At 38.4% G+C, this 72089-nt stretch overlaps 2 protein-coding genes and 1 long non-coding RNA gene across 4 annotated transcripts; 2 read left to right on the forward strand and 1 right to left on the reverse strand.

Moving 5' to 3' along the window:
• Window positions 1-567: 567 nt before the first annotated feature.
• Window positions 568-35428, forward strand: abcc3 (ATP-binding cassette, sub-family C (CFTR/MRP), member 3). 2 transcript variants are annotated; one of them, XM_057055874.1, is made up of 31 exons: window positions 568-870; window positions 8176-8352; window positions 8710-8835; window positions 9191-9328; window positions 12937-13062; window positions 13238-13299; window positions 14454-14585; window positions 16969-17220; window positions 18353-18530; window positions 18625-18786; window positions 18858-18950; window positions 19131-19334; window positions 20280-20426; window positions 20507-20594; window positions 20899-20965; window positions 21050-21176; window positions 21636-21812; window positions 22208-22375; window positions 24893-25076; window positions 25164-25269; window positions 25525-25678; window positions 26000-26207; window positions 27750-28063; window positions 29425-29624; window positions 30661-30787; window positions 31167-31268; window positions 31631-31777; window positions 31855-32013; window positions 32542-32708; window positions 32781-32975; window positions 33460-35428. In XM_057055874.1, the coding sequence occupies exons 1-31, from the start codon at window positions 835-837 to the stop codon at window positions 33569-33571; spliced, it is 4635 nt and encodes a 1544-aa protein (XP_056911854.1). In that variant the 5' UTR covers window positions 568-834; the 3' UTR covers window positions 33572-35428. The 2 variants fall into 2 exon arrangements, with proteins under 2 accessions (XP_056911854.1, XP_056911862.1); XM_057055882.1 differs by lacking the exon at window positions 27750-28063 and adding an exon at window positions 26525-26835 and having other exon boundaries at window positions 569-870.
• Window positions 35429-40128: 4700 nt separating this feature from the next.
• Window positions 40129-43516, forward strand: wfikkn2b (WAP, follistatin/kazal, immunoglobulin, kunitz and netrin domain containing 2b). Its single transcript, XM_057056542.1, has 2 exons — window positions 40129-40530; window positions 41365-43516. Exons 1-2 carry the CDS (start codon window positions 40345-40347, stop codon window positions 42907-42909), a joined length of 1731 nt encoding a protein of 576 aa, XP_056912522.1. The 5' UTR covers window positions 40129-40344; the 3' UTR covers window positions 42910-43516.
• A 14933-nt stretch (window positions 43517-58449) lies between these two features.
• On the reverse strand, window positions 58450-69634 carry LOC130539378 (uncharacterized). The gene is made up of 2 exons (XR_008954100.1): window positions 68109-69634; window positions 58450-66890 (listed from the first exon to the last, which is right to left on the reverse strand). It is a non-coding gene; the product is annotated as an uncharacterized LOC130539378 (long non-coding RNA).
• Between the last annotated feature and the right edge of the window lie 2455 nt (window positions 69635-72089).

Below are 72089 nucleotides of genomic sequence, written 5' to 3' on the forward strand. Positions count from 1 at the left end.
TTCGATTGAAAATAAAGGTATGATACTCTGACTTATGTACACTTCTTGTAAAACAAAAGGTGACAAAACTGTATTATATAAGGATCTAAGTGTGTTTAATGTGATAGATTTGTTTTTGCATCTATGATTGACTGCTGTGATTACGAGAATTGTGAACTGAAAGTTGAAATCAATACCCAAGGATTTTGCTGTCTGGGTTCGTTTCGTGGGAAATAATGTGATTGACTGTATTTTATATATACAGACGTCTATATATTGAGAATAATAGAATAACTAGTGAAATAGATGCAATGGAAGTCTGAATATGCTGAAGGAAATGTGATTCTTATGCTTGTCATCAAAGTAATAGCGTCTTGAACTCCTCATTTTTAAATGCCAGCGTCAGCAGAATTATTTTGCTGAACTGAAAAGCAAGTGAGGCTAAGTCAAAAACGTTTGAGGACGCTTCAAACCACGACTAGACGTGACAGCAAGATTATTTTCTTGAGTCACGGTAACTGTGCAAGTTACATCCGTGGAAGAGGCGTGGTCAGCGCCTGAGCCCCGCCTCTTACATGAGCGCTACCTCCAGTAGAAACCTCTCCGTCCACCTCTGCCTCAGCGCAGTCAGCGCGGAGTGTTTCCTGTTACTGGTCGGTCAGTCGGGCGGTAATATCTGTGTGCGCCCGAGTGAACTTAGCAAACCTGAGGCGACACCGTGACTTGTACCTCAATTTGGGGTATGTGACCGTGAGTGGCCTTACTTTTGTTGGTCCAGAATAGCGAGAAAGGGCCCGACCTGAGCGAAAGATTAACCACTCCCCCGTGGTTCCTGGTCTCCACGCCGTAACGGAGATGGAGAGCCTCTGCGGACAAGAGCTTCCTTTCTGGGTGAGTACATTTCTGTCAGCCTTGTGCTTGTGTCACTTTTTTTTAGCCATTGCAACAGATAATATGCCGCCGTGGTCTTCTCGTGGTCTACCTGCAAAGCCAGCGTTATGTCATGATTAGTTCCGTGTGTTCTCTTTCCGGGTGGTAAATTATAAGTATACTAACAACTATGGCGAACTATAAATAACCTCTTAATAGCATTTACGGTTTTTACAATCTCCCAATTAACGCCGTGTTACGTGCTTCCACTTTGTGCTTGAAGAAGTGGGTTATTGATTGAGGAAGAACAAAGATTGATATTAACACTACTGACATGATGTCTTAATGGAGTCAGGAGGCTGTAATTAATTTTATTTCAATTGATATTACTGTAGAGATTACCACGATTTACAGTAAAGGAAGTAGAGCTACTACACCGCCGTTGACATTTATATCTATTTGATCTATAGTTTAAACAAACAGGCAATAGGCAAATTGAACAGGTGTGATTCAGAGCATTCAGAGCTTCACTGAATGTTTTGCCAAGAGATGCATCAAGTTGTAAAGAGTGCAGTGCAAGAAACATGTCATGTCCAATAAACAAACGGAAAAATCCCGACGAATTACAGTGTTATAGTCATATTTTGCTCCTTAGCTCCAAGATCCCGATCTTTCCCTATTTAATGTGTATAGATTAGAGCTTCTTTGAGTCTGTTGTTTGTGTATGGCGGTATGTGTGTGTGTGTGTGTGTGTATGTATGTATGTATGTATGTGTGTGTTTTTCATAGTGCTGCCTGGGGGTAGTTTGTATTTATACTGTATAATACATGTTTATAATGTATTATATTTTTTTGTATTTGGTGTGTCAGTATTCTACCGCCCTGCAATGAATATGCATAATTTCAATTTATCAGCTTCAATTGACAGTCTCCTTTTTTTAGTAGATAAGTTATTGATGACCAGCATTTCTTTGTCAAGTTTAATCCTGTGACAAGTTTTAGTCTTCCTAAACATGTTCAGAAGCTGGAGATATGTGAAAAAGCATTATATTTTAAAATGCATTGACAATAAGGTCACATGTATACATTTTGAAATAAAAATTCAATATATATTTTCATATATATTGTTTTCATATATATATGTGTTTTCAAAATTCATAAAATTTTATCGACCCTTTGTATCTGATGCTACTATAATGCCATTTTTTTTCTGCAGCAACTGTATAAAACTGACTGCTAATGTTCTGACATTGCACGTACAATTCTTAACGTTAGTGAGTTACTCAACGTTATCGAGTTACAGTACATGATATATTATTTGCCTTATCACAATCTAATCTCATAATACAAACATCTCAAAATCCTAATATTCCGTGACAAAATTCACCACTTTTTGGATAAAAGTGTCGGAGTCAACCTGTGATGCTTTTTCGTCATGTGTGAAGAGCTCTGGCTGTAACATCACTATATTCAAGTGCTCTCAGGATTTATTGTTCCTAAAGGTTTAGATGAGGCTCTTTTGGAGTAGTATCATTCCTGTTCAGCCTCGCTTATTGTTTCCAAGGGTATATGAAGTTGGAACTCATAATTCCCACTTTAAATCTGAATCCTCCCATACTCCAAAGGGTCTGCACAAGCTGCATTCTACAAAAATCTTGACCACAATTGCCATTTTAAGGTTTCTGCAAAGTCTATGCATCTTTAATCTCTTGCATTTTCTTAGAAATAAAAGAACAAAACAAATCATATACTGTATGGTCTTTAAAAGTATTTCACTATGGTCAATGTTAGCATGCAAACATAATGGTATCTTTGTTCTGAAGCATTTTGCTGACACTTCACTAATTGAGATAAATATCTGTTTTTATTCTAAAAATTATCCATCACAAAATCTAAATACATTAAAATGCTTCATCTTTTCTATACATTATCTGTATAGATTAGAATAAAAAATATGATTACTTATTTTTCCAAATAAAATACTAAAGCATTATAGTGAGATTTAAAGTAGTTATTTTATTTTAATTCAGTTTTTACAGTTTACTTTTGACCTGTATGAATTGATGAAACCATGCAAATGCAAGATGCACAGGCTTGGTCCATTTGCATGTTGTGTTATCTGTGTTCTCTTTGTTTTGTCTTTGTATACAGAACTCTGCAAAACTAGTGCAGTACATGTGGATATCTGCATTTAAGATCTAAGTTACTACTCTTTAAAAACAGTTTTGAGGATTTTGTCCTGAAAGCACACTTTCAGTAATAATGCTGACATTACACTAGATTAACAGGAAGTTCTTTGTTTTTTTCTGTTGCAGTACATCATAACCATAGTACCCCTACTTTTTTGACTGCAGAGACAGTGACTAACTTTAAAAAACAGGGATATTTATTTACTTTTGTTTTTCTCAAAAGAACTTTAAAGTTTCTTAATCATTAAATCAATAAAGCATACAGGAAAACAACTGCTTGTAGCAAACAAAATGTATTTAGAATGGATATCACTGTCATCCAACAGTGCATACGTTCCATATTATCTGTGTTGGTTCGGCTGTTGACATTAGATAACAGTGGACAAGGAGAGTCGTACTGTCATTTTGAAAGAACCTATTTTGGCACTAATTTTGTACCTAGAAAAATGCAATCTAGCAACTTTGGAAGTATTGCACAACACTTCTTACTTCTCAATACAAAAAAATCTCTGTCCAGCACACCCCATCCTCATCAGGGTCCGCCAGTGTGCTAGTTATGTGACCATCCATGCATCCTGCTTTCTCAGACACAGTACTATAAGAGCACTTGATGGGTGTAACCAAACACACAAGCTAAGGAAAAGCTGGAACATTTAAAGACACAAGCACATTAAGTTCAGATAAATTGAAAAAAAATCAAAGGCTTATTTTTACATAGCTGAAGCTTAGTGCCAGCGAGATTACATTGTTTGTGCAACCTAGACGAGATTTATAACGGTTCCTCTTGTGAAAAGTGTCCTCCCCTTTCTGAAATACAACATTACACATTGAAATATCCAACTCTTATAATTGCTGTTGCAATGGCGCATTCAGTGCAACTATACTGCAACTACTAATAATCGTATTAGTAGTAATGGTTACCATATAAAACTGATTCCACAATTAATAATAATCAATAAAGACAGTAGCTTAAAATATATAAAAGGTCATTCACAAAGTAGTTGGGTTTGGTTGAGAGGAAGTCTAGAGGAACTTGTTTGTTTTAATTAGTTTGGATCTAGGTGGTGGAAGGTGTGGCAGCAGGGGAAAAGAAAGAGAACAACTCATACATAAGCGACATCTGAGAGCAATTCCATGCCTCTTTACTGCTCTATTTTCTTTTTACATAGTTTAGATTTTCATTACATTTCTTACATAAATCATGATCTGATTTGGTTATACCGTCTATAAGATGTAGTAACATTTCACTATGTATTGTTTTAAAACTTTATTTACATTTTCCCCTGTATGTCATTTACCAGCCTGTAATTCTACGATCTTTACTTAATAAACTCATAAATGACAGGTAATCAGGCTAAAACTAAATTGTTAAACTCAGTCTGTACATTAATCTCTTATTGCAGTTTGTGGAAATATCCAAATAGTGGAGAATCAGAACAGAAAATTAGATTGCTGAAATTTTATTTTACAATGTTAATGTGAATAGGTCTATGGAGACCAATTCATATGGCTCATTGGTCCCCTTTTTAAAGAAATGGCATCTTGTGTTATTATGGAACAAATTATGCTTTTGTAGATCCTAGATGAGTTGGTGTCAATCTTCAAACTAATATTTAAAACACCCCTCACAAAAGGGTTATAGGCACCTTTATCGGAGCCTTCATAGGAGTAGCACAGCTGTGAGTTTAGAGATGTACAAACTGTACAAAAATGTACAGTTTTCAGAGTGTTCCACAGATGTCAAACAATTTAGAGTAATGTCTTGTCCTTAGAAGCCTGATTACTAAGAACAATAAAGACATTAGCTAACAGGCATAGTAGAACGTTGGGTTTTAAGTTAATTAGTATAGCTGGAGTAGAATTACAGCTTTCCTTCCTCTGGGGCTCTGTCTTGGATATGGGAAACTTGAGACATTGAAAGTTATGTAATTTTATTTGTTGCACAGTATACGGTTTTAAAGATGAAATTTACTTTGTTATGTTCCAGCTCATCCTTTATGAATCTTTTAAATCCCTTTTTCCCAATATGTTTCTTCATTTGCAATGAAACTCCTGGGAAAAAGTTAGGCATTGACCAGAACTTGAAACCCTGACTAGCACATACTGAGGGTTGAGATGGTGCTTTAAGCTAGTTCATCAGTACAAATTCCTCCCTGCAATATATATAAATCACATGTGCTAATAATGGTTCCTTGGTTGCGTGCATTTTACTTGAATCCAGTGAGTGGTCCAGGGTGCTCTTCATTCCTGTTGGCCCTGCTCTCTCCTCGATCCACTGTTCATTAGCTACAATATTAGCACACTGGGTTGTGAATGCATTAAATGCTTTACAAAATCTAACATTCTTTCTATTTTTTTCCTGCCAAATAAATACTGTGTGTTAATTGAGCTCTTGTTCATTTGTGCTTCTATTGGGCTCTCTCCATACCCGTGACCGTTTATCCAGTGTATGATCACATGGTGTATCTGTTTTATGTGTTGCTAGAATTTGTATTCAATCATTGTGGAGGCAAATAATGTGCTGTTAAATTGACATGGGAAAGAAAGGACTGAAAACTGTGCACATTGCTCATGTTATAGTCCTCTTAGCAGCTGACGTGGGTTCAAATCCAGGTCAGGACAGTTATTGCTCGTCATCTCCCCTTCTACCCTGTGTTTCCTGTCTTTATCCAATAAAGGCTACAAATGACCAAAAATAAATCTTTAGAAATTGTACATGGCATTTAGCTCCTCTAATGATGCTTTCGCAATCAAATTCGGCCCCAGTAGTGCTTTACATCATTTATATTTTTACGGGGGGTAATGATCGCAGTAGTTCTGTGTCCCGAACATTAAAGTGTACATCACAGAGGTCCTGTGTGGATGCAGATATGAATCACATTTACCAATAATAATCACAGATTAAAATTTTTGGTGTATATTTTTTCCAAATTGAAGCAATGTTAGGTAGCTTAAAAATAAGTAAAATGTTAACATTTTCAGTATATATATATATATATATATATATATATATATATATATATATATATATATATATCTATATATATATATATATATATATATATATATATATATATATATATCAGCTTGTCTTATATGGTATATTTGAAATTATTTTTTTAGAATTTTAAACAGTACAATGGATGTTTTTGTTCCACAAAGTGACAGCATTTACAGCTGTCACCACTATGTAAATGGAATGGGTTCATTCAGAGTTTATGTGATCATCGGTTTGCGGTGTAGAAAACCTGGTAGAATACAATAAAGTAGAATATGTTGTAAGGTCGATTGAAAGTTTGAAACAGAAATTTAAAAGAAAAGAGGTTTGAAGAATTCTTTCTGGTGGTTTGTTACATATTGGCATATTGAGTGTATCAAGAGTAAGAATGTTTAGATTTTCAAAAGCAGAGAAGGGGCATTTTACAGCTGCCCCCACAGTCAACAAACCCACATGCCAGCATGAACAATCACTGAGTTCGTCATCAATCAGCCCTCACTTTTACATGTATGTAACCAGACTCATGAAGCAGATAGGTATTTGAAAAGAGTAGCTGGAGGTTGGCAGCTGTGTTTATCTTTGCTCTTTCTATGGGCGGGTTTCAACTGTGTTTGTTCAGAGGGGCCTCAATAAGTGCCAGAGCAGAATTTCACTATGATTCATTCATGTGGGCTGGAGTTTTCTTCTCTGAAGTTCTTTGAAGCACTCATTTTTTCTTTCTTTGCAGAATAAACAGACCATATACTTTCCAACAATGAAAATGCTCACCTCTGTGTAGTTGCTCATTAAATATACCATTTTTAAAAAAAAACTATACTTGCCTACTGACTTTACATTATTTTTTATTTTTTGTTGTTGTTTATAACTTGTCCAAAATATTTTAAAGTATAATCATAATCTAATGATCACACTATTGAACTGCGGACCACTTGCTTTACTTTTTGTTAGTGAGACTAAATTCTATTTGTATGAGATCATCAATAAACCTTAGAACTGAAGAGATTTTTTAGAGGTTAGATATGTTTACTGTATATTGACATGTTTTACAGTGTTTCAGAGCATATTAAGTTTGTCATGTTACATCAGTGATTAACCCAGCCAGTCAACTGTATGGAAGATAAGTGACAGTTTAGGAGTCATCAGTACCATATAAAAATGAATTTGAAAGAAAAGGAAACATATTTTTATCGTAGAACATTCATTGAATTACAAAAAAAATTTACAGCAAAAACATATTTTTACAGCTATACTCTATGTCATGGTTAATTCTTCGACTGACTGTTGTGTTTTTTCTATGACAGTAGCAGTAGCAGAAGCAGTTGTTGGGAGATGCTCTTCATCACATTACCCAGCAGTAGTTAAAAAGCTTATGTCAGACTTAAGCCTTAAGAAGATTTAGACCTTATTTACAGCATAGCCTGTAAGATTACACATAACACACTGTGTGTGTTATGGACAACGTTTTACATACATACATTAAAACAAACCGTACAAAACGTAGATATGGATGTTTCACATTCTTTAAGACCAGACATGATAAGGCTACAACCAAAGCAGTGAAATTGTATTATAAGATATCATTTGTATTTTAAAACACACAGTTTTCAAAATACATAAATGTGTTTTATTATCTCAATAATGAAACATATGTATTTATTAATGTTTAAATACAAATTAGTTATCTAAGCATATGCTGCAACCATATCATTAAACCAAAAAAACAAGTATTTCTACATGAGTTAATATTACTATTATATATCATGGTTATCCATACGTGGGGAAAGCTACTCTGTCTTTGTTAGCTGCTATATCAGTCATTAGCACCTGTAGGACTCAGCTATAAAGGTTTACTATTTCTTCAGAAATGCAGGCAAGTTAACCGACTGGTGAACTCTCTTCTTTCTTACATTTCTAGCACATAATCTTTATAAAGCATTAATAAAACTGTCTAAAATGTGGAAAAACAGGATCTTTCTGCTTCAAAAAGATGTTATCTAATCTCCTTTAAATGTTTACAAAAAAGAAACCCACTAGTGGAATGCATGTTTGTGTGGGTGCAGTATGTGTCATGAGTGCTGATGTGTGTCTGAAGAGGGACACTTACAGCAAGCTGAAACGGACCTTCTTGTGTTTTCACAGGTAGCCAATGAGACGCTCCACACAGACCGGCCTGACCTACCAGAGTGTTTCCAGCTCTCTGTCCTGTCATGGCTGCCATGCATCTATCTTTGGGCTGTCTGTCCCATCTACGTCTTTTATCTCAAAAGAAACAACAAAGGATACATTATGATGTCCATAATGAACAGATTCAAAACTGTGAGTGTACTGTGTTTTTTCATTTTGAAAGTTTGCTATGAAGAAACATTAAAATAATTCCTCTGGCTTGTCTAATTTATTTAAATGTAAATATAATTTATTAAATTGATGGTGTCCAAACCAGTTAGTTATGTATTATGATACCCTTCCTTCTACTAATAACCGTAATATGTAAAAAAGAAGACCCCTTACCCCTCCAGGCAGATTATTATTGTTATTATTATATTAATTCCTGCATTATTTTATTATTTTTTACATTTAGAAGTCACTTGAGAGGTTGCTCATCTTAAACATTAATTAAGCATTCTACACACAATTCACCACATGTCTCTGCGTTTTCCATCTTTTTGAGCTCAGGTATTTGGCTTGTTGTTATGGATTGTGTGTTGGATGGACCTCTTCTACACATTCCATGAGCTGCGTCAGGGTCACACCCAGCCTCCAATCTACTTTGTTACCCCGCTGGTTCTTGGTATGACCATGGTGAGGATGTAATGTTACTAAACTATATAACAAATTAATCAATGAATGGAGCAATTGAACACTTTCCCAGAAGAAAGGGTTTCAAAAGAAAGATTTTGTTGTTAAGCACAAGCTTTTCAAGAGGGCTGTAAGATTAAATTTATTCAGATAGAGCAGCAGTTTTGAGGTCTCTGTGGACTTCCAGAAACTAGTACTGCAGTCCCTTAAGTCCTGCATTTTATAAGGCAACAGCCAGAATAAAAGACTCTCTGAATCGTTTACCTTGCGTGCCCTCACTAATCTTGTTTTGGCAAAGCTAACTCATAGCTTCTCATCCTCTCACTGAATTATTTTCTCCATTCCTGTCCACTCTCAGCTCTTGGCCACATTTTTGATCCAGTTTGAGAGGTTACACGGGGTTCAGTCCTCAGGCGTCCTGTTCATCTTCTGGTTCATGTCTGTGCTGTGTGCCATCGTGCCTTTCCGCTCAAAGATCCTCCAAGCCTCCAGCCAGGTGAGACCACAGAACTATATTATATAATAATTAGCTCCAACCAAGTAATTTGATAAGACAACAGACATTCCATTAATGCTGGTAGAAAGTACAACAGCACTGGGACCTTTTTGGAAACATGATTAACATTACATCAGTTCACTAATAAAATGTGCTTCTATAAAATCAAGGTCACACGAGAACAAGTGCTGTTGTGTTAAATATCAGCAGATAATTGCAGATCACACACACACACACACATGTACACACGCGCGCACACACACACGTACACGTATATATATAGCTGCACTTTTTGCTCGCAGAATGATGATTTTGGTACTCAGTATGTCATAAATGTGAGCACATACACAAACACACACATACATACATAGAGAGAGAATATCTATAATCATAATAAAACACAGACAGAAAGTGAGATTTCACTAAGTTTCATGTGAAATCTTTTGTTTAGCGTGGATATACGACACTGGTTGGTCTTGTTTTTTCTCTTTATCCTTTCAGCTATTTGCTTCCTTTGTGCTTGTCTCTTTAACTGTATTTCATCTGTTAACTCAACCCAACCTTTCACACGCTTAGTTTTAGTCCATGAGGCATTGTGTGGCTTACAGTGCCTAAAATATTTGTAAAGGACTCCACACTAAGAGTAAATAACTGACCTGTTGTTAAACATATACTTCTCACCTATATTTCTTATCAGACCATTAACAACACATAATAACCGCATGGCTATTTAAAAAGATTGTTGATGTTAAAAGGCTCAATTAATGGGAAACATGCAATGATCAGCAGGAGCTTGGAGCCTGTGAAGACATCTGTAAATGGACACTACATGTTTGGCAGCCAGACAGGAATAGTTCCCCAAGTTCCCGATCAGTGTTTTGTGGCTTTTCATTTAAAAACATATCGAGAGTGCTTTTTGGACAAAATCTTCCACAAAAATAGACAGACTGGATTTTGTGAAAATGTTGATTGTTGAACATTTTAGCTTCTAGGACTGTGAAAATTAATTTTTCACACCAAAGTTAATTTAAAATGTTCTGTATGTGCATTTTTGTTGAGCACATAACTAATAGTAGATAATTCACGTTTAATCTCCTAACATCCAAATACCTGCTGTTAAATTATACTGTCCTAAATTTATATCAGGGCTTTTGCAGATTTGTACACTGCCATGCATCTCCCCAAGAATTTACAGCAATACAGCAATGCAGCAGTGGCAATTTAATTTCCCCCTTTTGCCGCCTTTTACACATTGAGTACACCAAGAAAAACTTCAATACATCTGGATATGTAGATATTCTCTTCAACTCCTTATCAAATCATTACAAGTCTTGTTCAGATGAACAAAGCAAATACAATAGAGACTATGACAAAATGATACTATGCCTGCATGTAGACTATGTCTTAAAGCTCCTGCTATAATAGTCATAAACCTGCTTCCGGTGATGTAATTTCCGGTTATCTTAGGTTTAATGAAACCTCACATTATTATACACAATAACGGCAATAAAATGCAGTCATAGGCAGATCTTAAATAGTAGTGTGATGTGAAACTCCCCACAAGTTGAATTATGCATCTCTTTGATGTGACTCACAACATTGATGGTTCCTGTTTGCTGTATTCCCTTATTGTGGACCAATTTGAGACAAGTATGCATGTAGTAATGTTTATTTGAATGAAATGTCTATGACATGACTGAAAATTACTGCATGCTACAGTAGAGCAAAAATGTATGGAATTGGATTTTTATAAAATTCCTTTTCCCAAATTTCCTCATCTACATTATTGGTAGGATCTATCTGGCAGATTTGCTACAATCTACAAACTATTTGACATAAATCTTAAATTATGTAATGAATAGTCTTACATTTCATTTCCTTAAATGGCCTTAGTGCCTTGCTTTATTATACTTAAATACATAAAAAACCTAATTATGTGACATGGTACAGTACAGTAAAAGCTAAAAGCCTTATTCTTTACTTTCAATGTTGAGACATGAACCAAAATCACAAAAGATATTAGCATTAAATCAACCAGAAATAGCTATTTTTAACAAAAATGTTGCCTTTGTATTTACGCAAAGACAATAGATGTGTCCGTCAGTGAGTCAGGAGCCAGTAGTTCTGGAAGTACATCCTTGAAAGTGTGTGTGTATGTGTGTAAAGGATGGAAACAAAAAAGGCTGCCATGGAAATATCTATGTAGGGATGACTGCAGTCAACAGCGAGAGATAATGAGAACACTGAATTAATCCTCTGGTGTTTAATGTACCCAGGTGACATTAGAAAGAAAACTTGTCTCACTGACAGCAATGACAAGCTCTGGTGCAAATGGCAGGAGTAGTCACACCATCCCCTGATGATGGAAATGTAAGAACAACTGTTCTGTTGTTTAAAGGTCAGGTGAACTGACACACTCAACTGTAAGTAGCAGGATTCCTCATGATGTGAAATCACCAGCAGGCTGTGATGTCATTCAGCTACAGGATGAAACAGACAGGTGGTGTCTGTGTAAATTCTCAGTCATCCAGGTCATTGTATCCAAGGTAGTTTTCTCTGTCAACTGGACTGGGTTTCTTCTCTTGAAGACGTTTCGCCTTCTATCCAGAAGGCTTCTTCAGTTCTGAAGTTCAGAACTGAAGAAGCCTTCAGTTCTGAAGCCTTCAGTTCTTCAAGAGAAGAAACCCAGTCCAGTTGACAGAGAAAACTACCTTGGAGACAGGTGGTGTGCTGAAGTCAACTTGTGCTTTCTCTGCAGTAATCATGTTGCAGAATATTAGCGCTGCAAAACCTGCCTATGAGAGCTCCATTGTGACCCCCCCCCCCCCCCCCCCCCCCCCCCGCCCCGCCACTGTTAACGATGGATGGATGGATGGATGGAATTGACCGTGATACATGGAAACATCTTGATTTATAATTTTAAATGTTTACCATGTATACCATGTTATTATACATTACACATTATGGTTTGTTCATCTACATCACTGCAAATACATTTCTGTTTTCCAGGTTACAAAACATGTATTACTATTCATTAGTCTATCGACTTATATTTATCAAATTTCCAGCAGGTTGTCTCCTATGACCATTGTTAATATATTTCCTTTTTTACAGCAACACCAGTTAAATACATAATACTTCTATTAGTACTCACCGTGATTACCCTGGATGCAAGAGAGTAAGGGTGATCTGCCAAAACTGTACTTTTGTGAATCTTAAAATCTGATTTTTATTTAAAGTGTAAACTGTTTTCATAGAATAGTCAGAGTACTATGGAAAAATATAGTTTGAAATTATACAAAATCAAGTTGAGAAAAGATTTAAAAATATTTATTTCCTGAAAACACCATCTTTCTGTCCATGTTAAATCTACTTTGTAAGGTTTATACCCTTTTTTTTATCTACCAGTATATTACCATAAGTGCTTACTTACTGTGAATACTTTCTTTCATAGCTAGAATGAATGTTTTTTTGATTTTTCAATAGAGGACCATTTAAGTAGAAGCTATAGCCATGATTAAGCTGCATAGTTGCACCCACATCACTTTACTGGCATTGTTATTGTCGCTCAACTATTTGTGAATGCCTGTCTTTGCTTTTCATTTCAGAGTGAAGTAACTGACAAACTGCGCTTTACAACATTTTACTTCTATTTTGGCCTCGTGGTCTGTGAGCTGATCCTGTGCTGTTTTAATGAGAAACCTCCACTTTTCTCTAATGTTGACACAGATCCAGTGAGTAAAAGACTTTCTGTTGTGTGGTTAAGTAAGTTTGTGTGCGTGTTTGTGCACACTGATGCTTGCATGTCACACAATCAGAACAGAGATCTTACAAACTGCTTAGAGATATGCTCCTTTTTGTCATTTAACCTCTACGGCCTGTTTTTCTGCATGTGCAATTTCTCCTCAGAATCCCTGCCCTGAATCCACAGCAGGTTTTCTCTCTACTATTACATTTTGGTGGTTCACAAGGTGGGTTCACACAGTTATCTGCAACTGTTCCCTGCAGAATATGTACTATATGTAATATTTATTATATGTACTTTATATGTAAAAAAAAAAAAAAGTCTTAGTTAAATGATAAGAATTCACATTTCAAAATGAATATTTGTTTGTTTTTTGAACTTTTATTTAAGAATATTCACATATGTTAGCATTGCTCCGCTAATTTATGTTGAAGTTTTGTCTCGTCTGGTCTCATCTTATTAATCGCTTTATCCCTTTCTGGGTCACGGGGAGGGAAGATTTGTGACAGTATATTTAATTAAATTCAAATTATAATCAAATAAAAAACTAATAACCAAACCATTATAAACTCCTAAAAAGAATGTTTTTCAGTGTTCTATCATCAAAGACAATATTTAAATAGAGCTAATCATTAGAGAGGGGTAGCGTAGAGTAGAGGTAACTATGGAGGTTGAAAAATGCAAACAATGTGCTTATAAAGACAATATTTTTTTTCAGTCTTTCTCCCTTTTGTTTGCAATGATGGGAATGTAGATAATTTCCAGTGAAATTTGATTGTCACCGTTGCTTGTCGGGTTAGGCCCTGGGATTCTGGAAAGCGCCTTGAAACAATTTTGATTGTACAAGACGCTACATAAATAAAGATTGATTGTCGAATGCAGATGATTATCCGGGAAAACTGCATCTCTGGGCAATGTACCTATTGTATATGCCAGTGCAGTTTTTTTGCATGATATTTTGCCCAGATATTGTTACAAGAACCATTTTGTAGAGTATATGTTAATAAATGGGTCCGCGGTACCTCAATCTGTAGGGGATAGAGCTAAGAAGTGAAGGGTTCTCGGTTGCAGACAAGTCATGTAAGATGTTCTGGTAGCAAGGGGAGTGCTGCTGAGGTACCCTTGAGCAACATACCAAATATAAGACTTGGCAATGAGCTGGTGACTCATTAAAGGGTGCACACTGGATTTGCCCATAAGCAACTGGGATAGGCTCCAGCATCCTCCCCTTGACCCTGAATGGAATATATTGACCAAGAAAAACGATTTCAGACTAAATGATTATTTGTCTCAAATAAATGTCATAAATAAATTACAATAAATGTCTCAGACAGTATATATATTAGCAGAATGATTAAAACTCATGCTTCTCTGTCTCAGTTTGGCCATTAGAGGTTACAAAATGCCTCTCGAAGCCAAAGATCTTTGGTCTCTCAACCCACGTGACAGCTCCAAACTGATGGTGCCCAAACTCCTTCGAGAATGGGAGAAGGAACAGACCAAAGCCAGAAGGTATGTCGTCTCCTTTTAAAAATATGCTGTATAGCTGATTGAAAGTGTACTTTAGAACCTGTGCAAAGACATCATTGCATTTAGACACAGCAAAGTGCAAAGTGCCTATATCTGGAAATTTTAAAATATAGACATTTAAAAATTAGTTTTATCCTCTGCAATATTAATGAATTGAATGACTTTAAATTAATTACTGACCAATGGTTCTGCAATATTTGTTTGTCATCTGCCATTGCACTGAATAGTTGCATTTTTGGTTTAGTTTGATGAAAAAAAATTGTAAAAGAATGATGGAGCATCTTATGAAAAAAAAGTATTTATTGCATTCTGTTTACTCACATTTTTTTGTAATCTTATCCAAAATACAGTGCAGGTTCACAAAAGACCATAACTATGGTCTTTAGTTAAATTCTAAGTTAGTTAAGGCAAGGTCTGCAACATATTCTGTTGAAACAGCTATAAAAACTGCTTAAGAATCTTTAGACCATCATGGGAGGAGGGAATAGGCTGATATTTTAGAGCAAAGGTGTCAAACTCAAATACCCAGTGGGCCAAAATTCAAAACTGTGACAAAGTCATGGGCTAACATTGATATTTATTGGAAAAAATCTTCCTCCAGCTATAACACGGAACCTTTTGATACGGACCCAAACTAGTCTTGCTCAACAACTGAACATGGAACAAGCAAAGCTTAACACAATACAATATATAAATTATTATTGCACACATGCAAAATCAAAATTCAAATTTAAAAACCACATCACTGGCAAGCTCAGGGACTTCCTCCTGCTGCTTTTTAGTTAGTTAGTCTCAGTGAGATGAGTCAAAAAAGGTGTTAAAATGGTTCCCAAAACGCTCAGATGAATGACATTAAGGTAATAGGGAGAGCATACAAGCACAAACACAATGAAAAGGTAGGGATAAACCCTGCAGGAATAGAGGAAAAAAAACTCAATCTAGTTTCTGCCATTAGTTTTGGGAAACGTTTTAACATTTCAAACAATTTATATGTCAAATATGATGTGGATGGTGTCTGCATGAATAAGGCACAGTCTCTAACCAACGTGTTAGATATGTGGTTTTTATCAGCAAAAGACCTGTTTTCTGTGAAAGCACAAAATGTTAAAATGTGGTTAGTTGATATTTTATAATGATAAAAGATCAGCTTCCTTTAGCAGAAACCAGGCCTTTTAATCACGTTTCTGTTTGGTGTTTAGACATTTCTGTAATGGAGAAATGTGACACTAATCAGGAAACAGGACTGCATGTATGACAATTTCCCTGAAATTCAGATTCATGGTTTTAGCTAAGTAACTGTATGCCAACTCAGATGTTTACAGAAAATGTCTATTTATTTATGATTTTATTGTGTATTTTTTTTCCATTTATTTTCTATTATTATTCAAGCTTTGAACCCAAGAGAACACTAGCTCATTCTTAGTATTAAGTACAAAAATCAAGCTAGTGATCCAATGGGTTAGCAATTCACTTGCCTTAGCCATTGCCTTTGAGTGAAACACTTTGTTGAAGATATTTATGAATGGATGCTGTCATTTTAAACAAAGTGCGAATTGTCAATGATGACAGTGACCCAGGTAGAAAGTGTGAAAACTCATGATGGTTTATGTGTATAATAAAAACAGTATATATATGCAGTAGTAACATGGTTTCATAACATAGGTTTCTTAAAGTTTATGATCAATCACCTTTGGCCTCAAATATCAAAGTCCCTCGGTAATCTGGATGGTCACCAAAATTTAATCATAGGTTCCATGGCTCAGTATCAACATTTCGCTTAAATTTAAGTAAAATCCATTTGTTACTTTTTGATTTATTTTGCTAAAAGTCAAATGCCGACTGTCACATCACCTCCTTGGTGGAAGTAATAAAGCCAGAAATTCAAGTGGAACTGAGAATTCAATTTGTCAATTTGTCTCATGTTTTCTTCTTTGTTGTGATCTGTCTTTGAATCAGACATGCCAGGTTCAATTAATATTTCTTGATAAATTCTACCTAATATTTGTAACATTTCTGATATCCAAAAACAAGTCATTTGTATATTCCAAACAGCAAAACTGCTTTAATTAACTTGGAAGTTGGAAGATGAATGCAATTAATACTCTCCTCATACTTACATTTGGCACCTCTATACAATTAAAAACACACATTAACAACGATACAAGATATCCCTGGGAAGTTAAGAGCATCAGTATTAAAGTATGAGTGCCACAAGTACCAAATTAACTCTATAATTTTAAAGTAATGGGAAAGTTATTAAAGGATTTGTATTTACCGGTATGTAATTCTTTCAATATGAGTTTTTATTTGCATTTTACCAATACTGTCCTTATGTGCAATAACAACCAGATTTCTATCTCTGCAGTAAACAGAATCCATCCAGCCATGCTACATATTCCAAGCCCCCACAGTCAGCCACCAATTATGTCCCCAACGGAGGAGAAAATGAAAGCAGCCCAGAAGAAGTGGAAGTGCTTCTATCCAAACAGAAAGCTTCCACTCACCAACCATCCTTCCTATGTGCCCTCATCAGAGCCTTTGGTCCTTATTTTCTGATTGGCTCTGCATTCAAGGTCCTGCAAGATGTCATCACTTTTATCAACCCCCAGCTACTCAGGTAAATAACAGTAAAAAGTGCTCAATCTCTGCCATCTTTGTTGCACCAAATTTGCTAGTTGCCAATACAAACTGGAGCAGCTACTCCAGTGTTCCCAAATTCTACTGTATTTTTTCTGAATGGTTTACTTGTAGAAACATTTGCATTATATGCTTCATTTGCATGCTCTAGCTGTTTAAATACACAGTATATTTTGGTTGTTGTATATGCTGCAAAACACAAGGAAGAGAGCAGATAGGCTTTTTCTTATCAGTGATGGCTGACCACATAGTTTCCTTGTATTTGCTATCCTTTTTTAAGAATTTAATCTCTTCAAGCCCAGTGGTGTTTGTACTATGGTAGTTTCCTTAGGTCTTATCTGTATATTTTGTGCCACCTAAAAAAAAAGTAGTTATTTCCGCAGAGGTTTTAAAAGTAATTACCGGTACATGTTTCCAGCTTTGCAGAGGCCTTTTGCTGTTTGCAAATATTATTATTAAACTCTGTGTTGCTTAGGGGATGAGCTGAGAATCCTGAAGTCCAAAAGCAATTGCCTCCAATTGGGGTCTGAGTTATTATGTGCTGTACTATGAAGAGTATAATGAGACATAAAAATTTTGCAAAATCTCCCATAATTCCTTAGGTTGCGTGTCCCTCTGAGAGCATAATTTTTTTGAACTTAGACAAATTTAATAAATATTGAGAGTAATACTGAAAACGCTGCATGGCCTTTCTTAATATGTGAAAAACAAACTTTTACATCCTGAGGAAATGATATGTTGTGCTGCTAAATAAATTCTGGTAAATAATTAATGTGTCCATCAATAAAAGCAAAAATTAATTAGGAATGAATAAACCACAGTGCCAAAACATATTAAATTATAAACAAAAATGCATGCACATATAGATGGTAGAATCTACAGAAAGTACTACTCTGCCAAATATTTGTGGTTAAGCTTACCGGTAATTCAACGGAATGGTTAGATCTGTCTAAAATGTGTGATTCTAAGTTTTTCTTTTTTTGATTAGCAATTTTAGGAAGATTTGATTGGTGATTTTATTTAAAACAAAAAAACATTACATATTGTATCTTTTTAAGCAATGCAGCTGCCTTTCTAACTCCACGTATGTGTTTCCTTTTTCACTCTTCCAGGATGCTGATCTCCTTTACCAAACAGAAAGATGCTCCTGACTGGTGGGGTTACTCTCTGGCTTTCCTCATGTTCTTTACAGCTATTTTGCAGACTCTCATCCTCCATCGCCACTTTCAGTACTGTTTTGTCACTGGGATGAATGTACGCACAGCTATCATTGGAGCTATCTACCGAAAGGTACACATAAAATTCTGGTCTATTCTGTTCTTCACATAGTCAATTAAAAAAATATATTGTTCATTTTGATTTTGTGTCCATCGTGGGTCTGCAGGCACTAGTGATAACAAATGCTGCCAAACGCTCCTCTACTGTTGGTGAGGTGGTCAACCTGATGTCAGTGGATGCACAGAGGTTTATGGATCTGACCACTTTTCTGAATATGTTATGGTCTGCTCCTCTGCAGATTTTTTTGGCACTTTATTTTCTGTGGCAGGTTTGTTTAGACTATACATGATTTCCTTTACCTCTGTATCCACTATGCTTCTAACTGTTGGATTTTTACAGAACCTTGGTCCTTCTGTGCTGGCTGGAGTGGCTGTCATGGTCATGCTTATCCCCTTAAATGCAGTAATTGCCATGAAGACTCGAGCCTTCCAGGTGCAGTCCTTTTTTAACAGATGAATGTCTAACTTTGATAGCATGATTAAATCCATAATTCCCAAGTTCCCATTTCAGATAATTTTGCTAAGATGAACTTCTTTGAGTTTTGCTATGTTTTCTGTTTAGTTTGGACCAAAATTAACAGTTATTTGTTATTCTCCTTCTTCTGTCACCCAGGTGGAACAGATGCAGTACAAAGACTCTCGCATCAAGCTGATGAATGAGATCCTCAATGGCATTAAAGTGCTGAAGCTTTATGCCTGGGAAAACTCATTTAAAGACAAAGTTCTTGCCATACGACAGAAGGAGCTAAATGTGCTCCGCAAGATGGCTTACCTTGGAGCTCTGTCCACCATGGCCTGGACCAGTGCTCCGTTTCTGGTAGGCTTAGTATAAATAAAGCTGACATCAGTGTTTGCAAAATGTATTCATATTTGGTAGCAGCTTGATTGACGGTCATGTTGCATCCAGCTAGCCTTCATATCATTTAACGGCGGTTACAATCCTGCAAGTGTCCATATGACGACGTTTGTGCTCTACATTACAAAAGTAGCTTTAAAAGGGTTTTTACTCTTAAAACCTGGTCTTAAAAAACTCCCTTTTTATGCTCTCTGTTGAATAGAATATTGTGAACAATTATATGTCATTGATAATTCAATCAACTTTCCGGGTAAATTGTATTAGGATTATAAATTCTAGAAATGTTTTATGGAAATACAAATGTTTATTCCTTTTTATCTTTTTTTTTTTAATTTGGCACAATACCTTGGGAATAGTGGCTTATTAATGGTAGTCATTTTGGATGTCTCAGTTGAAGATCCTAAGGTGTTTGTCCATCTGTGGATTGTCTCTTTCCTGCTAGTTTCTTAGTGTGTACAGTATATTATTTAACATATCTTTTTTAACTCACTTAAGATCCAGAGGTCTCAAATATCATGTAGAAAAATGTATTACACTTAGCTTGATAAAGTTAAGTGGGGTTTACCTACAGAATGAGTGAAGTATTGTTTACACATTCAATTATTTATAAGAAAATTTAAAAACCTACGTATTAGGTTTGCTACCCCTCAAATTAACTGCATAGCAACCAGGACATGCATGCTTAAATATAAAGCCTTTCGGAAACTTAAGGCAAAATATTTAGCTGATCTTCTAGCAGGTTCAATAGCTGCTAGGTAGCCATGGTAAATTAATGTCTTTGCATAATATCCACTTTTTGCTGCAGCATACATGAATACTGACCAAAATCATAAACCTCAGAATATGCTTTGTCCTTGCCTATGAAGAAATAATGTGCAAAAGATTATGCAAACTCCTTTCTTTCAGGTTGCAATGACAACATTTGCAGTGTATGTGAAAGTTGACGAAAACAACATTTTGGATGCTGAGAAGGCTTTCGTGTCGCTGTCACTCTTCAATATTCTCAGGTTTCCACTTAACATGCTTCCTCAAGTGATCAGCAGTATAGTGCAGGTGAAATTTTTCAGCCTTTCACACATCCTTTTACGTCTATCTTCTTTGGTAAATGTGGTATTTCTGTTTATTGTTTGTAGGCCAATGTGTCACTGAAGAGGATCCAATCATTCCTGAGTCATGAAGAGCTTGACCCAAATGCAATAGATCGCAAGAACACTGCCCAAGGTAACATTAACACAGACCCTCCTTTGATCAATGTTTGTCTTTCACGTGCCAGAAACTCTGAGAAACCTTTTCATTTCATAAGGTTTCTCACCGCCATGTTACAGTATATCATCCTGTTATTATGTGGACTCAATAAACTCAAGGTTTTACAACAAGTTTGAACCTTTCACCTAGTGCCTTTGCGCCTCAAGAGGTTTAGGATGACTAATAGTTCGGAAATGCTTTTTTGACCTTGATGCTCTTGGAATAAAGCGTTCTTTCATCGACTCAGAAGGTTTTCAAAACGTGACATGTCATTCAACAGACTTTTCGATAACAGTCGTCAATGGGAAATTCACGTGGGCTAAAGAGGATCCTCCAGCTCTGCATAGGTATGTGGCATGAAGTCACATTTTCTTTGTTTTGCACTTGTCATTGTTCTGTCAGAACTAGCACTAATCCTAATGTTTTTCTAGCATTAACTTGATGGTACCACAGGGCTCCCTGCTAGCAGTTGTGGGCCATGTTGGTTGTGGGAAATCCTCCCTCATTTCTGCTCTCCTGGGTGAAATGGAGAAACTGGAGGGAGAGGTCTCGATTCGGGTAGGAAATATCCCCTTATAAATCAGAAATTACCCAGCAAACCATTTTATCTTTTAGTTCCCCTTTTCCTACCATTAAAGATGATGCATGTTAGACACAAATGGTAAAACTCCAACCTGAAGCAGAACCTGAATAATGATTCCCATTAGATATGTTTTGGTTTAATAGGTTCACAGTTTAATGTCATTATATCATTTTTTCACATTATCAAATGACACCCAAACAGTTGGTTTTAAAAACACAAATAGTTTTCTTTAAAGACCACAATACGGTAATTTAAGCACAACTCAAATACCCCCCTCATTTTCATACCCACTGTGACAATTTAAGTACCGTAATTGACCCACATATAGGGTTGCAAAATACTGTGGCAGGAGCAGTAATCATCACTGTTATCTCCTACAGGGAAGTTCTGATTTCTAAGTAGTGTCAAGAGTGTTTTTGGGCTTCTTCTGTCAGGGTTCAGTGGCATACGTACCTCAACAAGCCTGGATACAGAACGCCACCTTGCGTGACAACATCCTATTTGGGGAAACGTACAATGAGCAGAAGTACTGCTGTGTTCTGGAGGCCTGTGCGCTGACTGCTGACTTGGAAGTTCTTCCTGGAGGAGACATGACTGAGATAGGCGAGAAGGTATTGATTTTATAACTATCAGATTCAATCTGTGACTGTACTGATGACAAAATTCTAATTATCCTAAATCTAATCCACAACTACACAATTTTCTGTTTTTTATTTTACAGTACAATTGACAAAATATACTTCCACTCTATTTGTTCTTTAGACAGCAAAAATATGACAGATAAACCCTTTAGAGTCTAAAGGGTTTATCTGTCATATTTAAAAATGATGAGTCTAAAGTTTAGACCCATCATTTTTGGTGATGCCAGTAAGGAAAAGTTCCATTCTCTTACTAAGTATCTACGTTTATAAAATGAAAATAATTCAATTTAACACATCTAATCTGTCGTCAATTTGTGTTCAGCAAGAGATTAATCCCAATCTGATTATAAATTTTCATTCTGCAGGGTATCAACCTGTCTGGTGGACAGAGACAGAGAGTCAGTCTGGCCCGAGCTTTATACAGTGACGCTGATGTATACCTGCTGGATGATCCACTGTCTGCTGTGGATGCTCATGTGTCCAAACATATCTTTGACAACCTCATTGGTCCAGAGGGAGTTCTAAAGGGAAAGGTCAGGAACAATTAAGTACGGTAGTAGAGAACATATCTAATGGCCGCTTTGTTTAAGTGATCGGTGCTCCTAGTGGTGCTTTATTATATGCTGCTTCATTAAAATTTCATTCATTGGTCAGCTGAGTCCGCACAACCCTGTAGTCCAGACTTGCATAGCTCACAATTATCACTCATGGACATTGCTATATCTTCTTTTTCCTTTCTAGTGCAAATTGAAATCAAGTGATAATTTCAATGACATCCCAACAGTATTTATAGGGATTTAAATTGATCAAATTAAATGCAATGTTCCCTTTCAATCAATTCACTCAATAAAACACACATTCTATAGCATCTTACTCCCTCATTTGGCCTGCTAAAGACAATGATGTTTACATTCCTTTTTACACAATTGACTTGTGGAGACGTATGTCAGCCCCCTGCACTTATATATTCGTGTCAGCACAGACATGATTCTGTGCTCTTTGCCTTGCTCAAAACATGTCCATGAATCAAGCTGTCTGGGTGTTGCTATTTAGCTTTGTCTTCATTACAGGCTACAGCCGACTTGATTTTAGCTTCACTTGCAGTTGGCGTTAGCGTTTTTTTCGGGTGTGGATTGATATTGCTTCCTGTTTCGCTATGAGTTTGGAACCTAAACATGGGAAGAAGTTTTCTCTTTGCCCCTTTCGTCAGGGGTGCATCTTCTCCCTGAACGAAGATCTTTAAATCTTAAAAGATCTCCGCAAGGCTTGTCTTGACTGTACTTGGTACAGCAGCCGTGGCTCAGCAGGACCCAGCTTTTTCCTCCTCAAAGGATTCAGCTTTGTCTCCGTCCAACAGCTTGGAGCCCCTGGTTGGAGATCCCGTGGAAAGCTGGAGAGACCACATGGAGTTTGCTAACAGGTTAGCCAAATATGAGCCAGACCCTCTGGATAGTGCTAGCCAGCCTCGACAGGGACCAGACGCCTTAGGACGACGATCTGCTGATCTTCAGCTTGGACATGCATGGGTTATCAAAGGATAAACAGCAAAAGTGATATTCCGAAAAGTATATTCCCTGCAGATGCAATGGTCATCCACGTCGACACATCCTTACTCTCACTGCTGTCGTGCAGTTGAAAATCTATCAGTCAATTGGCTATCTCCACCACAACAAAGGCTCTATTTGGTCTTCCACCCTTTGCCTCGTGTTTGGCACCATCGTGCTGTCAGTGGCTAGACTGTACCGGTAATCCCATCCATGCACTACAATTTTTCTACTTTGCAACTGGATTGCAGGCAGGCATGGCTCCTGCTTCCGAGTACTGGCACCATGCTCCAGACATATCAAGCTATGTGTTTGGCAGAGGTCAGAGTGGACACAGCCTCCTAATCTGTGCAGGTCTGCACCACTGCATCCTCCTGAGAGGTCAGAACCTATCTGTAGAGTTTGTCTGGTGAATATCCATCCTTGGATAAATGGCCACATGGCCTCAGTCATCCTACTTTTAGGATTGACTCAGGAGGGGTTTATGCAGCAGGGAGATGCTGCTACTCCTTGTTTGTTGGCACTAAAAAGGCTGTGTTTAAATTTTGTTCAGAAAGTCTGGAGAGGATTTTCATTTCCTTTACGCAGCCTCCCAACATTCCCACTCACACAAATGCCCCAGTGAACAGTGCCTGTTGTTGAACATTCATCTATAATGCAAGCTAAAATTACATGAAACCGTTTATTTTTTTTGAGGACCACAACTGCAAAGTGGGTGATGGCCTATTTAAGTTTCAGGACCATAGCTGAGCATGGCAGAGGATTTAAGGTGAACAGGCAATTCAATCAGACTGCAAAACATGACATAAATCCTTAAGGCTTAAAACTCTGCTTTTTTGATTGACCCACTCTTGCCCCTTTTACCATTTAGTAAATTATGCCAGCTTGATCCAGCAATCATCCACATGCGTTGAGTCACTACGAGCACTATGACTGACATCGGAGTTCACTTCTTCTTCATTCTCTCTGCGCTTAGGTTGTGTGGATGGTGGCTTTGATTATATTTGTCCGGGTCCTGAGATGAAGGGCACTATGCTGCTCTGGACTTGTTTCACTTTACCCTCGTTTTGCAATTTTTACCTAGCCATATTCTCATTTCCAGGTACGTATTTAATTTTGATATGTATACAGTGTATTGTAGCACCCTCGAAGTTTGGAGCACAAGGACTTATGGTGGTGTATGGATCAGACATATCAGAATTGCATCTATTCCCATCTTTTTGAACATACATGTATGTGTATCAACATGATGATGTTTCACACATATTGGTTGGTTTCTTCACTAAACTATCACTGAACTTTATCACATTTCCAGAGGGTATTTTGTTTTATCATCTGTTATCAGATTTTTACAGTATAACTTTTAATTCTTGCCCTCTGAGTTTCTGCTGCATGAGTATGTTTTTACAAGAAAAGGTCACTGTCTTCATAAATTGTAATATGGTATGTGTCTGTATTTAACAATCATTTTAATATAAATGTTTGTCTTTTGTTGCTTGAGTATAGACACGAATCCTTGTGACCCATGGCATAAGCTTCCTGCCTCAGGTGGACAACATCATGGTGCTGGTGGAAGGCCGGGTGTCAGAAATGGGGTCCTACCAAGAACTGCTCAATCAGAACGGTGCTTTTGCAGAGTTCCTCAGGAATTATTCCCTGGAAGACATCATAGAGGAAGATGTGATCACTGGTACTCCAGGAAGTTAATTACACATTGCTTTTTATTGTTGAGACAGTAGTAAATGTTAAAATAATGATTCATGGTGATTTTTTTCAGATGAGTTTGAAGAAGAGAAATTGTTCCCTGATGATGCCCTTAGCAACCACACAGACATGGTGGACAATGAACCTGCAATTAATGAAGAAAAGCGGAAATTCATCAGGTAGAGTACTGGTAATTATTTTAACTTATGTAGACTCATGAAAAGTTTTACATGCTGTTGAATACCTTAAATATGTACAGCTCATTGGGCAGCAGTTCTCAACTTGAATGTCTGAATTATTCTGTATATTTCTATTTTAAATCAACTGTTGTGGATTATACTAAATATGTAGCTGAAATTTCTGCATCTGACAGTAGTGGGCTTCAGTTAAGTCTCCTCTGTTTCACTAAGCTATAATTGTTCCCCTGACTACAGGCAAATTAGTGTAATTTCAGCAGATGGGGAGAATGCTCGATGTCGCTCAGTGAAGAGACATGCCTGCAGTCAGAGGAAACATGCTGGCATGCAAGAGAAGAAACCTCAACAAACGGAGAAACTCATTCAGGCAGAGACCACAGAAACGGGCAGAGTTAGTGTTTGATATCTTACCTTTCGTATCAACCAATCTTTCTATTTGCTAACTCTACTAACAAGTTACAACAAATACTGTATACTAAAAACTCTTTTAAAAAATATATATATATTTTTTCCCTTAATTTTTTTCCAAATCGGTTTACTAGACAAATCGGTTTACTGAAGTCAGCTGCAGGCCTTGTCTCTGTAGCAGTGCTCTATTTGACTTATTACATTATGTTTGTATGTTTATGTGTGCATTGTATGTTTATAAATGTAAAGAGACAACAGAGTAAACTGATATCAGTCTCTTAACTGCTCTGTCACTCCTTATCAGGTGAAAACCAAAGTGTACTTGGAGTATGTCAAGGCTGTGGGACCCTTGCTATCAGTGTTTATCTGTTTCCTGTATGGCTGCCAAAGCGCTGCTGCCATTGGTGCAAACATCTGGCTCAGCCAGTGGACCAATGATGCTTCAACGAATCAGACTCAAGAAAATATTAATATGAGGGTGGGGGTGTATGCAGCACTGGGCCTTGCACAAGGTGAGAATGGCAAATTCCACATTAAACTATAATAATTGTTTATTTAGTCTTGCTCAATTGCTCAATTTCCCCCTGGTGCCAAATGTCACATTCATCAACATCCATATCTAAAGTTGATTTGCACATTTCTTATCATAGGATCACATACAGGTTTTACAAATAGCTCATTGGTTTAATGCTCCTCCTTTTTCCAGTCTCTGCATTGAGAAGAGATCCTGAATTTCTGTTAAAAATCCCATTGCTTTTACATACTATATTAACATCTTCCTCTCCATTATCTTTTCTTATATCTCCACTCCTCTAATTCCTTCCTGCAGGTATCCTGATCATGATCTCTTCCTTCACACTAGCCATGGGGAACATCGGTGCTGCCAGGAAATTGCACCATAATCTGCTCCTCAACAAACTTCACACGCCCCAGTCTTTCTTTGACACCACACCTATAGGACGCATTATCAATCGCTTCTCCAAGGACATCTACGTGATAGATGAAGCTCTGCCAGCTACTGTGCTCATGCTGCTGGGCACCGTCTTTGTTTCTCTCTCCACCATTATAGTTATTGTCTCCAGCACTCCCATCTTCCTCGTTGTCATAGTGCCTTTGGCTTTCATATACGTTTTTGTTCAGGTATTTGAAAAAATGTTGTCAAATATTTTCTTATGATCCTCTTTTGTGAATTTACTCTTTCTCTTACTGAAATGCTTTGTGGCATGCAAATGGATGCAGCAACACTTTATAACCTAACCTTCCTTCCCTTGGTTTTCTCTGTACCATGCCATGCATTTGGCCTTGATGAGCATCCATCTTCACTCTTCCTTTTAACCAGTTCACTTTGCTCTTTCCACAGCCCAAGCACTTCCTGTTCCAAATGCTTCCACATCCTGTCACACCTACACACCCACACGATTATTTCCTGCATATGAAATATTTATGCTAGGAAGTAATTTTGAATGATCTATACCCTCCATCTAGTGGCAGCTACGTGTTACTACAGCACTGTAATGCCATGGACAAATCCAAAGTAAGATTTCTGCGTTGACTGGACTTGCTAGGGTTTTCTTGAAGACACTTTGCCTTCCCTTGCCTTCTTCAGTTCTGAAAAATGTGTTCAAGAAAATCCGAGCAAGACCAGTCGACACAGAACTCTTACTTTGGATAACTATGACCTAGATTAATCTAATTAGACACCATGGGCAAATATTTCAATAACATAACACCTTTTATAGACAATGATAAAAACTCATTTTTTTCCCTAATAGTCTAATAAACCAGAGCTTTCACTAAGGATTTTATTTTGCTGTGTCAGCTCATATAATACAATGAATACCAAAACAACTCCAAAATACGTTCTTAATTAGCTGGAGCAGCACACACATGAACAAAAAACAGCACCACTAAAAAAGTGATTTAAAAAACTGTTCCTTTTGTCTTTTGAGTCAATAGGACGCACTCGAAGGGTAAATGTGATAGAGATAAGGCAAACTGCCATTTCATTGGACATCAGCAACTGACCCCTCCCCCCCCTTCCCCCCTTCTCACAGGTGTGCTGTTGTTGGTTAACTGCCTGTTGTGCCGGATCCACAGTATGCTGCTGGCAGCCAGCCTCATGCACCACAACATGCTTCAGAGGGTCTTGCAAGCCCCGCAGGCCTTCTTTGAGAGCACCCCCACTGGGCGGTTACTAAACCGCTTCAGCAAAGACGTGGATACTATAGATTTCCACATCCCAGACAATATTGACATATGGATGCGCACTTTCTGGTACACACTGAATGTGCTGCTCATATGCTCTGCCCTCACCCCAATGTTCCTCATAGTCATAGCCCCATTATTGGTGTTCTTTTGGTGGGTTCAGGTAAATAGGAAATAAGACTGACTGATTAACATGATATGTATGTTTGAGTGTGTTTGTTGCATGCAGTTAAAGTATTGATTACTGCTGTTCTAGTGCAATAGGTGGTGTGTCTCTGCTAGTTCAGTAGACATAGCAACTAGGGGCCCCATGTGGATAGCTGTAGATCCAACAGTTGCACAACCTCAGCTTTCATTTCATCCATTTAACATTTTAATTTTGATTAATTCTTAAAGGCAAATCTGCTGTGGTCTGTCATTTAGGGGTTTGTGAGTGTAGACTTTATTAAAGATATAATTTTCCATTTGAAAATGTACTACTGTATTCACAACTGATTTAGTTCCACAAAATAACAACTGCACAATTTGATGGCCCAAAAAGTAGTGTTTCAAAACCATTGGGCTACTTAAAGAAAAATGCAGTTGTGGGATTTATCATATTCAGGATATCCCCACCTGTACCAGTAATCACAAAATTGCTTCCTGATGTCTTCGCTATCATAATTGTATACTGCAATTGTAGCATTACATCATAATGTACAGTTTGTTGTTCTTTTCATCCTGTTTGTCTGCTTCATCTTGTTGGAGCACTATAATTTCAGCATTAAGCCTGCAGGTTGCATGTTGTTTACCAGACTAGAGCTGCTGCCGGGCAAGACTATAGCTATTAAAGTAAATAACAGACACCTATTTATGAGACATTTAATAGCCAAATGAGTGCATAGATGCAAGAAATTAAAAGTTTCAATTAAATCTACGTTCCTAGACAGTTTTCAGAGAACACAAAGAAGGCAGTTAGTCATAAATCACACAAAACACCAGGAATAATCATGATTTCAAAGCAAGGGGGTATGTAAGGTCTGTGGGCTGATGTTAAATTATATTTACTAACCTCCAAATCACTAACTTCACGCATCATCCTATTTTCCTAACATCTATCCTGCATGACCTTTGCCTGTGCTGCAAAATTTATTTTTAAACTTTAGCTTCTATACTTAATTACTTCCCAAATAAATAAGCTTTATTTTATATATATAACTTATTTTATTTTATTTTTTAGTCAATAACTTTTATTTTATTGCAGAAAATAGTTGTGGAGAAAACACCTGCAGTTAAACAACTTTCTCATAAGACACACTGTTAAGTTGCCTCCACTAAGAGGTTTATATAACGAGCTGGCGTCCTAACAAAAATGTGAAAATTGGAATATCAAAAGAGTGCTGTAGGTGTTTTGTTCACACAGATTTTCTTTATTACTCTGTGTGAATGTCTGTGTGTGTGGGCTCATCTGTGTTCGTCACATACATCTACATTATGCAGAATCATGTTCACCTGTAATGTGTTTTGTTTTTTAACCCCCTGTAGAGATTTTATGTTGCAACGTCTCGGCAGCTAAAGCGTCTGGAGTCAGTCAGCCGCTCCCCGATATACTCCCATTTCTCTGAGACCGTCACTGGCTGTAGTGTAATCCGAGCCTATGGCAGACGTTCTGCCTTTGTTCTGATGAGTGATAAGAAAGTGGATGACAACCAAAAGAGTTACTACCCTGGTATTGTATCCAATAGGTAAGTGTCAGCTCATCAAGTCGGCAGCTGTGATCCAGTCTCTTCTGTCCTTCTGTACACAGCATCTGTACACAGCCTTAAGGGAAAAGGTTTTCTTCTTGTTTTATAACTTTGGGTCTGCTTCTCATTCCTAAACAGATTTATGAGAACCATGTAGTTGTTTAGTAGTTGTTATGATTATCCATCAGTTTCTTTGAAAGATTTACTTTTTCCCCAACTATAAATACAGTCATTAAATCTATTCATTCCCTCTTCTGATAGTTAGCCTTTCAGTTCCCCCAGATTCATAACAAAAACCTTTCCAATGCCACCATTGGGTGTCACTGTGTAGAAGAAATGGAAATAGCAATATCACATGTTTTTAAAAAAACAACCTAAGAAATGAAATTACTGTTTTTTATGGGGAAATACAGATAATTATTATGATTGTTAAACAAAAGCAAAGGCAACCAAGCTAATGCACAGAAGCTATGGTGATTTAACCAGAATGTGTGTTCATCATACCCGTATTCCTTTTTTCCTGCATTTGGCTGACTAAACTGCCAAATATTGCCAAATATTAAATCCACAGAGACACTGGTTCAACACGTTGAAAATAATGATCAATGGCAGTATCCTATTGATATAATCACATGTTCTATAGGCTTCATATCACTACCATATCTCGATTTTAAATATAAAAATATCCCTTAGACCTTTGTCATCAGCTGTGCACCCTGTGGCCCCTGCTGATCACATATTTTATTAATATTATAAATGAAAGCCATTATGCATCATTTTATCTGGAGTCTCAAATGCTAATCTGTCATTCCTTTGTGAAGAAACACTGGTATGGTATAGATATCTACTGCCAGACACTCCCTAAATATACACACTGCAGAACCTCAGAGAGTCATTGTAGATGCTCGTGTTAATTGTAATTGAGATGGTTTGAAATTGTCACTCCGAATTCTTATGAACATGATCAATGCCAGAAACATTGAGTTCATCAGCTCTTATTATGGTGTGTTGCAACCATAACCCTGCTCTGACACAGGTGGCTTGGCGTGCGTATCGAGTTCATCGGGAACTGCGTCGTGTTGTTTGCTGCACTGTTTGCTGTTACTGGGAAGGAGAGTCTCAATCCTGGCCTCGTGGGTTTGTCAGTCTCCTATGCGCTGCAGGTACAAAACCTTAATTTATGTCAAAGTTTATCATCATTTTCAACAACAGCATTTTGTTCTCATAAGCTGAAAAGCATACATCAACATATTAAACAAAAGCTAAGGCCGTAGGTCAGTAATCGTGAAAGAAGTGTAAGAATTTCAATTCATTTTTTAAAATCTTCAGATTATTAGTTTTGGGTTTCTTTTACAAAATTTGATTTTTTTTCAAGAGAATACCTCATCCAGGTAATATATCATTTGCATTGCAGTTTTCCAAGTGTCCTGTGATTCAGTTCCAGTTTATAGTGATGTCAGGGGATTACATTTATGGCATTTAGTCTAAAAAACAGGTAGAACTGTGGAATTTCTGTAGAAAGGCATTCCTTTGTTTTTGTAGGTGACCATGTCTCTGAACTGGATGGTGAGAATGTCTTCAGATCTGGAGAACAACATTGTGGCAGTGGAAAGAGTCAAAGAGTACTCTGAGACCAAGACAGAGGTGTGCGCGCGCATGTGTGTGTGTGTGTCTGTGTGTGTGTTTGTTTGTTTAAAAATCTTTCATGTTGCCATGTTTTGATGTTAGAATATATAGACTGATAGTCAGATCCAGTATTTTTACTGTACACAGTATATGTGTACTGCAGTAATGATAGTATTCTGTACCTGGTAGAGCTGTTAGGCAAAGCTTTTGTTTTAGGCATCCATTTTGTCCCATAGGGAAAATAAAGTTTTGACAACCTTGACAGACTCTGAGCACACTGGCCAACTCTCTGAGTGATAAACAAATCAACTGTGCTCAAAGCCAACCAGACTAATGACTTCTTCAGAACATTTTCCTAAATGCTGTGTTTATGTTCACAGGCCCCCTGGGTGGTGGAGGACAAGAGGCCGCCACCTGAGTGGCCCATGGAGGGAAATGTTGAGTTCCATGATTACAGTGTACGCTACAGAGAAGGACTAGACCTTGTCTTAAAGAAACTTAACCTGAGTGTCAAAGGAGGGGAGAAGGTAAGGAGATGAGGATTACTGAAAAGTTAAGAGATGGACTGGATGGTTTTCTAATGTCTGTGTTTTTGTGAGCCCAGATTGGCATTGTGGGTCGCACAGGTGCTGGCAAGTCCTCCATGACTCTTTGCCTCTTCAGACTGCTAGAAGCCGCGGCGGGAGAGATCACCATCGATGATGTGACAATATCTGAAATAGGCCTTCATGACCTGAGGTCCAAACTCACCATCATCCCACAGGTACAAAAGTGACAGGGATATTTTTACAGATCCAGTGTTTTTGTTTTGTTTTTTCCTAGCACAAGCATGTCAGTCTACATAACAACTTTTCTTTTGACTTGGTTTTCTCATTATAGTTGCCACTATCTTAGTTCTGCACTGGAGCTGCACTGTAACTGTTTCTGCTAAAAACGTCATGAATAGAATACTTTGTTCAACCAAACAAACTTTGGCAGCACATAATTATGGTCAGGTGACTCGGCCTTTTTTGGAAACGCACAGCTTTGGAAATCATAGAATTCCATTTCACTTTAACACTGGAGTTGGGATTCCACTTAAAAGCAAGATTTGTAGGACCTCTCATGGGGACTAAAGGACACAAATAATCAGATTTATTAAACGGTGATAAACAAATTGTATGTTCATACAAACGTAAGGGAAATAATTCTTACTTTTAAACATAAAAGTATGTTGGTGATGACCCATGTCAACAGACCCGATTTGTGTCTGATTGTCTTTAAAGGTCTTGGTATATTTTCTCTGTTACAGGAGCCTGTACTGTTTTCAGGCACTCTTAGAATGAACCTGGATCCCTTTGACAAGTACAGTGATGAAGAGGTGTGGAAAGCACTTCAACATTCCCATCTTGAAAAGTTTGTCAGCAACCAACCAGCAAAGTTGGAGCTGGAGTGTTCAGAGGGTGGGGAGAATCTCAGGTAGGCTCGGATGATAGCTGCAATGCTATCAAAAATGGCAAAGTTGTGTTTGAACAATTGTCATATTTCCAGCGTTGGCCAGCGGCAGCTGGTGTGTTTGGCTCGAGCTCTCCTAAGGAAAACCAGGATCCTCATCCTGGATGAAGCTACAGCTGCTATTGACCTGGAGACGGATGACCTTATCCAGTCCACCATTCGTACTCAGTTTGAAGACTGCACAGTTTTCACAATCGCCCACAGGCTCAATACAATTATGGACTACACAAGGTTCAGTATATAGCACAACAAGCCACCCTAATGCTTACTCAGTATAGTGAAAAGGGTTCTTACCCAAGTCATCGTAATCATCTCATATTTTGATTATACACCTGAATATTGTGCAGATATAGAGCAATTATTTATAGCTGTTCATGTAAGACATTTAAGTAGCTCCATCTATATCCAGTTGCCAGTAGAGTCTACTTGGTGTGGTTGTTCTTGTTGGGAAATGTCCTTCCATAGATCAGTAGTTTAGTGCAGTTATTACTGTCATCACCTAGTAGCAATAAGGTTGTGGGTTCAATTCCAGGCAAGAGGCCTTTTTCTGGTGGGAGATATTGCATTTTGCATATATCTACATGGGGCAATCTCCAGGTACTCTGGTTCTATACCACAGACCAAAGACATACACACCATGTTGAAGTGCGTGTTTCCTCTGCTAGACTAGTTTTAACCACTTTCTAACTAAGCCTTTCTATTTCTGTTATTGCAGAGTGCTGGTGTTAGACAAGGGACAGATTGCAGAGTTCGATACTCCTACAAACCTCATATCCCAGAAAGGAATCTTCTATGGAATGTCAAAGGATGCAGGCCTGACACAGTAGAGTTGGCTCTTTATCCACATGTTGCAAAGCAAGAGTGATCTTGAATTTAAAAGTGGAAATGTACCATGTTTGTTGTGTATTTCTTTCATTATTTCAGAACATTTGCTTGTTTTGACTGAATTGTGAACTTCTTTGCAGACTTGGATCATTTAGAAGCTGAATCTATATCAGGACATTCATTTACCTTGTTGTTGTTTCTGGCACTGACTGTAATGTACTAGAATTGGACAAACCGTTTCTTTCAGTAGGAATCAATTAGAAAAAGCCATATGTGCATGTACTTGATGATCCAAGTCTGCCATTTAGTGCCTTCTGCCAGAGGAAAGCCAGTGAATGTATCATGAATCATTTGACTGCTGCAAAACAAACAACATCATAAATGAAAACAAAGAGGAACTTTTTTATTTTATTTTGTGCTGTTTTAACTTAGTTTTTTTTTAAATTTACAAAGAGAAATACTGTGCCACTGTACTTTCCACATAGAAACAATTTTTGTAATACACCCACATATTTTTGTACTATATCATTATTTAAACTACTTTTAAAGAATTGTTTAATCGAGGGATGTGTGCTCAGTTAATTATGTCATGATTTTGTGAACCAAATATTAAAAAAACTTGAATTCTGTATCACCAAAATATATTATGTTAAAATGCATGTATGAATAAAAATGTGCTCTTTTAAAACTAGTTAATTGTGCTTGATAAACAGGATGGATTAAACCACTATACAGACAATGTATAATGCTGCTTTGGGCCTAGGCTGCTGAGGCACAGCCACATGTTCCACTGAACACCGACCTCTGATTCCACTGATCACCACAGTTCTAGTTTTGTATTTTTAGGATAACTAACACTTCCCAATGTATTTTCATATATGTCTGTTCATCTCTTCTTTCTGCCCTTCCCAACTGTCCTACATCCTCTTCACCTCCTCCTTTACCCCCATATGAGTTTGTTCAAGGTTTCTTCCTATTAAAAAAAAAATTCCTGCCACTTTTCCTTGGTCAAAGGTCAGGCTGTGGGTTTCTGTAAAGTGCCCAGGCAATAACAATTTGTAATATTTGATAAATAATGTTGAACCAAACTGAAAAATTATGTCATAGAAAATGGGAACCTACGTTGACTCAACTGTGTATTAACTCGGAATAAACATAAAGGCAACAAGGCCTCGTATAGTGGGGAAATTAATACATGAAGACAGTACAATACGGTGAAGAAGATTCAACACATTTAGTCCTGGCGAGTTGTGTAAACGCATATATCATTAATACTCCACTAGAGGGCACTCCAGTCACCTTCATCCATTGTACTGTCTGCTCATTCTGCCGTGTTCATTACAATAGTGACAGAAACAGCCACATACAGGCACGCACACAAACCCTCCACAGGAAACAGCCATCCTGCATGTGTTGATGAGCAAAACGTTGGGCCATTTATCTGCACATAAGTGATTTTGGTGACATTTTCACAAAACAAGGGTGCTTTGTGAAGTTTTTATGAATTCAAATGAGAGGTGAATGATGTTTCTTTATATTGTCTGCTTTTTCAAATACAATTTTGGTAGAAGTGGTGCAGTGTGAATTAATTGTGAATCATCTAAAATGTTTTTTTTTTCCATTTCTAGTCAATGTATATATGTGCAAGTCTTGAAAAACTGATGTAACTTGTTTCTTTTTTCTCCATTTCAATGCGGCTAGCTTTAACAAATTTATTATTGTCATGTATCTAAATTTCTAAATAAAATTATTATCCTTAGACAGCCGGAAATGTTTGAAGGGTTCTGAATATTTATTCCTGTTAATTATCTAATGGGCAATATTCTTTCTCTGAAAAAATAAAGCATTCATAATTTAAATTTAATTGTTTGATTTGGTAAATATCCTCATATGTGTCAGCCAAAGAAACATGGCTTTGTTTTTTTATTACACTTTTAATAGACCTGTTAGGGTTGGACTTAGACTCGTTAAGATGATGAAGTCCTTAAGTTCCCTGGGTTAATGTTTAATTCTGCAAATGGCACAGCAGTGTAGTTGAGGAAAGTTTCTACTATTATTATGGAAGCTTGTATCCTCAAATGACCGTTTGCCTGAGGGCATGCATGTCTTATTATGTCTTTCTGTTCAGGGTATAGTATTACCTAATTTCACAGATTATGTTTTCTTAAGTAGAAAAACAAATCAGCCTATAATTTCTTACAAATGTGTAGCCCTCATCTGCCAGTTGTCAGTGTATTGGACATTTTTACATTATATATATTTTTTGTGCTGGAAAAAGCTACACTATATAATTTAATTTATTTCAGTGGCAAAGGTTTGAGGATTTATTTCCAACTGCAGTTCTCAGACTTCATTATTCTGTCAATCATGAAAAGTCATCCTGGCCCAGATGCAGCAAAAGAGACCCAAACCCTGATAGTGGAATGTTTCGCAAGGGGTAATGTTTTTATGCTAGAATGTTTTTAGACAAGCAGCTCCCAATTTCACATTTCAATTAATTATTTTTTCAATCACATTAAAAAAATGGAATAATTTTCTTATTGGAGAACAAAAAGCAATGCCAATTAGCACCAGTTCTGTTTTTGTGAAATCAATAACATTAGTTCTTTAGACATGATTTGTCACTGCTGATTGAGTAACAATGGTCTTAAATTTCATGAAGGAGATACCAGATGAAAACCAAGCACAACAGGATAGATGGAGGAGGCCTACAACATTCATGTGCTAATCAGACATTGAACCCTGCCTTCCTTCTAATGCATGACAACAACCGGCCTTGTGTCTCAAGGATGTCAGCAGTTCCTGGATGATGAAAGCATTGATGCACACCTGATACCCCATCCTGAAGCTAATCCAATCACAGAAGCTGAGGGGTGCTCTAGCACAGGTCTGTGAAGGGCTGCTCCGAGAGACCATTAATCATCTCATCAGAACTGTCCCCAGATATTGTTGGGAGAGCTTGTGGAGGTTGTACACACTAGTAAGTCATATTTCATGAGCATGAGTGTGGTGAGGATGGGGTTGTTGACTGTGACTTGAGTATTCTAGGGTTACATGTTCCCTTTATGCTTTTGAGAAGTACGTCATAATATTGGAGGTTAGGAAATGATTCAGTAGATTCAAAAGAAACATCTCACAGTTTGTATTCTTAACCCCTTTCAGGGTCATAGAGAGGGTACACAATGGGCAAAGGCAGGGCCCTCCACTGGATGAGTTGTCAGTTCACCACAGGGTCCTCTATGGGCATTTCTGGGTTTGGTACCTTGTTCAAGGGTCCCTTGGCAGTGTTCTAAAGATGTTCTGGCACCTTCCCCTACTACCAGAACATCTTCCATGTTTTGACTGCACTGGGGCTTGAACTGAGAACCCTCTGCATCTCAGGCCAGTTCCCAACAGACCACCACCACCCACATCATCACCACCCACATCATAAAGTATATAAATATATATTATATATATATAAGTAATACATTTTGTAAACATTTCAGAAAACAGTCTCTCGAACTTGTAATTTAAATACTGCAATATGTATCTACAAGACGCAAAATGTTGCTAGTACAATATCTGAATTGGAAAAATGTGCCTTAAAATTCTACTGTAAAATATCAAAATGAAATTTCTGTCTTGATGCCAATTTCACAACCATCAGATGACACAATTGTTCATAAAAACCAAAATTATGAGATCACAAAATTTTCACTTTTTCAGAGAAGAGAACTGGAGTTTCATCATCTTCCTAATTTGATGCACACTGTTGACATGTTGATTTTTGCTGATCACCAGTACAAATGAACCCAAATACAGCATTAAAGACAAGAATTAAAAGATGCTGAAAACAAAATTATGACATTTGGAATCAAAATTGAAATGTTATGTATTGCTGACAATGATTAGGTATTTCCTGCAGCTTCTGGATTTCCAGTTTTCTGGACACACTGTTGCAGTCTTATTCAGATGATGAGTTTTGGGGTGAACCACCCCTCTGAAAACATCACTCCAATTTCTAAAGTTTCACATACTTTTACCATTCCAAATTGAAGGATTTGTTTTTTCAATAAGCAGCCAAGTAAAACATTTCTGTCTCTTTTTTAATTGTAAAAAAAGTCGGGAGGTTTGGTCGTCAGAGTGACCAGAGAAGAATGTTGGGTTTGAAGTCAGTTCAACAATCACAGGAAATATTCCAGACACACACCAAAGGCTCGCTCAAAAATGCTGATTATCTAACCTGCAGAATGTGTGTGGTTGTTTGGTTGCTTGTCTCGCCAGGTGAAAGGGCGCAAATTTAATCTTTCTTACAGGACTGAGACTTGCGGCGATGAACGTTCGCCATGCTTGAAGTAAACACATTTTGTTTATTGGTTTGTTCTTGATGTGTTAAGAACAAACAAGCTCCCACCAACGCTTGCTCACAGCAGGATTCCACTATTATTGCACAAACACTAGTCTAATGATTTGCCTGTCCTCAGCTGAACTGTGGAAATAACCACAGACACACATGCACACACACTCTTCATTCATTAAATGCTCACAAGCAGTGCAGCACATTACCAAATAGCACATTTTCTTTCTCGCTCAAAGATTCGGCATCTTGCTGTCCTCAGATCACCTTTGCCGGCCTTGAAATCAGATCTAAAATTTTCTATTTCTGTGTCTGGTGATTCAAAACTGTAGAATAAAATGCACAATGTACTTGTCAATTTCTCTGAAACTAGATCTTCAGGCAAGTCTACAGATTGTCACAGAACATTTCCCCAGGAATGCACACTACCACACAACAAATGCACTTCAGTTGACTATTTAGAGTAACTAATCATATGTGGGCACACTCTTGGAAATGATGACTTACTGTAATTTTTTCTAATGGCAGATATTTGGTTGCATTGTGTTGCACATTGAGTGTGTGTATGTGTGTGTGTGTGGGGGGGGGGGGGGGGGGGGGGGGGGGGATCTAATAACACGTGCATATCGGGAGCAGAATTTAGCTTTATGAGTTTAATCTAGAACCCAGCCGAGGGGGGTCAACTTGTACCCTCTCACATTTCATTTAATCTATCCACACATGGAATTCCACCCAGAACTCTTTTTATGTCTCAAGGGTTCTGTCAAGGCTTAACACAAAGCAGCTGCTTTCACCTTTGAGGCTAGGAGAGTTTGCATTGAGAATCCACTGAGATCGGATCACCAAATCTACATTTGAGGTTTTCTGGACCTCTTGTTACTACATTATTTTGGCAGTGAAAATACAAATGTGCTCTGGGCCACATATGAAGAACCACCTACTTAGTCTGTATGTTCCATCACTCCTTTTCTTTTGGACCCCCAAAGAAATGGAGGGTTTAACAAATGTATCTGACTAAAACTCAGCAGCTGCAAGGACAGAAATGTTAAACTATGTCTGTTGACATTAACATTATGTGCCAACTCTGTTGTAAACTCTTTTTCTCTGAACATTCAAGAAAAATGTCCCACACCAGATCTTTGTACTTGCCAATTGAGCAACAGTGACAGTAAATTGCATCCCAATTGCTTCCTTCTTATCTATTCCAAACAAATCTCATTGAAAAGAGCCATCATCCCTTACCAAAAGCAAAATTCAGTTGAGAAATACAAGGGAGAATGGAGAGGAAAACCACTGAAAATGTATGTGTATGCATTTTATTTACATACAGAGCAAGGAGAGAAGTTCCAGTTAAGGTGAATATGTGAAGGTGAATATGATTCCAAGACTTCAAACTACAGCATCAACAGTTTTTTCTGTTTTGCTTTTTAATTTCATTTGTTTTTCATAAAGTTCTTTTTCCAATAGTGTCCCTAGTGATGAGGGTTAACATCAGCAGTCATCCATGGTCAAGTTTTCAACGTGAAAGAGTTTTTTGCACTAAGTAGATGTTTCCAACTGTAAAGATTGGATTCATTTCATCCAACCATCCCACTGCATCCACATTTATGCACTTATAATTGTACCATTTAAAGTATCTTAAGTACAGAGATGCTCTTTTGTCTACAGTACAACACCTTCTACCGCGAAAGTACCTGATTATTGTGATGTGCGCGACCACTGGATGGCACTTAATTTAAATTAGAACTGGAAAAAAGATCCAATAAGAACTTGGATCAATTTTGTCGGAACAGACTCACCTTGAACGTATTTTACAAGAATTTTGCTCTTATTATAGCACTTATGGTTTATACAACCACTTCTCTTTCTTTCCATTTATGCGCATGTATGTATCAATTTTCAGCATATTTAGTTGCTTTCATAATAATTAATATACACTACAATTATTAAATCCAGGTGCATTATATATTTCAGTTCTCTAATATTTTGTAAAAGCCTCAAATCGCTTCTCCCCGCGCGTCTTTACGCACGTTGCACTCCGGAACGGCTGGAGCGCACAAAGGGTTAATCCAAGTTAGCAGCAATCCTTTTAACAGGCAGGTGATCCGCAAGGTCCAACCCAAAGCTCATCGGCGCCCCTGATTTCTGAAATCTGTTGTTTAAGCATCTCGGGAACAACCCATTACTGTCATGTTCCACGCAACTTGGCGGGTCACGCTCTCGCCGATGGGTTGGCTTTAAATAGAGCAGAGTGCCTCACCAACTCAGGGTCGCTCAGGTCAAACAAACAGCCAGGACTGTCACTGAGTTCCACAGAAAAGCGACGAACTTCTTTTTCTATCATCAAATATCACTTTCAATAAGTCAAACATTTTGTGTTGCGTTTCACAGATTTTTTTTTAACTTCAGCTTGTTGGGCTGCGCCGCGCTCTGGACATGTGGTGGATGCTGTTTCCACGGTGGATCTGGTTCGTGGCGTGCACGGCAGTGTGGATGGAACACCAGGCTGGAGTCTTGCCTCATGTCATCTACTCACACGCGGGGATCTGCCCCAATGACATGAATCCAAACCTATGGGTGGATGCCATGAGCACGTGTACGCGGGAGTGTGAGTCTGATAAGGTAAAATACTGAGGGGAAAAACATTTAATAGACTATTGGTTTTAAAATATCTTTGTAGCTACTGAAACTAAATACAGCTGTTGCATTTCCTGCCTGTTACATTAAAATATCCCTTAACTGCAATTTGGAGGAAACTATTTTTAATTATTTTTTAACTACACTGCATTACAATAAGTTAAGTTATTATAATTTTTGCTACTCCAATCCCAAAGTAGGAGTTTTAAAATATTTTGTATCAGGAATCAGTTAAAATATATATATTTCTAACATCAAACAGTTTAAAAGGCAAAGTCATAAATCTGAACATAAAGTTTGAATTCATCCAATCAATAATGTTATTGACAGGTCATTTCAATTATTCTAATGCTAGAATTACCTTAAAAATAGTTTTAAAAAAAACCAAAAAAAACCTTAACACTGAATTCTTGTGATTGATTTTTACTTTTTTGAATGAATTGTAGATACCTTTTCTGAAGGCCCATGGAGATGACACAACTGTAACCATGGTTTGCACATAATTAAATAGATTTTTTTGATAATCCATCAAACACTGGTAATCCCTCAAAATTTAAATTATAATAGCAAGGAAAGAACAAAATTTAGATGTTTGCATAATTTTTACAGTCTCAGATCCTTAATCATACTTTGCTGTTGTATCTTCCTTGTTTGTGGGTCCATGAATGTTGCATGAACATCTCACAATTAATAATAGAAGAGACTAAATGCAACTATAGTGCAACTATAAATGAATGTTGACCATGCTGTTTTGTTTTATTGTTCTACAGTTTTATTTTCTGAGCTGCCTTGTTTAATATTTCTTTTCTTGCTGTGCAGGAGTGTGAGTCCTTTGAGAAGTGTTGCCAAAATGTATGTGGAAATCGGAGTTGTGTGGCAGCCCGTTACATGGATGGGAAGAAAGGCCCCATGGGAATGCCCAAACAAGCCTCCTGTGCCAGTTTCATGTGCTCCCAACAAGGGTCTGAGTGCGACATTTGGGACGGACAGCCCGTGTGTAAGTGCCGCGACCGCTGTGAGAGAGAACCTCACTTTACCTGTGCCTCTGATGGCATGACATACTACAACAAGTGCTACATGGATGCTGAGGCCTGCTCCAAGGGCATCACCTTGTCTGTAGTCACCTGTCGCTTTCACCTCTCCTGGCCCAACACCAGCCCCACATTACCCCAGGCCACCACCCTCCGCCCTACCACTGCTCCTCTTCAAGCGACCATCCCACCTCCCACCAATCCTCAATCTCCCATAATGGTCAGCAGTCCCACTCATCAGATGGTGAAAGTAGGTGAAACAGCCAGCTTCCTCTGTGATGTGATGGGTCATCCCCGACCTGAGATCACCTGGGAGAAGCAGCAGCCAGATGGGGCAGACAGGGTCATCATGACGCCTAACCACGTACGAGGAAACATGGTGGTCACAAACATCGGTCAGCTTGTCATCTACAATGCCCAGCCACGTGATTCAGGCATCTACACCTGCGTGGCCCAGAATCCATCTGGGTCAGTTCAGGCAAACCACCCACTCACTGTACTCCCCACAGAGCCTCCTCAGACCTTTGAGCACAAGAACATCACCCGTTGCCCAACTGAAGAGTGTCTGAGACCCACAAATACCTCAGAGGACTGTGGTAGTGAGCTGGAGAAGGTCAGCTGGTACTTTGAACCCAAGACCAACAACTGTTTCTCCTTCACACACTGCAGGAGCAATAGTACACAGACCCAGAAGTTGTTGAACACATATGCAGAGTGCATGGAGTGCTGTGGTCCTGATCTATCAGACCCCTGTGGCCTGAACACTCTGCAGGGACCCTGCAAATCTTACGAGCCACGCTGGGCCTACAGCAGCAGCCTGCATCAGTGCCAGTCCTTCATCTATGGAGGATGTGACGGTAACAACAACAACTTTGAATCAAAAGAAGCCTGCGAAGACATGTGCCCCTACCCAAAAAACCATCACTGCAAGGCCTGCAAAACCAGAGGCAAGATGGTGACGAGCTTTTGCCGCAGCGACTTTGTCATCCTGGGCCACATGACAGAGCTCACAGAGGAGAAGGACTCGGGCCGCGCCCTGGTGATGATTGATGAAATCCTCAAAGATGAAATGATGGGTTTACGCTTCTTTGGGAAGGAGCCCCTTGAGATAACCTTTCTCAACATGGACTGGAACTGTCCGTGTCCGAACATAAAGGAAGGCGCCACAGACGGACAGGTCATCATCATGGGGAACGTGCTTGACGGCATGGCTGTCCTTCAGCCTGAGAGTTACTTAGGTGCTTCCAGCCCTCGGCGAGTGAGGAAGCTGAGAGAGGTGGTCTCAAAGAACACGTGTGATATCCTCAAAATGATCACCAACAGCCCTCAGTAGGGTCAGAAGATGGATGTCAAAGGTGGACTTGACATTTATTTTCACCAGTGTTGATCCATCTAAGAAGCTTTGTTTGTCTCAGTAAGGCATTTTTCATTGTGTGTGGTCTGCAGAGCTACAGTAACGTGTGGCTGTTGATGAGGGGATTCAAATACCGGTAACATGAGGCATTCATGACGATCATCTCTCTGCTATCCTCCCCAAGAGTACAGCTTCTGTTCTACTCTCTCTTGTCTATAACAGGAATGGCAAGCCAGACTAGCCAGACAAGATGAAGTTTCTTTGCTGCAGACCATTTTTTATTTTGACCCTTTCATGTACCAGCTGAACACATGCTGGCTTTACAAGCATGGATCATATTTCTCAGTTGACAGCTTGTATAAATAAAGCAGTAAACATGTGCAGAATACTTAACATTTGGTTGTAAGATATTTTAAATGACCTTATTTTCAGTCATTTTTAACTCTGCGTAGTTCTATAGTGGCTATTTATTCTAATGTAAGCCATTGTGTCATTTTTGTATTTCAGTTTGTCTTTGAAATAAAGTGACTCCTTGTATCTTTTGGGGTAATATGGAAAGAAAATAAAGACACTTGGTTTTCCTAAACAGTATTTTAAAAAGTATTTCTTTGTGTGCATGTATTCAATATAAATTCAAAATACAATGCAGTCAAAATATGTTCAGGCCTTGACCATCTTTCAACTTTTTGCTACGTTGAGACCTACAAAAATAAATCTCACATCAATGATAAAGTAAAAACAGAATAACAATTTAATATTGCATTGACACAAAGTCAGACCCATTGCTGCGACTCTTGTACATTTGCTCTCAGGGCCTTCCATTTCTCTTGATCATCTTTGAGGTGTTTCTACATCTGTACTGAATTCAACTGCTTGGACGTGATTTAAATTGGCACACATTCTGATGGTGTATACCAGAGTTAATCCATGAGGTCAAAAGATCTACTTCCACCACAATACTCCCTACTCTCTCAGTCAGGATGCATCAGGATGTATCGAGGCACAGATCAGTAGAATCCCACCTGAACTTGATGGGAAAAAAAACATAAAACGACACCATTGAAAAAGAGTTTATGACTGCGGGTAACATGATTGTAACCCAGATTAAAGTTTCTGGGCTTAATTCTAATAGAAGGATGGTGGTGGGGGCATTTTCCAGGGTCAGAGTGGCTACTCAGTGTTAAGAGAAAACTGAGCAAAGTTGGAAAACACGGTCCAGAGCGCTCGGGACCACAATGAAGGCAACAGAGAAGTGTTTTCCTTAAGTGGTCCTGCCAGAGTCCTGACTTGAACCCAATCAAAGATCTCTGGTGAGACCTGAACATGGCTGTTGAGCGAAGGTCTCCATAAAACCTAACAGAGAAAGAGAGAACCTGTGGAGGAAAAAACACAGGATATTCAAATCCAGGAGTGTAAAGTTTGGGGCATCATACCCAAGAAGTTGTAACAACTAAGTACTACAGAATAGACCTGAATACTTTGTTATTTTAATTTTACAATGTTTTAATGTTTCATTTTGTAAAATAATTCTAAAATAATGTTTTTCCCAGTTACAAAAAAACAGAATATATGAAAATGTCGGAAAAATTGAAAGAGTCCAGAAATGTTCTGCCTGTGCTGTTATATTTACTGCCTACAGGACAGGCCCATGCTTGCTCAAATCAATAAAACATTTGCTTGGTATTTGCATGTTTCTGTACCTGTTGCGGTTCTACTGAAATAGACCAGAGCCTGTCCATTCTGCAGACCCATGTGGGATTGTAAAAACTGTTTTTGTTTTGCTTGCATGATCCAGTCTAATTGGGGAAGGAGCCCAAGCTGCAAGAGTTATGCGCTTCATGCCGTGCCAGCCGGCATCTCTGGGTTACCGGGAACAGCCGTTGGTGGGCTTCAACAGGGGTGTTCTACTTCCCAGATGAGATTCTGTTTCTCTCATCCACAGTGGCGAGGGAGGTGGGAGTTCGGACCATGTACAGCATTCCTTTACTTTAAAAAAAGGCAGGGCTCTCAGATCTGCATTTCAGCAGCTGTTGAGCCCCTGGAACTGCGAGATATTGGAAACACAGTCAAGTTCATAACTGTTATTTTGATTGACAACCAAATTATGCAGGTTGCCTAGGTTAAGTGGGAAGGAATTATTCATACAGATTATATATACTACAGCTACATCTGTTTTTTAAGCCTAATAAAGTTAAGAAATGTATTTCAAATTATTGCTGTAGAAGTTATTGACTCATTCCCAATGGATCACATAATACATATAAAAAAATCACAACATACTTGTTAATTATACATGCCAAATCTGCAAATTAATTTACAGGTGAATTTAATAATATTGATTATCTCTTCGATATGGCATCTGGTGATGACTTCTGACATCATATTCCTGTCAGAAGCCACAGGGCATCACAATTTGTTGCCTAATATGCTTCATAGCCACAAACAAGTTACGGTGGCCATGCTGACCCCTGTCCACAGCCAAAAGCACAAACAACAGGCAGGTAAGACTCAAAAGTAGACCATAGAGCGATTGAAGAAGGTGAGATGTTTGGGTGGTCATAATGTTGGGCCCTACTGGAGCATGCTGAGCATACAAAGTCCTGTACAGAGCTGTCTCTAAAGAGATTTTTTTGATGAAGAGGTGAGGTTCCAATCACGTACATCCCTTTTTTTTCCACTTACTGGTATTTATTTTATGGATGCTGTTTATTTACCTCAAACCTCCACAGACAACTTTGGTTGTCTTAAACTGTCTCAAGAATTTTACATGCTTGGTAAGACAAACAGATAGTTCGTTCATTTTGATTTCTGGATGGACTGTCCCTTGAAATGCTTGGTGCAACAGTTTGACTGTTCAAAATTGCTGAGACAAGGTGATGATCGATGAAATCCTCAATGCTTGAGTGGGATATTTTGGCTATATTTCCAACATGATGTCAAACTGCTGATTCACACATCATAGAACATTTATCCTCTTATTAGTTTAAACACTTCAAACAGTTCAAACAATTTTAAGTACATGTGTCTCCAAAAAGCTAAAACGTATGTTGGACTTGATATGTTAACCAGCAATCAAGTGCCAATATAACAATTCAGGCTGTAATTTAAACTGTATTTTAATAATTACTTGGGAAAGTAATGAAGCCTAAAGTCCTACTTTTCTTCTACTCTATCACTGCAAAGATCTTGATTACACAAATGCAATTTCAGACTCACTTAACCTATAACCTAGAGTTAATCCCTAGATACAAGACCAATAGTCTTTTTTTCCCTTTAATTTTTAGTTTGACTATGTTTACAGCTCAAGTACCTAGTATGAACTCTGCAAAGCACAGGTCAGCAGTTCTTAAAATTCAGCACATTGAAAATATGTGTGGTCTTTTCTTTTTCTTCTTCTTTTTTTTTTTACATCATTTTAAGTTAAAAATCTCAGAACTGTGTCAAGTATCTACACTTCAATATACTGGGCTGGATTTTCCCTTCTTTTTTCCTCTCCCTTCTCCTTCCTCTAATGTTTTGTTGATTTGAGGGGGTCATCGCGTTCATGTGCTGAGTTCACACGAGGCAGGAAGAGTCGTGATTGCGTGTGGTATTTGTATGTAGTGCCTTCACATTGTGGAGATCAAACCCTAGTGCCTGGTGAACAAATCAGCTAACCTGGGTGGTTTCAGACCTCTGATTCATGACCTGCATCTGTTATGGCCATATCATTTTTGACTGGACAGTAGCAACTCACACGCATTGAGTACAGATGAGCAGGGTCCAGTGGCAGTATATCATCCAGGAGCAGCAGCAGCTGAAAAGCTTGAAGATGGTAGGAGGTAATGTGGATGATCTAAGACTGAATCTCTGGATGGAGAAATTTTGTCCACTGCCTTGAAGCACAGTTAGTGGTGAAATGGACGAAAAGATACAGATAGAATGTAGCTGCCAAATCAGAACCAAAGTGGTTGAACTTCAGTCAAGTTTGTCCTGCTTCTATGAACTGATTGTGATACCTGCTGCAGCTCTATGCTTTCAGTAAACCTGTACATTTTCTACATTCCTTGTGAAATATGTACCATTATAAGTTAATATTATAAAGACATATTTCTATAAAGCATGTATGTAGCATTTATATTTTACTTCTTTCTTTGTCATTATAAGTACATTAATTTCTGGTTTAATGTCAAAACTTTGCCCAGTAGTGTGTGTAAATTTTAATTATGTGTGATTTTTATTTTCACTTAAGTCATTTCACTTGCAACAATGTTGTGTGGGATTTACCATTTTTATTCAAATATTAACCTCATAGTAAAACTGTTTCCATGATTTCACTTTACTACTAGTCGCATATAAGGTACTATACACATATATGACCACTGGATGACAGTATAAGCTCAGATAAAACATCCGATAGCTCTGCTTTAAAAGAATATATTGCTTCTCAAAATTATTCAACTTCCTGTCAGCTCCGGTATACATTTTACGCGTAATCATGTAAAGAGAAATACCAAACAAGCAAAAAAAAAAAACCATAACAATATTTTATATGACGCCAAACTGGAACGTTCACGTCTGGTGGCACACTGCTTCCCCCTGGTGGAAATGTGGATTTTCAAGCATTTTAAGGCTGTAGTTTCTTATCCAGCTTCAAAAATAATCCCCCCTCCCCTTTATAGCGTCTTTTACAATCAAAATTGTTTCAAGGTGCTTTCCAGAATCCCAGGGCCTGACCCCAGACAAGCAATAGTGGCTTTAACAGGAAGAAACCTTGAGCAGTACCAGGCTCATGTAGGGGGACCCTCCTGCTGATGGCCGGCTGGGTAGAGAGAGAGGAGAAGGGGGAGGACAGGTAGAGGAGAGGAGAGGAGAGGAGAGGAGAGGAGAGGAGAGGAGAGAATAGGCATAGATCATACAATACAATACATACACACATATAATACATACAGAAATACATTATAATAAGTAAGTTGCTGCTTTTTGGTAGAAAATCCTGAGAATGGCTCGACTTCATTTTCTTTTTTTCCCCCCGTGGACCTGTCATTGACCTGAGAGTTGCATGATGACCGTTACAACCCCCAACACCCCATTTTTTTTTAAATTTACATCTTCAGACAAATAAAACAAAATAAGTCTAACTACACTGACTGCTCTAAGATAATTGGAAAACCTCATCCTTACACTGTAAATCCTGCCCAGTTGGGAAGCAAAATGATCGTGAATGGTGAACCAGTTTTACCTGCCGTTGTGCAATTGTGGCAGACAGAAGGTGAAGAACAAAGACAATTAGCAAGAGAGGTCCTATTAGGAAAAACTGTGCCATCAAACTGTGCACGTTGCTTAAACTGCCAGAAACAGACTCCCGATTTACCAGTGCTGCTGTGTTTCCTTTACAGGTGAGAGCAGGTGAACGTTCTGCTGCCTGGAGCATCCTCCACCATGACAGCTATTCGGCAATGATCAAGAGAGATGCATTTAGACTGCTGCACAGACCTCCATGTGCCAACCAGTGGCACCATGAATGCTGCGGGGAACGACGGTGAATATGTGCTGGTGATGGAAATTTTTGCATTGTCACTGCATGTGCAACTACTCCCCAACTCCTTGATAATTTTTTTTTGGTATGACTCAGACAACTCTGGAATAGCACAGCAATTTAGTGGAACGCTTAGCCAGGCTGGAAGGCTGGCCTCATCTCTCCATCTCTTCTCTCTAGACAAGCCACAAGCTTGTGAAGTCTCTATGTATGTGTCCAGACTAATCACTCACATTGACTCTGCAGAGCCAGCATGACCTGAATCCATCCATCCTTTCTCCTTCCTTATGCAATCCCTCTATCACAGAGAGAAAGTGGGTGAGGGGGACTGTTGTTCTAAATCTCCACTGCTCTGCTTCTGTGTGCATTATGCAATCTGCTTTAGAGTCTTAATCATGGTGCTGACTGACCTGCATGTGTGTTGTTGGTTGCTTGTGTGCGCGCGTGTGTGAGTTAGATACTACATGACGAAACAAGAATGCTATAGTCGTACAGTCTGAGCAGTGAAAAAACATAGTCTTAGGGAACACACCACATTTAGCATTAGATCAAAGCCTGTGTTAAACTCAAAAAGTCCATCATGGCATCACTGATTGACCTGGATTTGAATTTGCTGTGATGTAATATCTGATATAAGTTCTTGCTACTTACAGCATGAACATTGTGCCACAAACAAAATTGACTTGAGTCATTATCAGATTTCCGGTTAAGTTCTAAAAGTAGATCAGGGATTGGGCTGATAATCAGGTGTTAGTGGGTTTTTTTTGGCCTTTAAAGGGTTCTCTAATTGGACTCAGTGTGTTCCAAAATATCTCTGCAAAGATAGGTTTTATTTATTAGCATGACTAGGTAAAGACATGTGGTCCACATGTGAATCTGATCCTGTTAAAGGCTGTTAAACTGATCGGGCTCTGGGTTTGCCCAGAATGCCCAGAGACAATCAGAGCGACTGGATGAATGGGATTTCAGAGTTACCTTGACATATATTTTATGGTTTCTGCTACTGCATTATTTCCTTGTGTTGCTTCTTTTTTCTAAAGAGTTTGTGGGAGTGTTACAGACCTGCAACAATTTATGTTTATTTATATAGCTTCTGTTACAATCAAAATTGTCTCCAGGCACCCAGGTCCTGACCCCCAACAATCAACAGTGGCAAAGAAAAAGTCCCCTTAAACGAAAAGAAATCTTGAGCAGGACCAGGTTCATATAGGTCATATGGCCACCTGGGCAGAGAGGAGGAGAAGGAGTGGGATGGGTAGATATGGGGAATGTTTCCAGATATGATCATAGAAGAGAAAGGAGCAATTTATGTGAAAAGAAAATAGGTTTATCGAGTACATTTTCACCTTTGCAAAGTTAATGGAAAGTAACAGTTTGGTTCATTTTTGGGAGCATTTTCTCATCATCAAAAACTTCAACTCAAGTGATTCCAAGACAACTGGTGGCTGTAGCTGGTTCACACAATCATTTGACATGGAAGCATTTTATAGGACAGCAGTGGTTTGTTTTCTTGACTTCAAGAGTAAGTTCAAAGTAAGTATAGGAGCCCTAATTGGAGGATATAAGATAGAAAAACTACCAACAAAAAACATCCAGTCTGTCAAATCTGTATTTTTGACAATGTCATTAATTGTGACATGCTTTTGTTCTTGGCTGCATCATGCACCTCTCTCCAATTCACTGTTTGCAGGCTCTGTATAATTCACCCCTGTTAATTCAGAGTAAGCCCAGATTTCCCTCTCTCAGCCCATTGGTTCACTCATTCCCTTCTTTATCTCTGTCACTCTTACCTTTTTCTTTCTCTGCATCATTTTGTCTTTCATCTGACCGCTCTTCAAGAGAATTGTATAATTTTTACTGTTGCCTTAAAAGCTAAAGGACTTTATTTTGTGTCATTAATGTTCTTAAAAAATGTTAATCTCCTGATCCAAGCCTTTTTTGTATGTTCTGAAAATATTGACATTTATATTGAAATCACCTCCTAATTGGTTCAAAAACCTGCACTTCTGGTTAAGTAGTTTACTGGTGACTAGTAGCACTGAATTGGAGCTCAGTATTGCATTCACAGATATTTCCATGGTTTCTGTTACCACATCTTTACCTGCTGCACTCAGCTATTAGTGTATCAGACCTGTAACATACAACAAGTTTGGCCTGAAGAATTCACCATAAATCAAACTGATCAAACTGATGATCATCAAACTGATGAGAAAAATTGACAGTTGCTTGGGCTTCCCCTCTCTCTCTCTCTCTTTCTTCTTTTCACACACACACACACACACCACACACACACACACACACACACAAACACATTAAAATGGACCAGCAGAGGGTGCATGAACTTGTTCTCCTGGCCTCTCAGAAGTTGCTGTCACAGTTGCTGTCACAGACAAAGTCTCTCTAATCAAGACAATACAGTATACCTGTAACTCTGTCCCAAGTCTTCAGCTAATGTAGCACACCTGTGCTTCTCAGTGCTTAAACCCCGGCATAACATACCACTCTGCCAGATCGTTCTTGGACTGGCTTCCTGTGATCAGCCCCGCCTGTTCCTGACCTGCCTGGCTCACTTGGGTTTGTCCCGGTAATTACCTGGTTTCTACCTGACCTTGTCTCTCCTGGCTCCTCACCTGGATTTCTCAGCCTGATTTCCAGATTCTAGGTTTACTATCTCAGTAGATTACTATGAGGGTTGGATTATGAGGGAATATTTCTGCAGATTATTTCACGTTTGGATTTACTTTCTGCTGTGAGTGTATCAGTCCATCCTTAAGGGAACTGTTTAGTTTTAAACCACAGTTTTGTTCTTTACATTTGGATCTTGTCTCTATTCATGGTAGTGGCCACAACATACTGTCGAGCAGATGGACGGACAAATTAATCGACGTGGTTTTTGTTCTTGCAGACCCAAATGTATTGTGAGGGTCTGTTGGGAACATCTAATGGAACTCTCTGTCAGAAAGGGAATGTCTTCAACTACCAACTCTGGAAGACAATTGACCAGATCCCGAAGGAGGCTGGAGATATTGAGTCCAAGTGGACCACGTCCTCCACTTCCATCATTGATGTAGCTGTTCAAAGCTGTGGCTGTAAGGTCTCCTGTGCTTGTGGTGGTGGCAATCCCTGAACATGGTGGTGGACATCGCAAGCAAGGAATGCTGTCAAGCTGAAGAAAGAGTCCTATTGAGTCTGGTTGTCTCGGTTGACTGATAAGTAGCAGTAGGCCAAGTTTGCGGCAGCTTGGGCAGTCATGGAAGCCACAACTCAGACGTTTGGGGAGAAAACAGAGGACTGTGGGTGGACCTTAAGGAAATACCGGCAAACCATCCAGTGCCTCAGGAGGGGGAAGCAGTGCCCCATCAACACTGTGTACAGTGGAAGTGGGAGCTATTGACCATGTCTGGGGATATTGTCATGAGGTGGAAGGAATAATTCGAAGATGTCTTGGAAAGCCCCTCAGCAGCAAGGCCCAGCGAGATGAGCTCTGATTGCCTCAAGTCTCTGGGTGTTGCTGGACTGTCTTGGCTGACACATCCATGGAGTATCACTTGGCAGTTTGGTGCAGTGCACCTGGACTGGCAGACTAGGGTGCTGGTCCTTCAAATGAAAAAGAGGAACCGGAGAGTGTGTTCCAACCATCAGGGGATCACATTCCTCAGCCTCCAAGATAGTCAAACTTCAGGTTCAAGAAGAACATTGCAGTTTCTTGTTCTGGTTGTGGACCAGGTTTATATACTGCTCACAAAAATTAAAGGAGCACTTTAAAGAAACACATTAGATACATCAGATCTCAATATGAAGTTGGATATCTATACAAATAACGACAGGGCAGTGTCTTAGGAACAAAAGGATGCCAAGTCTTTTAATGGAAATAAAAGTTTTTAGCCTACAGAGGGCTCAATTGTGTAGACACCATAAAATCAGAGTGAAATGAAGATGTGGCAGGCTAGTCCATTTTTTCCAAAAAACTCAAAATGCTTTTCATTATCTTGTGTGGCCCCCACGAGCTTGTATGCATGCTTGACCACGTCGCGGCATGCTCCTAATGAGACGACGGATAGTGTGTCTTGTGGCATTTCCTCCCAGATCTGTGTGAGGGCATCCCTGAGCTGTTGTACAGTCTGAGGAGCAACCTGGCGGCGCCTAATTGACTGAAACATAATGTCCCAGAGATGTTCTATTGGGTTTAAGTCATGGGATCGTGAAGGCCATTCAATTGTTTCAATTCCTTCATCCTCCAGGTACTGCCTGCATACTCTTGCCACGTGAGGCCGGGCATTGTCGTGCATTAGGAGGAAACCAGGACCTACTGCACCAGCGTAGGGTCTGACAATAGGTTCAAGGATTTATCTCGATACCTTATTGCAGTCAGAGCACCATTTCCTAGGCAATAGAGGTCTGTGCGTCCCTCCATGGATATGCCTCCCCAGACCATCACTGACCCACCACCAAACCTGTCATGTTGAACGACGTTGCAGGCAGCATAACGTTCTCCTTGTCTTCTCCAGGCTCTTTCACGTCTATCACAGGTGCTCAGGATGAACCTGCTCTCGTCTGTGAAAAGTACAGGGCACCAGTGGCGGACTTGCCAATTCTGGTGTTCTTGAGCAAATGCCAGTCGAGCTCCACGGTGCTGGGCAGTGAGCACAGGGCCTACTACAGGACGTCGGGCCCCCAGGCCACCTTCATGAAGTCTGTTCCTGATTGTTTGGGTAGAGACATTCACACCAGTGGCCCTCTGGAGGTCATTCTGTAGGGCACGAGCAGTGCTCAGCCTGTTCCGCCTTGCACAAAGGAGCAGGTATCGGTCCTGCTGAGGGGTTGAGGACCTTCAACGGCCCTGTCCAGCTCTCCGAGAATAACCACCAGTCTCCTGAAATCTCCTCCATGTTCTGGAGATTATGCTGGGAGACACATTAAACCTTCTTGCTGCAGCACGTGTGGATGTGCTATCCTGGAGAAGTTGGACAACCTGTGCAACTTCTGTAGGGTTAAGGAATCACCTCATACTGCCAGTAGAGATAATTACGCAAGCCAAAATCAGCACGAGTGGAAAACTAGCCAAAAAAGATCAAGAGGGAGAAACTTGAAATGACCTCCACATGTAAAACCAGTCCTGTTTTGAGGGTTTTCTAATTGTTGCCACTGAAGTGCACCAGTTGTTAACACCAATACAGCTGAAATTGATTAACGAGGCCCTCAGCTGCTTAACCAACCACAAAATTATCAGACAGGTTTAATTCAATTCATGCCAGGCCCAATAAAAAAATTGTTCCTTTAATTTTTGTGAGCAGTGTATAATAGGGAGCTCAAGGGTTAATGGGAGTTTACCTACCGTATCTACATGTGTTGAAATTGGAGAAGGCAACTGTGTGCCCCCAACCCCAATATGAATTTGACATTGTTCTTAGTTCCTTGGTACAATCAGGCCAGGAAGAAGGACGTTCAGATTAATTCTTCCAAGAACCATGTAAGTTTTATAATATATGTACTGTTTGTAGCTCTGTTCATGACACCAGAGCCATTTGAAAGTAGGCTAGTTGAGGAACAATAGTTTTGTTGTCTCAATTTCTGCTCTTTTGCCGTTTCAGACTCAATCCAATCATCTGTTTGTGGGATGTAGTGGACATGCAAGGGTACTCTATTGAGGCCCCTCTTCACATCTCACTACAGGCTTTAAAGGATCTGCTGCTAACATCTTGGTGGCATTCACCTTGGTACGCTTCAGGGGTCTGGTAGAATCCATGGCTCAATAGGTAACAGCTTTTCTGGCACAAAAGTGGGGCTAATGCAGCATGGGAGGCGGTCATAATAATATGTCTGATATAAATAATAATCATACATGAATTGCAAAAACATGGGGAATATTGACCACAGATACTGGATGTAAATTTGATTGCATGGCGCTGTTTAGATGCACAGAAGAGCCAAAAACCTGCTGAGCACTAAAACTGTCGCCAAAATAATAAAAGCAAGAGGATCTGAAGGATTATCACTTTAAATAATTCTCTGTGCATATGCTAGCTTTTACGTGTGTGTGTGTGTGTCTGTGTGTGTCTGTGTGTGTGTCTGTGTGTGTGTGTATTTTAAGGAGTTCTGTTTTGTCTTCATGCCACTGGCGCCACCCCGCAGACTTGGCACCAGAGATTGTGTTCACCTCACAAACCCTCTGCTAAGTAAAGGACAAATGAAAGGTAGGGAGAGAGCAAGGGTGGGAGAGTGTGGAACCTGCCCTTAATTTTTTTTGGTCTCAAGTCAGGCTTACAGGATTCTGGCAAATGGATTGGATTGGAATGGCAATGGGAATGAGATGGAAACAGATAGTTTGACAGGAGGTTAAGACAGGGGGATGGGGTGGTGGTGCGGAGGTATCAGTTTCAGGGTTTGGGTTGAAGTAAGGGAAATGAGGAGATCAGCTCAGGCCAGGGTTAATGTGACCAGAGGTGTCCCCAAAGTACATAACTGCACTTGGATACACTCCAAGAAAACTGTGCCAGGGTACATCTCGTTCGCTCTCTTGGACAAACAGCCGTGCCTGCATGTTCACCCCCACACAGACACACAGACATACACACACATACACACACAGACACACACACACACACACACACACACACACACACACACACACATATGCACACATGCCTGTTGAGTGACTACTGTTTCTATGCAGAAATAAATGAAAGCATTACCATACCACTCTACGCTTGCACTCAACGTGAAACATGCCCGACAGATTCTCTTAACATTGATATCGAATAATGAGAAATGATAATAAATTTCACAGCACGTTGACAACATACAAAAGAGATGGATGTTGTAAGTCAAATGTGAGTGTGGAATAGGACCCTGTTCAAATGGAAGAAAGTCTTTAGTTCACTGGGAAGCACATACTAACATTAGCAAATACAGTCAATATTATAATTTATTAAATTAACTGTTAGTAAATACAGCATTTGTTGATGTTAAGGATACACAACACAACTTGAGAATACTCAAGGCAGTCTTTACTGCCAATGACAAGTTACTGCAGCAATTTAGCAGACAAAACATGTGAACTTTACTGACTCAAATGAGGTAAAAATAGTTGAATACAGATGCCAGATGAAGAGTTGAAGAAAGGTGCCAGTCTGCAATCCATGACTTAAGCTTTTCTCTTCAGTGCCAACTGTAGTTGTGGCCCCCAAGAAGCCGCCCGACAAAACTTAAATGAGATTTCCTGTGATGTTGCACATCTGGGAAATCCTCAACAGAGAGAATCCAGTATGAACTCACCACAGCAGATTCAGAGGCAGACTCACATTACTCCACATAAATACTGATGCTGCTCCATAAGTCTACAGTTTGGCTTACCGTATATTGCTGATGTTGGTTCACCTAAAAAGTACATTATTCATTGCTGTTGCGAAATATCCATCCAGACAGTTCTGGTTTCGGCTTCAGAGTTTGGGAGATATTAGCTGTAATTACATCTGCTTTTTCTCAAAAATACTGATCTCAAAATGTAAATCCCTGAAGTTGGCCTCCTGCTACTTAAGATGATCCACAGAACTTGTTTTCCTATGAAAACCAACACGTTCATTCCAGTTATCAATGTATTATCAAATTCCAGATGTCTCAAACCAAGCAGTTTCAAATGATGTCATATAAAATTAGTCATTCATGCTAAACGAGTAAAGCAGTATTTCTTATTATCCATAGGTAACGCAAAATTCCCATAGTTTTTAAAATAGTGAAATTATAATAAAGTGAAACTTATCTTTATTATCTTTATATTCAGTTTCACACTTATCTTTATAATCAGTATTACATCTGTCCCTCTTTTTTAAGAGAGTATAAGTTGTTTTAAACAATTGCGCTGAAATCAGCCAGTCTGGAGCACAGGAGACTATTATAAAGCAAGATACACCTTGATAAAGGAGGTAAATTTCTAGCTACTGCTTAGGGGCACATTTTTTTGTCTAATGTGTAGATTAAAACTGTAACAAACATTAAAAAATTAAAATATAAAAGCAAGTATTTTATGCAAAAAAAACCCAAAAAAAACCCCAAAACAATAAGCAATTAAAGGAACCAGTCAATTCAAACCCAAAAGCCTTATCATTCCTTTCAATCTGTTTACCTATGAAAAATAAAGTGGCCTGCCGACTCAAATGTTAATGTGACTAAAATTGGTTGATAATGAACAATCTTAAGGTTCTATATTTGATGGGTTTAGTGACACCTGCTGTATTTATAGCTGTTCTTGGTCTTTCTGAAAAGAGGTACTGTACTTGGATTGGGAGTTAAATGTGGATAAAAGCTAAAATTCTATGTTTCCACATCCCCAAAATGCTGCTGCTGCTGCATAAGGAATTTTAGTTTTAGAGGAAAGTGTCACAAATTACCTTGAGGATATTGACAGATCTTCCTTCTCTGAATGGAGTTGGGGACTGAGGCTTTTTGGAGGTCTCCAAAATCCCAATTTTATATACGTAAACAAGTATTTTCATTCTCTGCTATGATCAAATGTGTTATAACTGCAAAAATATACTTTTAAAAATGTAAATATTCAAAGTTTGTTTTCAAAATTGTTTTTCAAATGTATTTTAGAAACTCAATTTTGCATTCAAGTGTTAAGTTGTGTACATTGTGTGTATTTATTTCATGACATACTGGCTTTTGATTCTGGTCACCAAGAGCAGACAGATTAGATAAATAACTGAGGGGACTGGCAAGGACAACGACTACTTACAAAAGTGTCCATTATTGTTTGCAGACTACAATACAATCTTTGCTGTGCAAATATGCTAAACACAGGCTAAAGCACTGCACATTCAAAATAAGCATTTGCTTTTCACAATAAATGCCAAATATTTTACTTTGAATATTAAACAACGCTATTATCTATGTACATAGGAACATTTCAGAATGGTAAAATCAAAAAAGTATAGGCAAAAGTATACATTTTACCTATACAACAGAACTGTTCTGTACTTGAGGACATGTATTTACTTCAACACTACTTTCAACAAATATCACAGCTCACCTCAGTTAAGGATGCAATATCTGTGTTTGATATTTTTTCAGAACAGTTTTAAAATATTGACGCTGATGTTGACAATTCTCACTCAAAAGAACACACAGACACACAAACACACACACATAGAGACACACAAAGACACACAGAAGCACAGAGAAAGAGAGAGCTTATTCTGATGACTCATTCATTCCCCTCTCCCTCCTCTGCTATATTTGGACTTGTCTCTTGGCTTCAGCTAAACATTTAAAAGTGATGAGAGGCATAAAGAGGAAGAGGAGGAACACGTCCTGTGTCTGTATGTATGGGGGCAGCTGGTGCCTCATTGTGCTCTCAGCTGGGACTAATTCCTACTGTCTTTCATATGTAAACTGTGTAACGTTGTGCATGCGTCATAGCTGGGGAGACACGTTGATTTGCACAGTGGTGCTCTCTCCTGTGGCAATCAGCTCTTTTAGTAATAAGCTATTTATACAATATGTCACATTCCGTAGAGACTCCGGCAGCATGTGGCCATGGCACCAGGTCCCCATACAGGCAATAACAAATATTATGTTGTTATATTATAAGGGAGATTTTAAATGAACAACAGCACTAATGTCTGTTTCAACATATAAAAGACAAATATAAGATGTTATTTTAGAGGCACACAAACTGGATTGCAGTGCTTTTTAAAAATGAAATCTACTGCCTCTTAGACTCTCCACAACTCCAAACAAGGAAGATCTTTGCATCTACTTCCCCCTCCTGCAGCGTTTCAGTGCTTACACTTATTATTTCTCAGAATCAACACAGTAAATCAGCATGACTTTTTTTAATGCGGCCAAAGGGCATTGATGTGGCCACCCCGATCTTTCCCACAGCAAGATAAGTAAGCACTCAGACCTGCAGCATGAAGCACAGGATACAGAGGTGTGTATTTTTAGCTTGAAGCCTCTTTTTTCCTAGACTCCAACCTGTTGACCAAGAAAATTGAGTCATATGCAGAGATTTTTCTTTATTGTTGCTTAGTCCAGACATATAGGAGATGTACCAATATTTGTAGTATTCATTTGTAGTAAATCATTGTCAGAAATATGTTGCAGGATATGATTTTTAAATAATCTGTACATATATGGAAAATGGAAACATTTGGAAGGTTTGGACATAGAAAATAAACTTGGTAATGATAATTAAGTGACGAACAGAATAACTGACAAGGAGCACATGCATAACAAATAATGCACTTAAAAAATCATAGCAATCAAGAATAAGTGAAGCAGATAATAAAGTATACATTCACAATAATTTAGATTCAGACTGATTCAATGTAATTCTACATCTCTACTGTATCGAGATCGATTTACATACAAACATTGTAAACTTTAAACAAAGTTACATATAATCTAACCCATAAACCATGTAACAAGTTATAATCATAGAACATCACACAAGCACAAGCTTGTATCCATCTTGTATAGAACACATTCAAGCACACAGAGATATTCAAGAACAAGAAAATCTTTTTTTTTTACAAACTTCTTTTGCCTCTTTTTTCCTCCTTACAATTTGCCAGGATTTTGTTGTTTGTGAATTGAACCCTATGTTTTTAAATAGCAGCACTGCAGTAGCAGGAATTTAGTTGTTTGACATTAATGAGTGGAGAGGATGCAAGGTGTACCATATTGCAGATATTCTCATTTTCTGTTGATTTCTCTGCCATCTTTTGAGGTGGGAGAAAAATTGTAGTGATTATTGACATTGCTTTGCACTGGGTCTATTTATGGATAAACCTGAGTGGTGTCGTGAGATAATATGCACACTCACTGCAGTGTTGACTTTCCTACTATGCCGTCTCCCCTCCCCTCCGCCTGCATCCACCTTACTTACCCTGTCAATGCCCGCCTCCATTGCCTGCAAGCGCAGCTTGTTATCATGGGAGGAACAATGCTGACATCACACTCATTATGCAATTCTATCAACTCGGAGGAGCTGTTGGGGGATCTGTTTTTTTTAGCAACCAATCAGCAAGATCGGGTCATTGAAGCCTGCACATCTGGCTGGAGACTTTGTTTGAGTATGTTACTGCAGTGTATATGCATATGCGTGCATGTATGTTTATGCTGGTTTTATCCTGAAAATGAAGCGGGTTTGCATGTGAAGGCAAAAGTGACAATGATGGCTACTAGTGTCTGTCTGCCATGCAGTCCCTGGAGTGCTCATACAGAGAACATTGCTTCTCTGCCTCACACAAACAGAATAGAAATCTGAAAAAAAGGACATGGACCAAATACAAATATCAGTCCTGAGCTGCCTCCAGACTGTATGTCTGTCTTCCTGAAATGATGCTGTGGATCCTGAGGTGCAGAAAAAGAAAAGATATAGTGTGAAATATATTTGAATACCTATATTCTAGCAAACCAAGGCACAAATGTTTTGATATAAAACATTTTCTGTCTTAGACTTCCAGAGGAAGCACAAAACCCGGGGAAAATTATCTTTAGAGGTTAAAAGGAGGTCATATTCCTCTGCTTAGTTTGTAAAAGCACCTTAAAACCATATTTGACTGAAAATTAATATATTATAAGAGCATGGTTACATCTTGTATTCTAGATTTGAATATTTAGCCTTCTGATTAGGCTTAAGGATATTTGCAGAATGTGTATTTTGATGTACCGTAATCTGCAACCAAACAACAACAACAACAACAATTTACTGAATAAAGAAATGCCACTAAATGAGTGTTAACTAGGGGGTGTTAGCATCATGCATAAATCAAGCATTGAAATATAACAGTGAGTCAGTGACCACCTGGTGGCTATATTACACAAACACACTAGACTAGGCATAAACCCTCACAGTGGCATCTGTTTATAGAAAAAAGATGCACAAATTGTTTGTTAATATGAAGATAACATGAAGTCTCAGTTCCTGGGGCAAAGACATCCCATTTAGCCAATCATTGGAAATTTCATTTTGAATTAATTAAACAGATGCTGAATAGATGCACTATCATTTTGACAACAACAACCACACATGTCCTTGAGAAGAAATGACTTGTAAGACATGTCTGTTTTTTGCAGCTTGTGCTAATGAAAGCCATAATTGCTACGCAGCATAATCAATACTCTCAGTTCTTGTTTAGGAAAAGGGCGGGGGTGTCTTATTTGAGGGTGGGACTCAGCACAGCCTGGAAATAAGATTCATGGAAAGGCTGTGTTCATAGCTGATTTGGTTCTAACTGTCTTCCAGCTAAGCAAGAATCGGATTTTGTTAATTGAGGCAGCAATAAGGTTCAGTTATTGGATGGCAAGCAAAAATCTCTTCACTGTGCAGTAAGGACAGGTTGCTACCTTTATTTTGTGTTTTTAAGGAAATAAATAGCCGCTCTGAGACTGTGACTAAAGAAGAAGATAATTTAACAAGAGTATAGCCACACAGAAATTAAGTGAGGGATTATAAGAATTGGAAGTTGGCATTGCACTGCTCATATGTCTTGGGGGAGTACTAAATAACAAGTCCATTTCCTCTTCAAATATTAAAGCTTATTGAGACTGAGACATTTGCAAGTCACACAATAGCAATTCAGTGGCTTGTGGATCTGGCTGCTCAGTTTCTCCATGCTGAAAAACAGTTTGAAATGGCCATCTAGTCATAATAATTCCACAGTACTGGCTTTAAACAGATGTGTTTGCTATGTATATATAAAGAAGTATAACATATTTAGATTATTCATTTTGTGTTGCTGGGACATGTGAGTCATCATGACCTCATCATGTGAACTCATACTGAACAAAATTTAGTTGACATTTGGAGCCAAAGCTGTTGGAACAATGATATGTAATGCAAAAAAAGTGACTTTATTGTAAATGCTGTTGTCATTGACTCGTAAATGAAGAAACACAACTTCTAACTGTTGTCAGTAAAGACACAAAATGTTAGAAAGTATGAAATAGAAAATAGTCCCTTTTTTCCCCAAAATACTTCACTGGATGATTGTTGGTGACACGGGCAGAGCACCATTTTCTGCTCCAACATACTGCTAATCAAAATAAATATTTGGTTTGAATGTTGTTTGATTGTTGGTAATGTGCTCAAATATAAAAGACAGCCAAATGAATATAATTGTGATATTAAAAGTAATTTTAATAGCAGATAAGATAACAATGCAGGCAATGGTAGCTCAGTCTGTTAGGAACTGGCCTGAGATGCAGAGGGTTCTCAGTTCAAGCCCCAGTGCAGACAAGACATAGGTGTTCTGGTCATAGGGGAAGGTGCCAGAACACCTTCAGAGCACTGTTGAAGTGACTGACAATTCATCCAGGGGTGGAACCTGCCTTCAAACATACACATATCCGCCCTGTGATCCTGAAAGGGATAAAGCGGTTAGGAAGACAGGAGAGACAAGAAACAATATATAAAATGATGAGTATTGGATCAAACCCACAATCTTGCAGAACTCCATGATTGAAGTTAGTTGATTCTAGTTTCTTTAAAAGAACTGTCCATCTCTTAGTCGTGGCTACTCCACAGTTAATAAAAACCTTCTGTCTACAGGTCAGAAGATGACTTTTCTATATCAACGGTAAAGATCAGCATCATTGTGTTTTCCTTATCTTGTTGTTTTTTCAGTGTTAGAAACCTCTTGAGTCCAGGTTATTTTTCCTGTCAGACTAGGTGAACAAAATACAGTTGTTGCCTATTACTTCTCTTCAAGTGACAGGTTGATGGTGGCATGTTTGCTTGCTGATTTCCAAGTTGCAGACTATCTGATAAGTAGATTAATGTTACAGAGCCATCAGACTGAGCCAGTGCTATTCATAGGTGAGAGCTTAAAGCAAAAACTGTGTAAGCAAACACATTATAACTCAGTACAAGCACTCCACATAGTTTTTAACAGAATAGACTATTTAATGAATATGTTTAATTAGAAATCAGATAGCTTGGGACAGACTTTACATGAACTCCAGTGTGAAGGACCTGCAGGGTAAAGCTGGAGTGTAGGTGACAACAGATAGCTCTAAGGCATGACAACTTAAAACACTGCCATCCATAAAACCACATATTGTGCTAAAAATACACTTTAAACTGGTATCTGTATTTGGTGGATAGGGACCATCCATTAAGCCACGCTGCAGAAAACTAAAAATAAAGACACTGGATAGCTTTTATGGATGGTTCTGACATTGTGGAAAGTTTGCTTTCACACGCAGGGCAGGAAGCTCAAATGTCGGGGTCATGTTCGGCCGCTGTTTGCTCTTCACTCCAAAATAAAAAAGAAACAAAAAATGGATAGCAGACTGTTATCAGGTCACCTTTTTCACATGATCATTTGGCTAGAGTATGATGTATGATTAACAGTCGATTTTGTTGTGTCAATTTTATACAGTCTACAGTAAGCCCCCAAGGCCCCTTTCATCCAGACAAAGTAAGTCTCCATTTTTTAAAATTAATAATACAGAGAACCATGACAGCATCTTGATACAAGACCTTAGACATCTGGGATATTTTGCCTTTGCAGCCAGGAAACAATATTCTATGTATAAATGAAGCTGCAATAGAGAAGGTTTTATTAAATAATGTCTAATGAAGGCAGCTACTGAAAAAAAGTTGTATGAGGCAGTTCTGTAGGTATTTCGACCAGCTGTTGTTTATATTTCAACAACTGAATAGTTGTTCTCATGGTTACCTAAGAGAACAATTGAACTGTGTTTACTATTGTTTTTTTATGACATGCCTTTTAAAATAAAATGCTGACATTATCACACTCATTTAAGTCAATGACTCAGAAGCGACATCATGTGCAACCTGATTACAACATATGTGTAATAATATTGCATGGACAGAAATAAATTCATATGCACCACTCACATTTGGTTTTGATTGCATCCCATCTGTCAGTGCACACAAATAAGAGAACTGGTATTTTTGTTAACCCTGGATTTTCTAACACTTCCTGTGCCTCATATTCTGGTGCTCTAACCAGGAAAAACAACCATGAGAACATCTATTTTCAACACAAGTGCTGCAGTCCAATTAACCAACAGGCAGCGCAAAGGACAGCTAAAATTAAAGAGAAACAGCTGTCACAGCAGATACACAACCATCGACAGACGAGGAAGAGAAGGGACTAAATGTGAAGAGGCAACAAGCCCGAACATAAATCAATTTAAATATTTAGAGCGTTAAATTAATGATCCACAAATCTTCAAAAGTCCTCTATATTCAAATGAAAGTACATTTTACATTTGGTTCAAAAGTTGGGATTTCAGTATTTGAAAGAAGAAGGAAGAATTAATCTGATGCCTGCAGAAGAGTCTAAAGCCCATCTTCTACCAACTGGGATTTATTTATCTGAGTGACAGAGAAATTATTTTAATCAGAAAGATGATGATAAGGCAATAAGGCAGCTGAGAAGAGAACACAGCTCAAAACAGCAAGAATGACTAGTGTCTCACAATTAGAGAATGCAATAATTATCTATTAAAGTGGGTTGGTTATTGTTGTTTTGCATGAAATAATGCTCAGCATCTTTCAAAAATCAAGCCAGCCAGCCAGGAGTTGAACCTGGTTTGGTGACTTGTCCAGCTTGTAGACCTTTCTTGGCCCAAGGCAGCAGGGAGAGGCTCCAGCCCTGACCCCCAGCAACCCTTTTAAGAGAATGTTATAGAAAATGGATGGATGGATCTTGTGTGCAACTAATGTTAGATACACACTCCTGGCACATGATGCTGTTTACAGAACAGCGCTGTGCTTGCAGACGTATGTGTGCCTCGGCCAGCTGTGCCTTTTTAATGCAGAACTTCTCATCCACTTAAATGCCTGATAAACCTGGTGATCTGTCTGGCTTCACTTTCAGACCTCCAGACTGTATTGCAGACACAAACAATTATATTTGGCATTAGATAATGTCAAATATAATTAGATAATGTCAGCATAACCAATGCATTAGATCTGCACTAGGGGTATGATACAGCCTGTGTTTGACACATTAGGTGACATTGAAGTGAAATTTGCCACTCCATTTTATAGTTTTCACTGTCTTTTAACTGATTATTTTTCCTCTTTTATATTGGAGATTTCTGAGGACGTTTCTCTGCACACCTGAAGCCTTTGTATTTGCACATGCAGTAGGTCAGAGAACAGAGATGTGAGTGGAAACACTGATCTCCATCAACCTGAGTCTGGGTTTGTTGATCTCCTCTCCAATTTCTCCCACGTTAATTTGAAACCAGCTGTCAGTCAGTGCACAAATGACAACAAGCACATGTGTAATGCCTGTGTGTCCCTGCTGGTGAGGAGAACACACTTATTCATTCCTCTCAGACCTTCACCTATCACCTTCCCTCCTCCAAAACAGATCAGCTTACCTTTTCTTTCTTCAGTATTCCTTATCTCATGATGCTCATTACAGGCTTTTAACAATTAAGTCCATGGTTGCTTTTCCTGGATATGAAACTATGGCCAGAGAAACTGACAGCATTTGACCTCTGACCTTTCGCAAGCCACGTCCACTGGCAACCAGCTTAAAGTACTGTTTGCAGTGACTATGTACTGATGTTCATTTAGAATACAGTGAAGTGTTTCTCAGACAGAGAGCTTTAACATCGCCAGCTGTCACTTACTATTCTACCCTTTAATGAATAAAGAACTTACTTAAGCATTGCTGAAATAACATATATTTGAATTTAATTACAATTCAGCTAGACTTTTGTAGGAAAAATGCGTAAGCATGGTGTTACAGGAGAATCTATAACAAATTAAATGTATCAATGATTTTAATCAAGTCAAAAAGAAAATTATGTACTTCCATATGTGCAATTATTGGGATTCATCTTAATAAGGTGGATTAGGCATGGTATAAAATTTGGTGTCAAAAGTTTGCTGCCCCGATATGGAGGAGACAAAACAAATGTATTTACTTACCGGTACTTACTTTATTTATTTAAATGCTCAGAAGAGTGAAAGAAATGTGCTTTAATTTTTACTCATGTTACAGCAGTGCAGCTATTTTTTCAGAGATTCATTCCACTGATCCATGTTTTCCATAAATATTCAGATTGCATTTGCAGTAAAGGTCAGAAATACAGAATTATCAATGTATGTCATGGCTGCGGAACATTTGGTTCCGTGTGCCTCTGTCATTATCGGACAAGAGTGAGATTTGCAATTTTTAATAACGCTAAAAGCTACAGCTATAACCATGCTTTCTATCTGTTTTGGAGGGACGGCTGCTCGCCTACACTGGCACTGCTGAGGCCAACTGTAGAGTGCCGCAGTAAGTAGAGAAACCCAAAGAGTTTATTCAAAGCTGAGCTCAGCACAGGAATCGATTTAGGAGTCTGAGACTTGACTGGGGCTAATTAGGAGCGACAGGACCTGCTCGGAGTAGTTGGCTGCAGCTGATGGAAACACATTGCACTTATAGTAGATTGTTTTACTACACCTGCAGGAAGAAAGTGTTTTTTCTTCATGCAGTGTTACCTTGGTTCAGTTTTTCTCTAATGTCCAAAAAGTCTTTAATCAGCCATTATTAATATATGCATTAGAACTATGAATTTGTAACTATAACTATTGACAGAATTGTATAATTGACTGAGATTTGCAATTTTAATTATGTAAACCTTATTATTATTTGTCACTGTACTCAGACTGTGACTACTATTATAGATAAAGTGATCTGTGTGTTTTGTGATCAACTGATTTCATTTTTTAAAAATGGAATTCAAAGTACTTTTGAAATTTTAACAATTTGAATCTTTTCCTTTAATACCCACATGTTCTGAAGAAGCTGTCTTGGTTAATTTCCATGCATAGATATGTCCCCCAATGCTTTAACATAATTGTAGTTATTTCAACTTTTCCGGTTCAAAAGAAAACTCACTTTCACAATTCAATAACATGCGCACATACATTTGCACTGTTTTTAGCTTCCTCTGATTGAAGCAATGTTTCACCATTTCAGCCGATTTCGCCAGTGTCACTACAGTTGCAGTTTTCTTTTCTTCATCAACTTTTTAAACTTCTATTTCTGGTTTGCTGACACGGGCCTGCCTTCATCATATTCACTGTCCTATACTCCTTAAAGATGGATGAAAGATGGAAAGATGGATGGCTGGGTTCCTGTGTAGGTGAAAAGTCCCATAAGTTTTGTTCCTATGCACAATTTATCTACTCTTCAGAATGTTAGCGACAAAACGTAACCTGTAAATTGAGCTGAAATAATGAGGGAGCATGGGCAATCACTTGATACTCTGGATGCTTTTTGACTGCAGGCAGTTATGTAGCAGAGTCTGCTTTCTGAAGTCTCTGCAGCATACAATAACTCCATTAAGCACTGTATTGTATTTATACAGTATAGCATCGGATGGAAGTGAGTTACCAAGTCCCAAAGATGTTCATACATCTTCCATCAAGCTTCTTATTCATTGGCAGACTGAATAGCTGTAGAAACAGAAACAGAACCATACACTATAACTGCTCTTGTATTTAGGGTTAATTTCTATCCATGTTCATTATCTGTAATCTACACCTCCTCATGCTACAATGTTGTAATGAATGTAAATGTGCTGTTATCATGTGTGAGAAAGCATAAGTTGCAGATGAATGGGATGATTTACAAAGGCTGCATATAAAAAGCATGGTGACCAATAGGCTAAACATCTCCCACAAAGGCTGTCAGGCAGCAACGCTTTCGACTGTAATGTGCGACGTGACACATTAGGCAACAAATCTCATCAACAAAAATCACATTGTTTTGAAAAAGCAGGGAAGGAAGCTAAGGAGGGAGAGAGATTCTTTGACCTGGAGCAGGAAAGGGGAGGTGGTCTGTAAATCATACAGAATGAATGGCTGTGAGGTGGGGAATGCAAATTGAATACATGGGCAGACAGAAAAGGTTTTTTTATGTCTGCTTTCTTACCACGCATAGAATAGAGACTGACCCCCCTCCCCCTTAAGCATGGAAATCAGCATGGAAACAAATCATTCCCGAGCTACTGGCTCAAAGTTGAATTAGATGCACCGCCTCAAACAAGCTAGAATTCAATTATGTAAAGACCAAGTTACGGCTGAAGGATGGAAATAAACAAGAACCTCTGATGTTTTATTCATCCCACACCCCAAAATACCTCCAGCATTAAACAACAGCAGCCACCTTTAGCTCAGGAGTATGGAAGACCTTTTTGTTAACTGTTTTCCCTTTAGAGTTTAGATTTGACACTGAGCAATTTACATTTTGTCACTGCTATATTTTTTTTATTATAGCAAGAATCTAATATTGCAGGATATAGTGCTATATGATATGAAAAGAGAGATTATAGGAGATGATGGTCAAATGTAGTGACTGCTTTAAAATTAGATTGTTAAAGGGTGATTAATGTCACTAAAATATGTTCCCACTTGCAACAGTTATACAAATGTCATACAGTGAAATTCATCAGTGCAGACTACATAACTGAAATACAAACATCTCAGCTCTGGTGACTAGGTATGCTTCTTGATATCATTCTAAAGTCTGTTTAATTTAAAAGCGCATTTGTCTTTAGCTAACGGCATTCTGTAACACTCATTGATTATTCAACAATCCGTACATGGATATATTGTTTAATTCAAGTTTGCAGTAAATTTGAATTCATAATTGAGAACCAAATCTTGACCAACCGCTTCGTCCAGCCTTTCCTCCAAACCAGTGTGTCCTTTTCTGAGCTCCATGCAGACTGACCCTCACAGCCTGTGGGGTTAGTTTAGCATGCAGAGCAGCTCTCTCACCGCCCACCATCAATGAATCACATGTGCGCACACACGAGCACGCGCGTACACACTCAATGTCATCGACAAAGCCAACTCGTTAATTTTACATTCCATGAAGGCGTGAAGTTATGCTTCACAAGCACTTTCCTGAGATTGGCAGATAAAGCAGACACAGAAGTCAATCACCATAAATTGTTATATCAAATGTTCTGTGTAACATAGGTCTTATGTCTTATATACATGCCTGCGGTCTGATGAACACTGAACCTTAATGGCCAACTGGGAGTGTATTTTGCACTGAGTAATAAAAGGCATTGCAGGACTTTCCAGAGCAACAAGAGTAATGTGCTTTAATAACACAATGCCGCCAGTGTGGCAGAAGAACCTGTGAAGATAAAGGAACAATCCAGAAATGAGGAAGTAAGAACAAATACTCACATGTTTCTTTGAAACCAGCTTTACCCTCACATCTGCAGAGAAAATAATAGTACTGAATGTCTTTTCAAATGGGCAGCTGTTGAGAAAACCCTTCAATATGATTTCTGAAAGTCAAATTGATCTCGACCTTGGATAAAAATTCACAATGCTGACTTTTAGCATATTGAGAACTAGTGTGTTAACTTGTCAACACCCCATTGTCTGTAATTACCTCCACTAAGGATGTTATCTGAGAACCAGTGTGTTTTTGTTATGTTATGACTGGATCCCGATGAAATTTTCAGGAAATGTTGATGATAGGCCAAGGAACAGCTGATTGAATTTTGGCAATGCTCTTGATTTCAGAGAGAATTTGACCTTTGGCATTCAAAAGATCTTAAGCCTAGGGGCTTTGGTCATAAAGCAACCCACTGTATTATGTTATGTAACCTTGTATTACTACTGCCTAGAGTCTGCACTATGGGTGTAGTCACAGTATGTGAGGAAATAACCTGCTTGGTAGTCTGTACTCCTTTGTAGTTCTGTGCAATTTTATATGGGGGATTAAATGAATCTCCAAAAGTGGCTCAACTTATGTTACTAAGTGAGTCACTTTAAATGTACTGATTTATGCAGGCATTTATGGGGCATTGAATATTTGCAATTAATCACTTTGGGATATTCAATTTCCGTTTCTACAAACTGCTTTTGAAAAGTCATTGAAAAATCGCATTTCCTTAATTTATGTAGCTAAAATATCAGCGTAAATGCATTTTATGGTCATTCTAAATGGAGCAGAACCTGGGTGATAAATGTCATGATAACTTGCTTTTTTTTTTCCTTATGATGCTCCAGAGGACTGTGAATTCTCCTGGAGGGATAAACAACTTTAGACACACACACAAAATCAAGGACAAAGAAATGACAGCTGAGTGAGTCACTAGATATCATCAGATAATGTGAAAGATAAACAAGCAAAGGCAGTAAGATTGTAAAAAAGGAAAATTCAAAGAAATAAATTCCCGTTACTTGGCTGTATATACCATGAACACCCACAAAATTATACAAATCGCAGAAAAAAATCTAAACTGTTTTCAAGATTCAGGTGTACAAATAGTGCCACTTCATAACACAATATTTAAATGTAAAAATAAGGGAATAAATTGCGTATTTAACTGTTTATCATCAGTGATTTGGTAAAGCAATAAAGCATGTTGCGTGCAATAGAAGATGCATGAAACTCAAACAATTCAAAACTTAATGGCAACTTTTTTACAAAAGTTGTGACATATGTTTACAATAATGATGGAAAATCACCATGACATCCTGTAATCACTAATAAAAAGTTGTTCTGCTTTAAACAAGCATTTTAAAATTAAAATAAAACATTCTTGATAAAGGAATATTGAAAATGGTGCCTCACTTTTTCAAAAAATATCTAAATGAAGTCATAGAAGGAAAGGCTACCATCTGTCCTGGAGGAATTAATGAAATTACTCATACATCTAAAAAAATTAACCTGTTCACCTGTTCAAAGGATAATGCACAGACACCAAACCAGGTTAGGTTGAGGCATAAAAACATCATGTAATTTTAAATGTAATTTTTCAATTACATTTATTTTTTAATGGCCTTTCTTGATTATTGTGGTTTAAAGTCATGAAGTCAAAACAATTACCATAAACCGTTCAGTGAAATATCATGACATCAGCAGGAGGGTCCCCCTACATGAGCCTGGTCCTGCTCAAGGTTTCTTCCTGTTAAAGGGGAGTTTTTCCTTCCCTCTGTTGCTTGTCTGGGGTTAGGCCCTGGGATTCTGGAAAGCGCCTTGAAACAATTTTGATTGTATTAGACGCTATATAAATAAAGATTGATTTGATTTGATTTGATTTGACATTTAAATATTGAATTTCTTAATGGTATTCAATGGGGTCTGTCAGTATTACAGTTTTTGTATCAGTGGATGGGCATTCTTCATTTTAATATATTAGTATGATGTACAACAAGGTTAGAATAATACCACTGAAGACTAAACTCCCACATATATGAGCTGAAGCTGCCTCAAAAATGCTACATATCTATTAGGTCTTTGGGTTGTAAATCACCTAAACATTTACAGGGTATATATCTTATTTTTTAAAATATTAAAGCCATATACAATTTATAAGTGTTGATTACAAGATGGATCATGACAAAAACTCATCACTCATCAGAAGAATTTATTAAATCCAGAGACAGTTAGCCCCTCTTTGCCGTCATCTTGCTGCTACTGCTGACAAAGATTCAGTCAGTCCCAAAACAAGAATGGGCACACACATGCGCCAAGCTAACCATGACACCTCAGAAGGTCAGTTGATGGAAAAGTTGGAAGGTGACACCTTCCTGACACAGGCCCTGCCCCCTTGCTATGGCTGTTTACAAAGGAACGAGACAAAGAAGAGGACAATGAGTTACGGATACGCACACGACTGCAAAACCAATCAACAGCATGCTGTCAGGATTAGTTGTAATCCTATTCACTCCATTACATAGTCAGCAGCTCCTCATGTTCCCACTGACAGTCACAAATAACACCGTTGGTTAAGGAATATGTCAAGAGTAAGGATGGCATCACATGTACATACATCAATGTTAATAATTGCCATTTGTATTGTTGGTGTCCATGGTTTGGGGCTGACATTTCGAGGATTAAGAGAAGACATTCATGAAGGCCCACACATGATCCAAAAGCTTGTCCATACCAAATATTTCACCTATCTCTGTCCTCTCAAACCTTCACAGGGTTTCATTCTTGTACAGCTCTCCTTTCACTCTTCAGTGTGCCTCCATTTCTCCTCAACTTCTCTCTCCCTCCATCGTCTCCCTTCATCAAATGGCAGTACGTATTTACTCGCCCAGTGCCAGTGGCTGTGCCGGTGCTTTGAACCCCAGGAGAAAAAGCTGATAGTGTGATGAGAATCTTAATGCAAAGAACTGTTTTATTCTAGCACACATGCACACACATACACACACAGTCTTTGAAAATGTGAATTTTACTGTGTACTATTTTCAAAGCTGGGCTGCATGTCAAATGTGAGCTATTTTGAAATTTTGCTTTTGCATGAAAGTTTAAATAAAGTGATTAGGTCATTTCAAAGTAACATTCACACATATTGAGATTGAGCTGCATGAATATTTGTCTTATTGGGGGTAAATATATTAGCTGTTTTTATTTCATTTCATCTTCATCCACTTTATCTGGGGCAGGGTCACAGAGGAAGCAGACTGAGCAGAGAGGCCTGGCTTTCCTTCACCCCAGACACTTCTTCCAGCTGGACATAGTCTTTCCAGCACTTCTGGGTCTTTCTTGAGGACTCCTCCCAGGGCGACATGCCTTGAAAGGGAGGACATTCTGAACAGGTGCTCAAGCCCCTTTGGCTGACTCCTCCTGAATCATTCAACTTTACAGCATCAGTTACTTTCTGGTGTCCACCA

Source organism: Takifugu flavidus, chromosome 1 (genome assembly GCF_003711565.1).
Source record: "Takifugu flavidus isolate HTHZ2018 chromosome 1, ASM371156v2, whole genome shotgun sequence".
In the NCBI taxonomy this organism is placed as follows: domain Eukaryota; kingdom Metazoa; phylum Chordata; class Actinopteri; order Tetraodontiformes; family Tetraodontidae; genus Takifugu; species Takifugu flavidus.

What these genes read in the sequence shown, in the direction of transcription:
- abcc3 (XM_057055874.1), top strand. Translation starts at nt 835, where the DNA reads ATGGAGAGCCTCTGCGGACAAGAGCTTCCTTTCTGG. An exon ending in ACATTTTGGTGGTTCACAAG is followed by an intron (nt 13,300 to 14,453) that starts GTGGGTTCACAC and finishes TCTCTGTCTCAG; the next exon opens with TTTGGCCATTAGAGGTTACA. An exon ending in ATCAACCCCCAGCTACTCAG is followed by an intron (nt 17,221 to 18,352) that starts GTAAATAACAGT and finishes TCACTCTTCCAG; the next exon opens with GATGCTGATCTCCTTTACCA.
- wfikkn2b (XM_057056542.1), top strand. Translation starts at nt 40,345, where the DNA reads ATGTGGTGGATGCTGTTTCCACGGTGGATCTGGTTCGTGGCGTGCACG. An exon ending in GGGAGTGTGAGTCTGATAAG is followed by an intron (nt 40,531 to 41,364) that starts GTAAAATACTGA and finishes CTTGCTGTGCAG; the next exon opens with GAGTGTGAGTCCTTTGAGAA.